The 72,089-nt window shown below is 46.2% G+C and overlaps 1 protein-coding gene across 1 annotated transcript; it reads right to left on the reverse strand.

Annotated features, from left to right (window-relative positions):
- Nucleotides 1-1,939: 1,939 nt before the first annotated feature.
- On the reverse strand, nucleotides 1,940-46,595 carry LOC138516978 (zinc finger protein 84-like). The gene is made up of 2 exons (XM_069632465.1): nucleotides 46,495-46,595; nucleotides 1,940-5,629 (listed from the first exon to the last, which is right to left on the reverse strand). The coding sequence occupies exon 2, from the start codon at nucleotides 4,600-4,602 to the stop codon at nucleotides 3,169-3,171; it is 1,434 nt and encodes a 477-aa protein (XP_069488566.1). The 5' UTR covers nucleotides 4,603-5,629; nucleotides 46,495-46,595; the 3' UTR covers nucleotides 1,940-3,168.
- Between the last annotated feature and the right edge of the window lie 25,494 nt (nucleotides 46,596-72,089).

Raw genomic sequence — 72,089 nt, forward strand, 5'->3', positions numbered from 1 at the left:
CGCTGAGAGCTTGAAAGAATCCAGGAAGAATGGACCAACAGGGACCCCAAGCCAACGGTGGATGTGAAGGTGGCGAAGGCCATACAGATGGCCTAGGTTGGTAGCTTACACAATCTCTCTCTTTCCTGGAATGTAGCTGGAGGAAGATGGAGAAGACTGGAGACTTCGGTTGGATAGAGGCTGCGACTGGGCAGGTAAGGACGATGATGGTTCTTGTCTTCTCTCGCCTGTGCAGGCCAGGAAGCTGATCAGGACCCGGTGAACATCACGCTGCTAGAGCAGAATACCACGAAGTGCGTGCCTCGAGCCGGGCGTGGTTTAAATACACAGCAGGTATCCCAGGTGGCTTCGGGGAGGGCCCCACCCTGGATGCTAGACTGCTTCTTGCAGTTCCCCATTGGTCCTCATGGGGGCAGCCATGTTTGTCCATTGTCCATTGGAACTCCATCCAGTCATGTGAGACCAATGTCAATTGCGCCAGGACTAGCTCCAAGGAATCCGAGGGGGGCCAAATAGGGTCTTTCGCGTCCCGTTACCATACGATGGAGATAAGGTTGTGACAAATATACTGTCATCAGATAAACAGTTATGCAAGTTAGGTTAGGGCTGTCATAGCATGAAGACAAGGCACAGGCACGGCATATGGCAACAATACAAATGATGGGATAATCTGAGCTGCATTAATCTAGACGCAGAAAAATAGGCAAGCTCCTATCAATAAGCCATCATATGCACAAGATACAGCGTATACCTTTGGCAAATTGAAGTTTGCTGAGATGATCTAGTAGGCAGACTACTACCGGTATACAAAATAACTAGTACAGTACCGTGACTAATGGTCAGCGATTGCCTGGCTCTGCCTGACCATTGTATTGGGACATGTCAGGTATACGTTTCGGGGGTTAGTGCGTTTTCTCTCACAGTGAGCTGTCCGTGAGAAAGTATTTGTGTTGGAAAAGGGGGGTGGGTTGAGTATCTATGTATCCTACCTGGTAGTATGGGGTAAAAGTGTTACAGGGAAGGGGATACCAAATCTCACCATCTGGTGTCCCACTAACACTCCCCGAGGACTCCTCACCCAGGTGATCCTCCCACACTGGTTCACCCTCAGGAAGCGGATCCAAAAGCGATGGCCATGTCCTGCCACCTGGATGACAGACCCCCAGGAACTAGCAGGTGACACGCCTTCAGGTTTCTCACAATTCCTTAAGGTGAAAGATGAGGCCTTATTTATCTGACTCCCCCTGGACTTCCTAAGAGCTCCCTAATGTGCTAGTCGCATGGGTGATGAAAGAAAGTGATGTGCTCATTCCTCTCCCAGATATTGCACCTCATTACTCTATTTCCTGTTCTCCTCCCAAACCCTCTCTTCTCACCTCTTATTCTATCGGTCACCTATCTCACCTCTGTCTCTCTCCCCCAACCCATGTTCTCACTCACTCTCTTTCCACCACTCTTCTCTACAGTCCCACTCTCTCTTTCCCATCTCCTGCCCCCTCTCCTTCTTCCCACCACTCTTCTGTCTCTGTGATTTTTTCACATACCTCCTCTCTCATTACTTTACCTCCTCCACCACTACTCCCTCCTGTCTCCAACACTATTTCCTTTCCCTCTCTGCCTCATTCTTTCAATCTGTCTGCCTTCCTTCCTCCCTCTCTCTCTCACTTTAACGCCTCCCCCTGATCTTGCATGAACGATGACTGTGATTTAAGAAGGAGGAACGAAGATTAAAACAGGACACATCTCCATAAGGAAACAGCCAATTGGATTTCAAAGGACGTCACAAATATGTAATCATAAATAATATAATAACAGTGTGGATAGCTCAGAGGCAAGGTGCTTGATCTGGAATTGGAAACAAGACAATGCATAGCAGCGCATGTTTTATACCCGATACCATTCTTAGAGGCTGCATTCCGTCATGAAGCACAATCTAAAATGCAAATTTAAATTTTTTTAATTATAATTCATTGGATGATGTAAGAAAAATAGTATTTTGCACAATACATTTTTCACAGAGGAATCACTTGAAAAGCGAAACACATACACATGTAAGCTTTGTTCTGTATTACTTTTTCACCAATCATGAATTGTTTTTAATAACTGCTTGCGCATGTTCTCACAGTGAGATATGTTCAGCTTAATAAATATTTTGAGAAAGCATATAACCAATGAATTATTGAACTTGTACCATCTGTACCACAGAAATACTTAAACAGGAAAAATCAAATAACAACATGCACTTTGCTTTTTTACATACATAAATCACACTTCACATTTAGTAACTTTACTCTCCAAAAACAGCAGGGCCCAGTGCAGGAGACCTTGTAAATTGCTGAAGTTTTGGGTGTCAGAGACGTCCATGTAAACACCTATGAATTTGTCCATGTCACAATACGCTATGGAGTTGCCTGAAAGTCTTCTGACATTAAGAACATGTACCTGGCCTCTCCCTGTGAGTTTTATTGTGTGGTATTTCAATAGACTAAGGTTGTAAATGAAATCCTCAACAAATTGAGAACATGTATATGATTTTGCCCCAGGGTGATTTTGCTAATGTAGTTCTAGGTTATGCTGTTGCTTGGAAGTCTTATCACATTCAGAACATGCATATGGCTTTCTCCCAGTATGATGTCTCTGTAGTATCATAAGTTGATCATGTTGCTAGAAAGCCTTCTCACATTAAGGACATGCACACTGTTTGTCCACACTATGATGTTTCTGGTGTAGCACTGGTTATCATTTGCTTGCCATATTACATTCAAAACATGTATGTTTTTACCCAGTGTGAGTTCTCTGGTGTATCACAAGTTGATAATTTTGCTTGAATGCCTTATCACACTGAGGACAGGTTTACCCAAAGTATTATTTCTCTGGTGTATCAATAGAATACTCTTCGCCTTGAATGACTTGGTATATTCAGAACATACATGTTTTCCCCAATGTTATTTCTTTGATGTAACGAAGGATTACTCTTTTGATTGAAAGAACTATCACATGGTTTCAACCCAGTTTGACTGCTCTGATGTACCAATAGATTAACCTTCTGTTTGAAAGACTTATTAAATTCAGAACATGTATATGGTTTCTCCCCAGCATCGATTACTATGATGTCTCACTAGGCAACATGCTTCCTTGAATGACATCACATTCAGAACATGTATTGTTTTACCCAGGGTGATTTCTCTGATGTATCACAAGTTCACCATTTTGCTTGAAAGACTTATCACATTCAGAACATGTATATGGTTTCTCCCTAGTGTGATTTCTCTGGTGCAGCAATAGATTAGCCTTCTGCTTGAAAGACTTATCACATTCAGAACATGAATACGGTTTCACCCCCGTGTGAATTCTGTGATGTACTACAAGGGTACGCTTCTCCTTGAAAGACTTATCACATTCAGAACATGTGTATGGTTTCTCCCCAGTGTGATTTCTCTGATGTACCAATAGATGACCCTTCTGCTTGAAAGACTTATTACATTCCAAGCATGTATATGGTTTCACACCAGTGTGATTTCTCTGATGTATCACAAGTTCACAATTTTGCTTGAAAGACTTATTACATTCAGAACATGAATATGGTTTCACCCCAGTGTGATTTCTCTGGTGGAGCAATAGATGACCTTTCTGCTTGAAAGACTTATCACATTCAGAACATGAATATGGTTTCACCCCAGTGTGAATTCTCTGATGTTTAACAAGGGTACGCTTCTCCTTGAACGACTTATCACATTCAGAACACAAATATGGTTTTATCCCCGTGTGATTTCTCTGATGTACCAATAGATGACCCTTCTGCTTGAAAGACTTACTACATTCAGAACATGTATATGGGGTCACACCAGTGTGATTTCTCTGATGTATCACAAGTTCACCCTTTTGCTTGAAAGACTTATTACATTCAGAACATGTATATGGGGTCTCCCCAGTGTGATTTATCTGATGTAGACGAAGGTTTCTCTTCTCTTTGAAAGAATGATTACATTCAGAACATGCATATGGTTTCACCCCAGTGTGATTTATCTGATGCAGCAGAAGGTGTCTCTTCTCTTTGAAAGATTTATTACATTCAGAGCATGTATGTGGTCTCTCCCCAGTGTGATTCTTCTGATGTACCAATAGATTACCCTTCTGCTTGAAAGACTTACTACATTCAGAACATGTATATGGCTTCACCCCAGTGTGATTTCTCTGATGTACTAATAGATTACCCTTCTGTTTGAAAGACCTATTACATTCAGAACATGTATATGGTTTCACCCCAGTGTGACTTCTATGATGCATTACAAGTGTACCCTTCTGCTTGAAAGACCTATTACATTCAGAACATGAATATGGTTTCACCCCAGTGTGAATCCTCTGATGTACCAATAGATGACCCTGCTGCTTGAAAGACTTATTACATTCAGAACATGTATATGGTTTCATACGAGCGTGGTTTCTTTGATCTACCAATAGATTACTTGTTTCTTTCAAAGTCTTGTCGAATTCAGAACCTTTATGTTCTGTCTCTTCTCTGTGGCATCTCTGATGTGGACATATATCACCTGTTTCCTTGAAAGTTGTTTCACATTCAGAACATTCAAAAAGTACCTCCATTGTTAGAATTCTATTTTTAAATAGTAACTTCTTTGAAAGATGCTCCTTGTCAAATTCAGTATATTTATATAACAATCTGAATGTTAGGGATGGTCTCACTAGGTCAGGTGCATCTTTACACCCATTAATGTCAAGAATGTACCTCAATCCTTGGGCACAGCAGGCAAGTCTGAAAATAGAAGTCAAATTCAGCAGGAATGCTTTTGATTGTGAAGCATCAAGTCCAAAGATAATGTTGGGCACCTTTTCACATGCAGCGCACCCGTTTGTTGCCTTAGAACATATTTCATACAGAGGGTATACAAGTACAAATTAATGAAGAAAATAGGTCTCTACTTTAAGGTGGCAGCCATAAGCATCTCCTCTGAACATTCACTTTCTCCACTCCCTCCAAAATAAAATTAGTTGTCGCCCCTTAGATGGCTGTATGTTCTGGAAGAATTGTCACCAGTACACTTGTATAGTCATATTCCTTTGTGGTTCATAAGAAGCGTCATTAGATGGCCATTTGTATTGAATGTTCTGGTTGTCAGTGCATTTACAAGGGAAGGGGCCTTGTACAAGAGTATTCTTCAAAGTATTGTGCAGAGAGGGCTGAAGCCTCTTTAGCCCATTGATATATACACTCTGAGGTTAGTATCTCTTGTGTAGCCATTCCCATATCCATCAAACAATGCCATATTTTTGGGTGGTCTTATCTGTGTACATAACGTGATGACTCTTAACCCCTGTTAGTGGGACAGGGTTATCGTATGGGTTGTAGAGAGATGACTTCCTTAGCGATTGCTATTGACTGGACACAGAAATTGAATTCATGCTCCAAAATCGTTAACAATTGTGGTCTTCTTTAGTGAAATGTCTGCAGAGTCTGTGAAATAGTTGTTCCATGGTAAAAAGCTATAATTTGGGAGTGACCATGTCATGGGCAAGAACACATTTTCAAGACTCAGCAATTAGTGGAACCTTTTCTCAAATAATACTTTTTAAAAACATTTCACTGTCGTCCATGATTTCTGCTTTATTTGCCCTGTTTGAAAGAAAAGGAAAGTCAGGATTAGTGTTCCATAAGTGACAAATATAAAATTTGTGTTTGAAATAATAGCATATGTGAAAAGCAAAAAGGAATGTTTTGACTATAGAAAACTGGTTTGATAACATCCTGGAATACTACTGAATACTACATGAAAAGAATTAACAAAGAAATCAAGCAACTTGTGACCTATTGACCATTCCTAGATCATGGCCCATAGCCAGGATTAATACAGCGTGAAGAAGTGGGGTCTTTGTGGTCTGAGAAATGGCAAACCAGTCTGTCGGTCATTGCTAGTTGTGGTCAGCTGACGGGCTCTGCACTGCAGCGAAAGTATGGCAGATCAGTAACAAAGAGGAAAAGAAAGCTTGATGGCAGTGAGCAGATGACAATGTGGGACATGGCTCTTTTGTGGTCTCCATACCTGCAAAGCAACCATGACTTCCTGGAGTCTCCCAAATGCCGACTTTGTGAGAAGAGGAAAGCAGTACTTCCTAGGGGGGGTAATTCACAAACATGATACCTACTGCAACAGCACAGACTAATGTACTGTATGATTCTTCAACGTGTGGGGAGCCTTTTTTGGTGGGTACCTGTTCAGGTGGACCTCGGCGCCCTTTTGCTGATAATTTGTGATTCACAATTCCGGTCGCATGCCTTGGGTAACAACGGAGTTTGCCTGGCCCCCTTACTCTGTTAAAAAATGTATAAAAGAGTTGTGTTACTCATACTGATGTCATGCGCCCTTGTCGTAACGTTAAAAGGTAGGAGCAATCAATACTTCTTATATTCCAAGTTAACTTTTGAGTTTTTATTTCAACATGAATTCTTCGAAAAATGCCCTATGTGATTACACGTGTTTCGACAATCTATGGGCCTCATTACACGGTAGGCAGAGAACCATGGCGCTATTAGCGCCATGGTTCATGCCGGTAAAATACCGGCACCGCCTTGGTGGAAAGGGGAATTACCGCCCCATTCCAAGGTTGGCGGGGCAGTAATTCCCCCTTCCACCATTGCCCTTCCGATTCCCATTTTTGCCCCATAGGGCTCAATGGGAATGGGGAAGGCGCTAATTACGGTACCGCAAATTGCGGTACCGTAATTAGGTCCACTGGTCCCTTTGCGGGTTGGTTTTTAACGCCTGCATAAAGCAGGCGTTAAATTCCCCAACCCGCAAAAAGACCTCGTAGAAAGGCGGTAAGGATTTACCGGTAAAATACCGGTACCGGTAAACCATTACCGCCTACCGTGTAATGAAATCAGAGCCAATTTATTGGTTCAAAGTTCATAAATTGATTAAGACGATTAGAGACGGAACACGCTTGTTGATAGCAGGGATTTAACCCATGAACATTGAACTAAAGCATACAACTTATGAACTTTGAACCAATAAATTGGCCCTGATTTGAAAAAGACATAGATTGTCGAAACACGTGTAATCACATAGGGCATTTTTCGAAGAATTCATGTTGAAATAAAATCTCGAAACTTAACTTGGAATATAAGAAGTATTGATTGATCCTACCTTTTAACGTTACGACAAGGGCGCATGACATCAGTATGAATAACACAACTCTTTTAATGTACTGTATGAGCTGGTGATGCAGTATAAGCCTGGCAATGTGTGGCCTTATGGTGATACCACTGCTCCGGATCTAGCCTACTGGAACAGCAGAGACTCTGCCGGTACTGTATGAGCTGGTGGTGCAGTATAAGCTTTACACTGTATGGTGTGATGGTGATGCCAGCGTTCCGGATACCTACTGGAACAGCACAGACGGTGCCTGTACTGTATGAGCTGGTGATGTAGTATAAGCCTGAAGTTGTGTGGTCTCAAGGTGATGTCAGTGCCCCAGATGCCTACAGGAACAGCACAGGGCCTATGGGCTTCATTCCAAGTTGGGCGGTAAGGGATACCGGGCACCGTTAAGGTGTCCGGTGCTGGTAATCCCTTGCTGACCGATTCCGAGGTCCCTTGGAGTTAACCGTAAGGAACGTGTGGTCTGACCGCTAAGGGACCAGGGCTAGCCGCAAGCCCGTTATTAGCGCCCTATCCATTCCCATTGAACACTATGGGGGCTCAAATGGGAATGGGGAATGGTTTGTTCAATAGGGACTTACCGGTCCCGCCATGGTCGGACTGCACCGGTAAGTCCCCATTGAACAAGACCGGACTTGGACACGGTATGGGAGGCAGCCATGGTGCTAATAGCACCATGGCTACCGCCCATCTCGTAATGAGGCCCTATGTCTGCACTGTATGAGCTGGTGATGCAGTGTATGCCTGACATTGTGCGGTGTGATGGTGATGCCAGTGCTCTGGATACCTACTGGAATAGCACAGACTCTGCCTGTACTGAACTAGCAGTTGATGCAGTTTAAGACTGACATTGGGTCTCATTACAAGGTAGGCGGTAAGGGTTAACGGTCACCGGTAATGGTACCGGTGCCCGTTAACGCTTACCGCCTTACTACGAGGTTCCTTAGCGGGTTGGAGAATTTAACGCCTGCTTTTTGCAGGCGTTAAAAAACAACCCGCTAAGGGATCTTGGTGCTAATTACGGCACGGCAAATTTGCGGTACCGTAATTAGCACCTTCCCCATTCCCATTATGCCCTATGGGGCAAAAATGGGAATGGGGAAGGGCAATGGGGGAAGGGGGAATTACCGCCCAACCAACCTTGGAATAGGGCGGTAATTCTCCTTTCCACCAAGGCGGTGCCGGTATTTTACCCATTGTGTGGTCTGACAGTGATGTCAGCGCTTGGCATGCCTACTGGAACAGCACAGACTATGGGCCTCATCATGAGTTTGGCGGTAACCCTTAAATCCGGCGGTCGCGCTATTACCGCCGGCTGTAAGGGTCCGCCTAATCAGGGCTTTGGCGGATTTCTCCCCAGCTCTGAGCTGGGGGGGAAAGCCGCTGAAAATTTGCGCTATTACCGCCGGCGGGAAATCCACTGGCGGTAACAGTGTGAAAATTCCCCATTGAGCCCAATGGGGAATGGGGCATTCCCAAATGGGCTCAGTGGGGAATGGGGAATTCCATTACCGCCAAACCCGTGATCCGGCGCTAATAGCGCCGGGGGTTTGGCGGTAGGGCTAATACCGCTGGCGGTAATACCACCAGCGTTACCGCCCAACTCGTGATGAGGCTGTATGCCTGTACTGTATGAGCTGGTGATGCAGTATAAGCCTAACAGTGGGCCTCATTATACGTTTGGCGGTAGCCGTGCCTGTTGTACAGGCACGGCTACTGCTAAACTCCCCTCCGGGTCCGCCACCTGTGAATGGGCAATTAACGGCCCATTACGTGTTTAATGGGCTGGTAATTACCCATTCGCGGGTGGCAGTATTACTGGGCTCCCCATCCCCATTCTGCCCCATAGGGCAGAATGGGGAGCATGGTTGCACCGGTACCGTTAACAACGGTGCTGGTGCATCCATGGGTTTTGCTTGCAGGTGCCGCACAGCCCTCCAGGTCAGACCAGGCAGGCTGTCAGGCACCCGCGAGCTAAAGTCGTACTTTGGCGGTACGGTGCCAATGGTGCCGGTGCCATACCGGCACCGTTGACACTGTACCGCCAAAGTTATAATGAGGCCCATTGTGTGGTCTGATGGTGATGCCAGTGCTCCTGATATCTACTTGAACTGCACAGACTGCATGTACTGTATGAGCTGGTGTGGGCCTGACACTGTGTGGCCCGATGGTGATGCCAGTGCACTGGATGTCTACTGGAACAGTACAGATGATCCCTGTACAACATGAGCTGGTGATGCATTATAAGGAACAAGTTACTACCTGTAACTGTTGTTCTCCAGCATGGGTCTTGCATGGATTCACATGCTCATGAATATTCCCCGTTGTCAGGCTGGGAATCCTCGGTAAAGAAACAAATCTGTTTCAGTTTCACTTCTGAACTGTCTTTCACCTAACAACCAATCACTGGTCTCTGGGTCATACTGCCTCCAGCCAATGACTGCCCTCTACCTAAGCCCCTCCTCTGGCAGCCATCTTCAGATTTGGTAGCACGTAAAGTGGCAGTAAGGCCAAGAGAAGAGCCGCAGAGGGGTAGGGGGGGAGGGTTCACATGAAGGTGTTTGTCGGCCTCCACGTAGCAGCCCTCCTGGTGTCCAGCAGGGGCATACCAGCCAGGAACGCCATAGTAGCAGCAATCACTCTGGTTGAATGTGCTCTTGGACGGCCATGACAGTGAGTGAAGCAGCCGGAGAGCCACCTGCAAATGGAAGTCTTGGAGAGGGCCTTCCCAGTATTCACAGGGCCAAAGTTCACGAAAAGTTGCGACGTCTTCCGGAAACACATTGTGCGGCCCACATAGAACTTCAGCGCTCTAGCCGCATCCAGCGAGTGCAAAGTCCTTTCAACCGGCGAAGAAGGTGTCGGAAAAAATACAGGTAACACCAAGGGCTCATTGAGATGAAAGTCCGACGGCACCTTGGCCATGAAGGAGTGGTGCGTCCTCAGCGCCACCCTTGTGTCATGAAAAGTCAATTAAGGTGGCTTTCATGACTGAGCCTGAATCTCTCCCACTCATCATGCAGAGGTGAAGGCCATGAGGAACGCTGTCTTCCACGATACAAACTTCAGCGGTGCTGAATGCATAGGCTCGAATGGAGTACCCATGAGTCTAGTCAGAACCACACTGAGTTCCCACGCCGGGGCCGGGGACTTCACCGGCGGGAATAAACGGAAAAGTCCTTTGATGAACTCCTTGACCAGACGGTGTGACCACAACAAAGAACTTCCCGGAGCTCTGGTGTAGCCTGAGATAGCCGCCAGAAAAACCCTGATAGAGGCATGAGCCAATACTGCTTTGGCCAGTGACAGAAAATACGGCAGCACCTGCGGAGCCATAATACGTAGAGGGTCAAGTTTCTGTGCACGGCACCAGACGGCGAACCTCATCCATTTATGTCCGTAGCATTTCAGCGTAGACAAAGCCCTGGCAAGCACTTCCTTGCCGTCTGCCGGGAGATTGTAACCATCTGTAAGTCCAGCGACCCTGGGTCGTGATGCAGAATCGCTCCCCTTCTCTGGCTAGACGATCTGTGGCCGCAGGAAGCTTGACTGGAGGGGACACTGATAAGTCCAGAAGGTCTGGGTACCATATCTGCCTCGGCCACGCCAGTGTGACGAGGATCATCCTGCACCGGGACCGTCTGAGTTGACTGACTAGTCGCAGAAGCAACGGCAACGGAGGTAATGCATACTGAAACAGGCCGTCCCAGGGGATTGAGAACGCATCTCCCATGCTCCCTGTCTGGGGAAACCTGCTGGCAAACCTCCGGCACTTGGTGATCGCCGCCTTCGCAAACAGATTGATCTGGGGACTGCCCCATTGTCGGAATAGGCAATCCACTTTGTCCTGCCAAAGCTCACACTCATGGCAAGAGCGCAGCTCCATGCTGAGAGAGACAGCAACAGTGTTCTTCACTTCTGCCAGATGAAACGGGAATAGGAACATCTTCCGGGCGACAGCCCAGCGCACAGGTCCTAGGCCGCTTTGGAGAGCAACGATGATCTGATGCCCCCATGCTACATCGTGGTGGTGTTGTCTGTGAAGATCAGTACCACCTTGCCCTTGAGGGACACAAGGACAGACTTGTGGGCCCAAAACACTGCACAAATTTGCAGAACGTTGTTGTGCAACGACTTCTCCTATGGCAGCCACAGGCCTCTTGCGTGGAGACTTCCGGTGTGTGCGCCCCATCCCTCCAGGGAGGCGTCCATCGTAACAGTCTCCTGATGCAATGGGGTCTGGAAGTCCGTTTCCCCTGCCGACAGATGCGCGCAGACACCCAACCACTGAATCGCTCGACTGAATGTCTCGTTGAGGACGATCTTGTCCTCAAAGTTTCCCGATACCTGAATCCAATGGGCGTCGAGAAACTCCTGCAGCGGCCGCATCCACAGCCTACACAATTGGACGAGGTATATGCATGATGACATCATGCCAAGAAGGGACTTGATGGACCTCACCCTTGTGATCTCCATGGTCAACAGCCGTTATACCTTGCCCAGGATGGCCTTTATCCTCTCCTGTGACGGAGACTCTAGGAACGATACTGTGTTTGTACATTTCCTTTTTTCGAGGCAAGAAGTACATACTATAAAGCAGACGATCCCTGATATTAGGAAAAAGCTGTCAGGATTCTATAAGGAAATAGAATCTGTTTTGAATTCAATTGTTTTTACATTGAGTGACATTGATTTATTGTTTCCCGTGATTCTTCCTGTAGACATATGGAAACAGGTCAGAAATATAAATGATGCGCCGATGTTGGTTGATACATGGGAGAATTTGACCAGAATTGATAGTGAGAGAAAGGCTGGAGAGAAGCCACTGCAGGTAATGTTGGCTTTAGCATCGCAAATAGTAGTGAAATTGAAAACTTTGGTGCCTGAGAAAAGAATAGTTTGGGATAAAATGACTGCTTGTTTACAGGGCAAAGAGGAAGGAGCAACAGATTATTTTAATCGATTTGAAGAAGTATTTGAAGATTTTAGTGGTCAAGATCTGACCACTGAACCCAGGAAGATATGGTTTGTTGATAAGTTTGTGCGAGGGTCAAAGTTTAATAATGACATCTGAAAGTGCATGGCAAGCAAAAACACAAAGTGAAGTATTACAGATGGCTCAATATTATGAGACCAGAGTAAATTCAGAAAAGGATAAGGAACTAAGAGACAAAGGGAATTTGAAAACAAGAGTACTGTTACAGCAAGTAGCGAACAATAATAGAAGTGGTGGGAACGCACCGTCCAGAGTCCAATTTGCATTAACGTCTAATATGCAAGGGTCCAATAGGGATTAATCAATGTGCCTATTGTAGACAAGAAGGCCATTGGCAAGCGCAGTGCCCGTATATACAGAATAGAAATGGGACTTTACTGAGAAGACAGAATAGAGGAAGGCCGGGAATACAAGGACAGAATTGGAACCAACGAGTACCACAATTTCAGGATAAACAGGGTAATCAGAATCAGAATCAACAATGAAATAATACAAATGGGGGTAATGTTTTTGACAATCAGTCCAATGCATACTACTCTGGCGTCTTTACATCTGACGATGTACTGTTCAACTAGGACAGCCCGAAACAGAGCTTGGAACCAGTATCTATTCCCGTAGACCAGAAAGGGCCCTATGTAGAAATGAAGGGTGGGAATAGGGAGCACATCTTTTTTAGTGGACACAGGTGCACAAACATGTTCAATTGACCATCAGCGGGTTCCAGAAATACCACTGTCAGGGCATAACAATGTCTCAGTAGGGTTCTCAGGTACGCCAGTAATTAGTCCAGTGTCACAATCAGTACCTATAACACTATAGGTCCAGTCACAGAGTCTTACCCATTTCTTTTGATGAAAAATTGCGGCAAACATTTGTTGGGATTAAATTTATTGAAGAAATTGAATGCAGTCATTTATTGTTCTCCTGATGGAGTGTATTTGACAATCTCACCACAAATTTGTATCTAAGCCACTACCGACTGAATTGAGTAAAGTACCGGCTTGTATATGGGCAATGAACGACAATGATGTTGGTTGTTTGAAAGTGGAGCCAATAAAGATTGTTTTGAAAGAAGGAATTACATTGCCGCGTATTCCGCATTATAAAATTTCAGCCGAGGCAGAAAAAGCTTTGAAATTCATTGTAGCAGATTTGATTAAAAGAAACATAATTGAAGAAACGTATGGTAGTACATGCAATAGTCTGATTCTTCCGGTTTACAAGAAAGGAGGTAATGATATACCTTACCGTTTTATAATTGATTTACGCAGAATGAATAAAGTAGCTGATCCACAATTTCCATTAGTCCCGGATGTGACTACAATTTTGACTATGATTCCAGCCTCTGCTTCATATTTTAGTGTTGTTGATTTGAAAAATGCGTTTTTTAGTATCCCAGTGCATCCAGATAGCAGATACTTGCTTGCTTTTACTCTCGGAGGACATTCATTTACATTCACACGAATTCCACAGGGTTACACTGAGAGTCCAAGTATTTACAGTAGAGCTTTGAAGGAACAATTAGACACGCTTGAACTACCTACAGGCTGCATATTATTACAGTACATAGATGATCTATTGATAGCAGCAGACACAGAAGAAATATGTAAAGAGAGTAGAGTTGCATTATTGACACATTTAGTAGCACATGGAAAAAAAGCTTTGCTAAAATATTTCCAGTATTGTCGAAAGGAAGTGGCCTACTTGGGCTACCTCCTTTCGAAGGAGGGAAGAGGATTGACACCAGAAAGAATACAAAGCATCTCTGATATGCCTATTCCAAATACGCAGAAAGAAGTCAGGGCTTTAATTGGCATGGCTTCATATTTTAGGCAGTGGATCGCTAACTTTTCGATGATCGAGAAACCAATAGTGGCATTGACAAGGAAGGATGTTACCTTACCTCTGCCATTGAACATGGAATGTCAAGAAGCATTTGACCTGCTCAAAGCTGCATTATGTACGGCTCCAGTTCTGGGCACGCCAAATTACGACAAGAGTTTTAAGTTAATTGTGCATGAAAATAATGGATGTGCTTTGGCTGTTTTGACCCAGGAACACAGGGGGAGAAGTAGATCATGTGGCTACTTCTCTTCCACGTTGGATCCTGTTGAATGTGCATTGCCGCATTGATTGCGAGCTGTTGCTGCAGCTGCTGCGTCAGTAAAACAAACCGAGGAAATAGTTTTAGGTCACGCTTTAATCATAATGGTACCTCACTCAGCGGACGTTCTTTTAAATAGAACGCAGACGTGTCACCTTACATCAGCCAGATTAAAAAGGTATGAAATAGTTCTATTTGCACCGCATATCCAAATTAAAAGGAGTTGCACTTTAAATCCAGCCGAGTTAATGCCCCCTCCAAATGAGAAAGGGGGTGAAAAACAATTCCCCCATGATTGCTCAATGGTTACTGAACATGAGACAAAAGGAAGAATTGACCTAACTGACACCCCATAGAAAGAGCCAGATGGAGAACTGTTTTGTGATGGTTCTTGTTTTAAATTACCAGATGGCACATCAACTGTTGCTTATACCATCACAACACTGAATAGTATTATAGAAAGCAAAAGAAACCCATATAACTCAGCACAAGCTGCAGAAATAATAGCGTTGACAAGAGCATGTGAAATCTCTGCAAATCTCAATGTAAACATATATACTGACAGTCAGTATGCCTTTGGAGTGCTACAAAATTTTGGTCGATTATGGGCTGAAAGGGGTTTCCTGACATCACACAGAACCAAAATCCAACATGGCACTTTGATAGTGAAACTGTTGTCAGCATTTGCACTTCCCAGGCGATTAGCGATAATGAAATGTGAAGCACATAAAAAAGTAACATGCAATGTTGGAAAGGGAAATGCATTTGCAGACAAAATTGCGAAACAAACTGCCACTGATTTACACACAGAAATGTATGTCAAAAAAATAGAAGAAGTACCCTGTATGATAGAGAATGGAATTGCAACAGTTAATAAATGCAAGCAGAAGCTACTGTAGATAAAATAAAAAACTGGTCTGAGGGCCCAGCAGAATTAGATTCTGAAGGTTGTTGGGTGGACAAGAAAAATAACCGATGGATGTTACCAAATGCCTATGTGATGGCAATGGTTACCATGGCCCACAGTCCGACACACATATGTGCTAGAAAAATGACTCAATGGGCCTCATTACGACCCTGGTGCTAATGGGTTAACGGCGCCGTAAAAGGCTGCGGCGCAGTTAACCCATTAGCGCCTGATTACGAGGTCCCTTTGCGGGACCCAACCTTAACGGCTGGTCTACACCAGCAGTTAAAGTAGGGACCCGCAAAAGGGACTTGGTGCTAAGTACGGTACCGCAATTTGCGGTACCGTACTTAGTGCCTTCCCCATTCCCATTGAGCCCTATGGGGCAAAAATGGGAATGGGGAAGGGCCATGGAGGAAGGGGGAATTACCGCCCCGCCCACCTTGTAATGGGGTGGTAATTACCCCTTTCTCCATGGCGTAGTCGGTAAGTTACCGGCATGGACCATGGTGCTATTAGCACCATGGTTTTCCGCCTGGGTCGTAATGAGGCCCAACATCTTTTTATGCAGAATCCACACATTAGAAAAACTGCTGAAAGATTGGTTCAGAATTGTATGACTTGTTTACAACATAACATTGGGAGGGGAACAGTGACACCAGTAGGAAGTTTTGGGCCACCGTCGATGCCATTTGAAGTCATCCATTTTGATTTCATAGAAACGGAGAGGTGCCAAATTAGAAGTATGTTCTCGTGGTGGTTTGCGCCTTCAGTAAATGGGTAGAGGCCTATCCCCTGAAAGATTGCACAGCTATATCCACAGATAAAGCCATGCTAAAAGAATACTTTCCCCATTTCGGGCTACCCCGTGTCATATGGTCAGATAACGATCCACACTTTATTGCGGCCATGATATTGCAAATCTGTGCAGGTCTCCAGATTGATAAACAATTCCATTCGGCCAGACACGCGATGAGTGCCGGTTTAGTAGAACGTCAGAACGGTATCCTGAAAAACAAACTTAGTAAATTATGTGCTGGGAGCAATTTGAAATGGCCTGATGCATTACCGCTAGCTTTACTTTGCACGCGAACAACTGTACAGGTGAGGACTGGTCTCTCCCCTTATGAAATCTGTTAGGGAGAATTCTCTGTTTAGGCTGACTTTTCTAACGTAGTGAGTCCCACAGCAGCTTGCTGGATTTTTGGGGTTTATTTTTTTCTCCTGCCAAGAGTGAGACTCTTTTACCCTCACTCTTGGACATGATTTGAGTGTGTTTCTTTGAATCTAGATGTGTTTAATGGGCTATGGGGTCTTTTTCTCTATAGGGCTTCATGTGTTTTTGTGATGTGTGTTACACAGCACCCTCAGTGCAGTGACACAGGGGTGTCATAGTGACCCCCCAGTATAGACTCCATACCCTGGGACTGACTACTGTCTCCCAGGGCATGTAAAGTCACCATTGACTTTACTAGTCTTAAATTCTGAACAGAACCAGTACAAGCCATCATATTGTGGACGTACTGGCTGGGGCAATTCGATTGCCGCAGGGTCTGTTAGTCGAGGGGGCACGTCTCCGTCCCCCCTGATCGAGTTTTGGCTGGTGGCAGTGGATACTACTTTTTATATTCAACCGTGAATATTTTCCTATGGGATTTCCCATTGTTTTAGGCTACTATGTTTATTTAATTATTTACGGTAGCCTCAAACATACCGCTGGTTTATTTAATTAATATTAATTTTCCGGTTGGTATATTTTTTGCCAAAACTTGATTCTGAAAATGGCGTTTGTGTTCTCTTCTGTGACTCCAATCCAAGTCGAGCCCTTTGTTCCACTTTTTGGCGGGCTTCTCCACAGAAGCCCTCCAAAGTGGTGCCACTCTGTCTGGGGTACTTAGGAGAGGTGGAGGGGAATTTAAGCACCCTGGACTGAGTTGCCTCGGCAACTCAAGTCGCACTCCATCGTGATTGGCCCAAGTGGTGAGCCGGCCGGCTCACCACTTAGCATGTTTGAGTGACAGCTAGACTGAGTGAATGGGGGTTTTCTGCATAAAAGCAGGGCTTTGGGGACTGGAACTTCAGAAGTCGCCACAGGACCTAAGAATCTGACGAGGGAGAAGCTGAGCAGACCTGCCACGACACCACCACCGGTGGAGCCCTGCTGGACCGCCTCACCACTTTCCCAACGACAGAGGAGATCTCCCGCCGGAGAGTCTTCTTCCTTTGACTGGTGGGGATAACCAGTTTCACCGTCTTTTCGCCTTCCCGACGTACCTCGGGGCCGCCTTGCCTGTGCCAAGCACACCGGCAACCGGGATACCACGTTTTACCACTACCGCGAAACAAAGGTACCACCTTTAACCGGAAAACTCCGCGCCTGGTTTCTTCCCTGGTAGTGCAACGACCTTCATCTTTCCTCCAAGTCGAGATCTTCTCTTCCCCTGGACGACGACGCAACTTGCACCCACTACCAGGAACAACTGCCACCGCTGGAGGATCCTTCCCACTTAAGGTAACGTGTCCCGCCTGGCTTCCCTTACTAACGACTGTCCGGGGTAGATTTAGCCCCCGGCTTTCGAACCTGGGTTAGCCTGGGACACCCTGGCTAAACTTTCCTAAGCCTCTCTAAACTCTTTTTGAACCCTCTGCAAGACTTCCTAAGCCTAGTGTAACTGTGTGATCTTGGGCGCATTCGTGCTCTGCTCTCTCTAAGAGTGGGCCCAGCCTTTGGACTTTGGCTCACCAGTGACTTTGTGCTCTTCTGCCTTGCTAACAGTGTTCCTGAACCTTTGAGTGGTGTATCTTTCCATATTCTGTCTTTTTCCCTCCCTTTCTCACAAACTTATTGGAGTGCCATCTAGTTAAGCGCTCACCTCTGTATGAAAATAAGAAGTGTTTTACAGTGACTTATCTGATAAGAAAAAAGGGGTGTATATATTACAATAGTAACTGTGTTTAGAATATTTTAGAATATTTTACAATAAGAGTGCTGGCGTGTTTCAAATAGTGTGTTTTTAAATAAATAATGGTTCAATGGGGAATTACCGCCCGCCAACCTTGGAATGGGGTGGTAATTCCCCATTGAACCACGGCGGGCCCGTTACAACACCGGCACCAACCATGGGCCATTGTCTGCAGCATGGGGACTGGACGCTTGTCAAAAATTTTGAAAGAAAATCTTCACTTGATCCGTGCTGGATGGGACCCTTCCAGGTGCTATTGGCTACGCAGACTGCAGTCCGAGTGAATGGACGCAAACATTGGATCTACGCAACACACACGAAAAGAGTCATTAGCACCTTGGTCCATGCCGGTAAAATACCGGCACCGCCTTGATGGAAAGGGTGGAAAGGGGAATTACCGCCCTATTCCAAGGTTGGTGGGGCGGTAATTCCCCCTTCCCCCATTGCCCTTCCCCATTCCCATTTTTGCCCCATAGGGCATAATGGGAATGGGGAAGGGGCTAACTACGGCACCGCAAATTGCGGTACCGTAATTAGCTCCCTGGTCCCTTTGCGGGTTGGTTTTTAACGCCTGCAAAAAGCAAGCGTTAAATTCTCCAACCCGCAACGGGACCTCGTAGTAAGGCGGTAAGGGTTTACCGGTACCAGTAAAATACCAGTACCGGTAAACCCTTACCGCCTACCATGTAATGAGGCCCTATGTATGGATGATGCTATTGGTTTACGGCTAAAAGGAGGGTTTGTTAGACTAGAAAAGTAACCCTATTGTCGAATGATATGTATAATATGTTGGCCAGAAACCAATCGCATCATGTGACAAACATCGCAATCAAAGAATTGTCAATGTAACCAAAGGGCATCCATTTTGTTTAATGTCGGACATTTGCTTTTTTCCTTTCTGTCAAACTGCTTTGCAAATATATGATATGCTTCGAACTCACACACAGTACAGTGCGAGGCCACGGCCTGAATGCTGAAATACTAACACAGACAGGAATGTCAAACTGTGCAGAAATACATTGTTTTTCTCTCTCACTAAGTCCTTGAAGGCGAGCAGAAGCCGCATCTAATCAGCAGACCAGGTGCCGGGTTGTCTTGCAAACTCTGTAGTAAAAGTCAGTTAAAACATGAATAATATTCTTCTAACGGTGGGTGCTCCTTCGCGGAGAATGGTATTTTCTTCTTCAGAACTATCTAACCCTTAGCTTATGACCCAAGACACACAGATAACGTAGTAAGGAATGTTTCCCTGCTAAGAACACAATGGGCCTCATTACACGGACGGCGGTAAGGGTTAACGGTCACCGTTAATGGTACCGGTCACCGTTAACCCTTACCGCCTTACTACGAGGTCCCTTTGCGGGTTGGAGACTTTAACGCCTGCTTTTTGCAGGCGTTAAAAACCAACCCGCAAAGGGTCCAGGGAGCTAATTACGGTACCGCTATTTGCGGTGCCGTAATTAGCACCTTCTCCATTCCCATTATGCCCTATGGGGCAAAAATGGGAATGGGGAAGGGCAATGGGGGAAGGGGGAATTACCGCCCCACCAACCTTGGAATAGGGCAGTAATTCCCCCTTCCTCCAAGGCGGCACCGGTATTTTACCGGCATGGACCAAGGTGCTAATAAACCTTGGTCCACCGCCGTCCGTGTAATGAGGCCAAATATCCTTGCTGAGCCAGAAGCTCCATGTTCCCCCAAACAGAAAGCTGTCTCTGCTGCCTTTGCTAGAATAACTATGTTTAGGCTGAATGAAGACTTGTCATAGCGTGTCATAATTGTTATAATTGTCAATAACTGAACCCTAGCCTGTATGACATGTACGTGGGCGAGTCGAACTGCCTTCACAAAGATTATGTCTAATGTATATATATTGCTGCTTAAGCGCTGTTCTCTCTCTCTCGCATCTCACAGTGTTTGAGAACACATGTCGTGAGGCGGTTAGACCCAGTTGGCTGACTGAGAATACTCAGAAAAACCAGACTTGTTTGGAAAACGAACCTCATGTCTGACGTGTCACATTAGTATATGGTTTTTGTGCATTTGTTTCCATATGCAGTCTTTATGGCCTAGCAAACCAACCCCGTCGGCGGAGGCAAACGCTGTTGCCCATCTGGCGGAATCCAGTGTCGACGATGTCCATGGGCACTGTGATGGCATGGTCCGATGCCACCTCGCCTTGACTGCAGAATCTCCAGCGCTTCCGACCTCTTGTCATCAGGAAGGAAGTCTAGGAGGGGAGCGATCTTGAACTAGAGCTCCCTGTCGTAACGGGCCACAATGGTGAGGGCGTTGGCTGCCTTGATGGTCATCACCGCCTACGAGATGACTTGTCATCCCATGGTGACTAGCTTCTTTCCCTCGCTGTCTGGGGAGGGGAGAAGAAGTTGACACAGACGATACCGCAGACCACCGAGTCCAGCAATGGCTGGGCCCTCAAGCACTTGGGTGCAGACTCCGGCACCCTGTACTTCTTCTCGTACTGGTCCCTCCTAGCCGGGGCTGAGGACGGGTTGTTCATAAGGGACAGTCCCTCGTCCCAAATGTCATCCAGCAACAGGATTGGAAGCACGCTTTTCTCTTGGCCGGCGCTGGTACAGAAAGCCCTCCTTCTTCTTCTCCTCAGGAGCCAGTTGGAACAGCGCTGAGGCCCTAGAGATCATGACATGGAAAGAGCCAATCTGATCGGGTTGCGATGCTCTGCGCGGTGGTAAAAACTAGAAGAGTACCATCGCTGTTGTAACTATAACCACAGAGATTCAAGAAAAGCAGGACAAAACAATTATTTGGCCTGATATCTCGGGCTGTTTAGAAAAGAAGTGAGTTGCTTGATTCAAGCAATCCCAAAATAAATCAGCAGCTCAATAAATCTTTACCACCCACTCGGGAGGTTGGTTCTAAACAGTTCAACAAAACAGTACAACATTTAAACCAAAAGTTGATAAGAAATGTATTTTAAGAATAAGAGTAAAAGACATCAGCAGATTTTTAGACAAGTTATAAACAGATAATACAGACAAGTTTCATCTATTTGGAACATAATCAAACAGCTCAAAACGAATGCTTCAAATTGAGTTCAGTAACAAAGAACAAAAACTAAGTATACATGCATGTGCAATTTAGTGAAAAATTCATTGCATCATGAAACCCCCTTCTTTGGTACATTAGTTCCTCATTAGTGGGGCTAGAGTTTTTTGATAAGAGAGTCAATGAGTTATGCAGGGTTTTTTGATGCAAGATATCTGATCAATTGCCAATGTTAACGCGATTAAATGCTAGTTGGTAGCGGAAGTTCCAACAGGCTGTAGTACAGGTAGATCTCTGTTCCCTGTAATCGTCACGTTTCGGCGGTCAAAGGTGGATGTACAGGCCGCCTTCATCAGGGCTCCAAGTCAGGGACCTTGCCGGTGCGCATTATCGCAAGCGCGTTGGTGCACCCACACATTGGATAGGGAGAAGGACGCCAGATGCCAGGGCCAGTTGTGCAGGTGCTGGGTCGAGTGAATAGACTTCACAGTGAATGCAGAAGTTTCACAGGTAATCTCGACGCTTGTTGTTTCAATGCGGCATGAGAGACAGCTGAGTGACAGGGCGGCGGTGACAGGAGATCCACTTAGCCATCGTCGTCCGTGCCAGTGCCAGTCGTCACTGTATCCGGTTCTGTGTCGTCCATCGGAGGAGGGGAGTGTGGCGACAGGTGACAAGGAGGTGGACGGTGAGCTCTCCTCTTCTTGATCGGTGGTTCTCCTGATGGTCCAGGAGCCGCAGGGTCCTCCGTCGGTGATAGGGGCATCCTTGTCTGGATCCCCAATCACAAGGTGTGCAAGGCTTGGAGAATGTCCACAGAAATATCTGCTGGTGGCTGCTGCGGCGGAAGCAACTGTTGGAGGGGCGTAGTGTCCTCTGGACCCTCAATGTCCTGCTCCCCCTTGTCAGTTTCTTCACCGCTCTCCACATCAGCTTCATCGGGGTCCCTCAAGTAGGACCTGGCCTCAAGGAACCTCTTGTCCAAAACGGTCTTCAGAGCAGAAAGCTTCTCCTGGGACGAGATGACTGAGCCCCATAGGACTACCATGCCCCCCCTTTCTTTTTGACCAGGAGAGACGGTTTCACGGAGATGAACGGCATCATCTTCACCATGGTCTTTTCTACCGACAGAAAAGATGATCCCTCTCCTGTGAACAAGCATCAGCGGCAGTCGTTAGGGATGCCACCAATCCCTCAATGGAAGCTTTTGCCGGGTGAATTTGGGCCTTCACAACATTGGGTGTGCCTGCGACTTTCACCATGGGGGGAGGGTCGGAAGCACGGAGTCGACCGGGGCTTCTCCAGAAGCTTACCCTGGCGCTCCACCTTCCTCTTCTTTGCCGAACCAGACTGTTGGCTCATGGTCAAAGGTGCCGGAGATGATGCAACCAACATTGCCACCGCAGAGCCTGTTTAAAATGTGCTCCTGGTGCCCGCTGACTCAAAGTGCTTTGCCTTATGTTGGGCCCCCGTCGCTGGGGCCCCCTCAAAGGTCTTAGGAGACCGCTCACAATTCTTCTGGCTGGGTGAGGCATGCTGTTGGGACTCTCCTGTATCAGGGACATTCGCCTGGAGCCACTCGGAAAGCCGATTGAGAGGGTCCTTCATGGTGCAGGGAACCATATCCTTGCAGAACGCGTTTGGTCGGAATGTAGGCAATACAGACACAGGGAGTGTCCATCGTCCAGGAAAATTTTCCGTAGTCCACAACCGGGGCAATTCCTGAACAGAGGCGTTGAGTCTCCTTTATCTTCAGCCATGTCCACGCGGCGTAGGCCTCAAAGAATCTTCTGGAATCCTCCAAGAAGCGTACTCAATGAAATATTGCCCTTGAGGGGCGTAGAATGTTCTGAAAAATGGGTCCCCGTTAGTCGGATGATGGATCGATAGAGATTGAGGCTCGATTGACCAGAAAAATATCAAAAACTATAAGAAAAAGCGCAAAATGAAGTAAAAAGCCTGAGAGCTAATCATGAGGACTCCCACCACTCGAGTGTGCAGTAAAAATCTGAAGATGGCTGCAAGAGGAGGGGCTTAGATAGAGGGCAGTCATTGGCTGGGGCAGTATGACCCAAAGACCAGTGATTGGTTGTTAGTAGAAAGACAGTTCAGAAGTGAAACTGAAACTGATTTTTTCTTTACCAAGGATTCCCAGCCTGACCACGGGAATATTCATGAGCATGTAAATCCATGACAGACCCCATGCTGGAGAAGCCAGACATTGTGTGTTCTGATGGTGATGCTAGCGCTCTGGATACCTACTGAACAGCAAAGACTTGGCGTGTACTGTATGAGCTGGGGATGCAGTATAAGCCTGACATTGGGCCTCATTCCGAGTCGGGCATAGGGGATACCGGGCACCGGTATGGAATCCAGTGCCGGTAATCCCCTACTGCCCGATTCCGAGGTCACCTAACGGGATCCGTAAGGTACGTTTGGTCAGACCACACGTCCCTTACGGGTCCCGTTAGGGGACCAAGGTGCAAATAATGGGCGTGTCATTCGCAAGCTCGTTATTTGCGCCCTCCCCATTCCAATAGAGCCCTATGGGGGCTCAAATGGGAATGGGGAATGGTTTGGTCAATGTGGACTTACTGGTCTCTCCAAGGTCGGAATGGACTAGTCCCCATTGACCAACACCGATGCTCGACCCATTATTGGTGCCACTCATGGTGCAAATAGCGCCATGACTACCACCAATCTCGTAATGACCCCCACTGTGTGGTCTGATGGTGATGCCACTCTTTCGCATGCCTCCTGAACAGCACTGACTCTGTCTGTACTGTATGAGCTGGTGATGCAGTATATGCCTGACATTGTGGGGTCTCATGGTGATGCCAGTGCTCCAGATGCCTACTGGAAGAGCCAGGCCAGACTATGCCTGTAGTGTATGAGCTGGTGATTAAGTATAAGCCGCACATTGTGTGGTCTGATGGTGATGTAAGTGCTCCGGATGCCTACTGGAACCGCAAAGACTACGCATGTACTGTATGAGTTGGTGATGCAGTATAAGCCTGACATTGGGCCTCATCACGAGTTGGGCTGTATTCCCGGCTGTAATACCGCCGACTATAATAGCCATAGCACCGCCCAGTCCGGTGGTATTACCACAGATCACGGGTTGGGCCTTAACGTTAAATCCCCATTCCTGATTGGGTCCATTGGATCCAATGGGGATTTTTCGGTGCTAATACTGCAGGCTAATACAGCCAGCTGTAATACCGCCGAAAACAGGGATTTTCACCTCCAGAAAAAAGCTGGAGGTAAGACAGCCGTTTTAGCGCCCAACTCATGATACCACTAGCCCTTAAATGCGGCGGTAATACCGTTACCGCCGCATTTAAGGGCTACAGCCCAACTCATGATGAGGCCCATTGTGTGGTCTAATGGTGATGCCAGTGCTCTGAATGCCTACCGGAATTGCACAGACTATGCCTGTACAGTATGAGCTGGTGATGCAGTATAAGCCTGAGATTGTGTGGTCTGATGGTGATGTCAGTGCTCCAGATGCCTACTGAACAGCACAGACCGTGCCTGTAATGTATGAGCTGGTGATGCAATATATGCCTGACATTGGGCCGGGCCTCATTCCGAGTCGGGCGGTAGGGGATACCGGGCACCGGTAAGGAGACCAGTGCCGGTAATCCCCTACCACCCAATTCCGAGGTCCCCTAACGGGTCCCATTAGGGTACCAGGGTGCAAATAACAGGCTTGCCATCGTGAGCCCGTTATTTGCGCCCTTCCCATTCCCATTGTGCTCTATGGGGGCTCAAATGGGAATGGGGAATGGTTTGTCCAATGGGGACTTTCCGGTCCCTCCAGGGTCGGAAGGGACTGGTAAATCCCCATTGGACAACACCGGAGGCGGGTCCGGTCTGGTTGAATGGGGACTTACCGGGACATTCTGACCTGTGCGGACCCAGTAAATCCCCATTCAACCAACCATTCCCCATTCCCATTTGAGCCCACATAGGGCTCAATGGGAATGGGGAAGGCGCTAATAACGGGCCCGCTATAATTAGCGCCCTGGTCCCTTAGTGGGACCCGCTAAGGACGTGTGGTCTGACCACACATCCTTTGCGGTTCCTGCTAAGGGACCTCGGAATTGGGTGGTAAGGTTTTACCAGCACCGGTCTCCTTACCGGTGCCCGGTAAGCATTACCACCCAACTCGGAATGAGGCCCAATGCCTGTACTGTATTAGATGGTAATGCAGTATACGCCTGACATTGGGCCTCATTACAAGGTAGGCGGTGCCATGGCTACCCCCTTACCGCATTCTGGGTCCGTGTTCCTGGAATGGGGACTTACCAGGTCATTCAGACCCTGGCAGGACCGGTAAGTCCCCATTCCGGGAACCATTCCCCATTCCCATTTGAGCCCCCACAGGGCTCAATGAGAATGGGGAAGGAGCTAATATATTAGCTTGGAAGTCCCTCAACGGGTCCCTTCCTTAACGCCTGGTAAAACCAGGCATTAAGGAAGGGACCCGCTAAGGGACCTCGTAGTAGGGCGGTAAGGAATTACCGGCACCGGTGCCCTTGACGGTGCCGGTAATCCCTTACAGCATACCGTGTAATGAGGCCCATTGTGTGGTAGGTTGGTGGTGCCAGTGCTCTGGATGCATACTGGAACAGCACAGACTCTACCTGTACTGTATGACCTGGTGATGCAGTATAAACCTGAAATTGTGTGGTCTGATGGTGATGCCAGCGCTTGGCATGCCTATTGGTACAGCACAGACTATGCCTGTACTGTAACGCTCACCTGACTCCCACAGAGGCGCTGACCACGACTGGAATGAAGTTGCTTCTTCCGGTGAGGCGCTGGACTCAGAGTATGGCAGGGCCGGTTTTTCTGTATGTGAAAAGGGAGGGGCGTTAATGATCTGCGGGGCAATGTGCAGCTTCCCACTCCCTTCACCTCCTGAACGAACCCCCTTTCTGTAATTCCCCTAGAATCTCACCTTTGGTTTTGTGATGGCGAGCTCTCCTTCCTGCTTCTGGTGCAGGGGCGCGTTTAAACCCAGTTAATTTACTGGATTCACTCTCATACATCCATGTTGGTTCTGCTAATGTCCGAGAATAACAAGTCTCTATTGTCTTTCTTTCAGGTGCAGAACGTGGATCCCGAGAAGAGCGATGAAAACGATGAAGAATGCTCAGGTTAGTGTTCAAAGAACGTTTTTCCTCTGAGTGCTAATGCAGATGTCTTTTCCCCATAGGGGCCGGGGTCAGAATGCTGAACGAGCATAGACCCGAAACTAGAGGTAAGTTCCAGTAAGTCTTTAATGAGAGTCTTTATTATGTCTTTTTATTCTCTCATTAATTCCGCTATCTTTCTTTTCCCCTTAGGGGCCGGGGTCTGCAGGTGCCTGTATGCGGCAGAGACCCGAAATGAAGTATGACCCAAACAGGTAAGTCTAAATGGAAGCTCTGGCTTTCCTTATGCTCTTCTCACTCTGACCTTGTTTTCTGTCTTTTTTCCCCAGATGCCGGGTTGATGCAGCAAATCCGGACGAGCGCCGCTGGCAATGGAGGCTGGCAGCAAGGTGAGTGAAATGCGGTGCGGCAGCGACGGGTGAGTTGACCTTTTAAAATGAAAGTTTTTTCTTTTTCAGGATCGCCGACGGGACGACTCTTGGACGAGGTTGAAACAGGTAAGGGCTCTTCTTTTGTCCAATTCTTTCTCCTTCTCCACATGCAGGTGTTTCTGGATGCAGGCGGGCGTGGCAGAAGTCAAGAAGCAGGAGCAGGCACGGTGAGCGTCCAGCTGCTAGGTAAGTATTCTTCCACGGTCCCCACCCAAGTAAAATAGTTCCTTTAATAAAGTAGTCCCTCCTAAGCCTCATTTGGCTTGAGGCTTTATGCAGCATGGTCTGCGTCAGGTAGTGCACCAAACACCTTCTTTTATGAGCCTGGCGCCAAAGGCGCCAGGACTGATGTCCAATATGAGCCTGGCGCCAAAGGCGCCAGGACAAAGTCCAAAGAGCCCCTATTAGGGGCCGCTGGGTTTTTTCCCCGAGGGCATGATGCCTGCTTCCGGGGGTGCTGGGCCTGTCCCGGTACTCTGGGGGCAGGCATCATCACAGTAATGTATGAGCTTGTGATGCAGTATAAGCCTGACATTGTGGGGACTGATGGTGATGTCAGCGCTCCAGATACCTACTGGAACAGCACAGACTCTGCCTGTACTGTATGAGCTGGTGATGCAGTATAAGCCTGTTCTTGGCGTCCACCCCATTCCCATTGAGCCTAATGGGGGCTCAAATGGGAATGGGGAATGGTTTGTTCTATGGGGCCTTACCGGTCCCTCCAAGGTCGGAATGGACCGGTAAATCCCCATTGAACAAGACCAGAGTCGGTACTGGTATGGGAGGCAGCCATGGAGCTGATTGCTCCATGGCTATCACCATACTCGGAATGACCCCCATTGTGTGGTGTTATGGTGATGCCAGCCTTTTGCATGCCTACTGGAATAGCACAGTCTCTAGGGGTCATTACAAGTATGGTGCGCCATGACTGCCTCCCATACCGGTACCGACTCCGGTTTGGTTCAATGGGGACTTACCGGTCCATTCCGACTTTGGAGGGACCGGTAAGTCCCCATTTACCAAACCATTGCCCATTCCCCACTCCCATTTGAGCCCAGATTGAGCCCCCATAGGGCTCAATGGGAATGGGGAAGGCGCTAAGTACGGTGCCACAAATTGCGGCACCGTAATTAGCACCAAGGTCCCTTTGCGGGTCCCTACTTTAACGGCTGGTCTACACCAGCCGTTAAGGTCGGGTCCCGCAAAGGGACCTCGTAATTAGGCGTTAATAGGTTAACGGCGCCGCAGCCCTTTATGGCGCCGTTAACCCATTAGCGCCTGCGTCGTAATGAAGCCCATTGTGTGGTCCGGTGGTCCTCTAGTGCTCCAGATGCCTACTGAACAGCACAGACTGCACCTGTACTGTATGAGCTGGTGATGGTGTACATGCCCGACATTATGTGGTCTGATGGTGATGCCAGTGCTCTGGATGCCTACTGGAACAGCAGAGACTCTGCCTGTACTGTATGAGCTGGTGATGCAGTATAAGCCTGACATGATGAGGTCTGATGGTGATTCCCGCGAAAACTATAGCCTATAATTTAATTGGGTAATCCTTGTTGCCCAGCTGGCTCTGACTTCTTTAAGGAAGAGGGGTATCTTTGTACTTAAATCAGTCCAACATTTGTATCCAGCTTCCCCGACACAGGCCTTTCAGTAAGGGGGGTCTGAAATCCAAAATTCCCCAAAACTTTTTCTGCCTGACTTCTCAGCATAGACCAAAGCACGGGCGGTGGATCTGAAAAACAAAGTGCAGAATCACACTGTGTTTATTTTAAACCAAAAGTGTGGGTGAAACCATATTTGCCATATGTATTTGAACCAATCTTGAAATCCTACTGCTATCCTTTTAAGCATGCAGGAATGCAGGAAGATCACATTCGCACAACTGTACATAACAGCCATTGACCAGTGTAATTATTTAGCTAAGTGAAATTTGCAGAAAGTAAGAAGTGTGTATGTGTTCTTTTTAACTCACTTTTGTGATTTATTTGTGCTGAAAGAAGTTGATTGTGTTGTGCCACGGATAAAATGGCGCTTAACATTTTCATGCTAACTTCTATTACTTTTAATTTAAATAAATACCCATATATTTCCTGTTCACCGGCCTGGTTCTTGGCTCATTGTTAGCTCAGGGGAGATGGATCCAAGGGGCATGATATGTGTCTGAGATAGGGATAAAAAAAGAATCTGTTAAACAGTTTGTTGCGTAACCACGGGAGTGGGGAGGGAAGGAACTCCCTGTGTTAAGATTGGCTTATAAATAAACTGTTACAAAGTTGGGGGTCGTGCTGGGATTTAGCTTCCTTTTCCTGATTCATGACAAGTGCATTGTGACAGTCTATTCATTTTGATGCAAATTTCATAAGGTGGAGGGAAAGTCATCTTTGTTTTGTTTAAGTGTAGCTAGAACTTGACTCCTCAATTCCAGGGAGATGTTGAGGTAAACAATTAAGAGTGTGTAAGAATTTATTTGAGTGAGGAAATCAAGCAGGAACAGGGTGATTTTGCCCCTGAATAAAGCAAGGTTTACTAAAGTGCAAAAAGCCAATTGTGAAAATAACTACTGTACAAATTGGGGAAGCCAGGGAGCATCTCCTAACTACATTTTTTTCTTAAGGAGAATGGGTTGAGGACGATGCAGGAAACTGACAAACCAGAATTGTGCTGGACATTACCCCAGTAAGCAATATTTGCCATGAAGCCGTATTGCAAAAAGCACTTGAAGCACTGTATATGACCACAACTACTCGTGATGAAAAAATACAAATGGCTCAGCTAACGGCTCTGTTATATTTTCATTTGCTGTTAGTGGATGAGCGTTGGCAACATAGTGAGGCTAGTAGGATGAATCAGGCTGGAGACCTGTCACATGCCCAGGATGTTGTACAACTCAAAGATGAGCTGAAAATACTGTAGCAAGAAAGTGCAGAGCGTGAAGTAAAGTTTTCCACCCTGAAAATGCACATAAAGAGAGTGTAGAAAATCTGGGCACACTGCAACACAAGCTAAATTATCAGGCTGCTCATAATAGAGTTGTTTTGGAGGACTTTACTGCATTCCAATCAGAAATAAAATAATTGATAACTGAAAATAGTCAATTAATTATCAAAGGGGTTGATTCCCAAAATGACTTTGCTCAGATACATCAGCAGGTAAGTACTCTGAAACAACAGAGGACACAGCTGGCTCAAAAAAAATACTTCATGAATCAGGATAACAGTGTTCTGTTACACAGGATAAATCAGTTGGAAATGGAGGTAGAAAAGGGACAGTCAGGTTCTCAGGAACTGACCAGAATTAGAGAAGAGAGGAATGAGTTAGTAGACTGAGTGAGGCAAATAGAAGCTGAACTATTAGAGGCAGTAAAATGTAGGGATGATCAAGAGAAAGATTTGTCTCCTGAAGGAAAAGCACCTTGAGTATGCACGCAGCTTACAAGGCTCACAGAGGGAAAATTAATCACTTCAGCAGGAAGTGCAGAAAACAAAGGATAGGTTGGTAGCTCAGAGCAGGGTGCATGATGTGATATGATAGTTTATTTATACATAGCGCCTATACTCAATGGACCTCATTAGGACCCTTGTGGTAGCGGGTGTCATGATGCCTACCCCCGGGCATCCGGATCGAGTCCATCAGCCCCGGGAGCAGGCATCCAGATACTTGTTAAAACCCCAGCAGCCCCGGCTGGGGGCTGTTTGGGTTCAGTCCTGGCGCCTTAGGCACCAGGCTCATCTTAGAAACCAGTCCTGGCGCCATAGGCGCCAGGCTCATAGACTTTACTCACCTCATGCAGACCAAGCTGCAAATGAATCCAAGCCAACGTGAGGCCTGGATAGGACTATTTTGTTACAGGGAATATGTTTTACTCAGCTGTGGTTCTGGGGAACTTCTTACCTGGAACTACTTTGGAGGCTATTTAAACCATGCCCGAACAGCAGCACACGCTTGGCGTTATTCTGCATCCTGCAGCGTAATGCTCACCTGCCTGCAAGTCAGCATCCAGTCTTCTGCCACGCCCGTCATCCGGAGCTCCTAGAAAAAGGGGAAAAAGGAAGAAAAGGTTAGATCACGGACATTATTTGAATTCATTACCTGATTCTGGATCCAGCACGTCTCCGAGCCTGGAAAGGACATTATTCCAGAACGCGTCTCGCATCGCCAGCAGCAGCGCCGCGCTATACTCACCATTCCACAGCATCTTTCGACTCGGCGCTGCCTCCATCATTTTCTTCGTCGAACTCCAGCACCTGGTGGAAAACAAAAGAAACAACAAGGTGAGCCAAGAGAGCCAACAAATACAATCTCTTACCACTATAGGCTTACCTGATTTACCACCGGAGGCATTACCCTTTAATACGCCTCATCTTCATATGCCACACCTATAAAGGGAGAGAAAACAACAAGTTAAACTCATACAACTTTTACCGGACAGTGTTGGGTAATACAGACTCTTACCTGAACGCCATCCGCTGCCTCAGGCAACATTCTTTTGAACCAGCTGCAAATCAACAAGGGAATGGAACAAGAGTGAACATCGGACATATTGAACTCTGAACTTTATAAACCCCGGAGTCAATATTCCTCCGGAACTCCTCCAGTACCTTCAAACCAGTGAAGTAACTGGTATCTATGCGCCCCTGCATGCCATGCAGGATGGAGAGCTCATCATTTAAAAACATACGGTGAGGTTACTAAAAGGGGATATCGGAGGTGACAAGTGGGGAGAACGAAAACAGTGGGAGGGGGCCATCACTAAAATCCACGGGTGGCTAAATTCCTTTCTCCACTTGCAGGAGAATACTTCTATGGATCAAGCAGACGAGATTAGGCGAGCCAGTCCAGACAGTCATCTTGGCACTACGCATCACGTTGGTGGAGACCGCAGCTGTCCGGGTCCGATCAACGCCCCTGTGGGAACCAGGTGAGCGTAACAGCGAGGCCCAGAAATGGGCAATAACTGGGTCATGCCGACCTTGGCGGACCCTGTTATTGCCCTTTTCTGGGCTCTGGAAAAAAACATTCCCCATTCCCATTTGAGCCCCATAGGGCTCAATGGGAATGAGGAGGATACTAACAAGGGGCCCGTTAATGACAGGCCTGTTGTTAGCATCCTGGACTGCTAATGGGACCCGTTAAGGACGCCGGGTTTGACCAGGCGTTCCTTAGCGGGTCCCGCAGCAGTCCTCGGAATTTGGCTTCTCGTAATGAACAGTGCGGACCCTTACTGGAACCGTTCATTACGGGACCACAAGGGTCCTAATGAGGCCCAATGTGTTTCAAAGCGCTTCAAGGCGAGGGAACAATGGAAAATACAATGACATTCTTACAGGCCATAAAGAGTAAGGAAGTGAAATTATCTATAGGACGTAATTCAGATAGTGCAAGAGCTAAGACATAAGGAAGGGGTGGGGAGAGTGGGAAGGAAATGGAAACAGACTACCATACTAGGCCTGATGACATTTCTGGTACAGCCGGAAAAAACAAAAGGTGAGGGAGAGGGGTGCAGACAGGGAGGGAGGAACAAAACAAGCAACTATCATACTAGGCCTGACGACATTTCAGATAGTGCTGGGCGGGGGAACAAGTATGGGGAAGAGGGGAGGAGACAGGCAAGGTTTCTATCTTACTAGGGCCAGGGACAATTCTGATAGAGTAAGTGCATAGAAGAAAGTAAGGGGCAGAGGGGAGGAGATAGGAAAAGGGAGAAAAGCGAGGTGAGGAGAGAACAGAGAGTAAGCAGTCAAAAAGAGAAGCAAGAGGGGGATTGAATACAATTGCAGAAGTCAGTAGTAACACATAATGTGAGATTAATCATGCCTTTGTTTCAGAATTAACAAGCCAGCTCTCTGACTACCAACAGCAAATAAATAGAGACACATGTGTGAGAGCTTCATCCAAGGAAATCAAAAATGGTAAACAGGACCTGAGGCACCCACTGATCAAAGTGAGGTGCCCTTCCTAATAGGGGCCTCCTAGCAGTAATTTACAACCTCATGTGAACAAATGGGAACCAACCTCCTGCATGCCACCTATCAAGAACAGGGTAACATGAGGCAGTTAGACTTACCCAGGCCTAGCCCAACTGATCAAGAAGATCAGTCCCTGTCTGCATTGATAAGTATCCATCGCTTCCACACAGAAGGGAAAGTGGCCGGACAAGTGTGTCCTGGGAAGTAAGGAATAATACAGTAAGTACTTCGGACCATGAAAACTCTTATGAGTCGAAAGTCAGGAAGTCAGATTGGCTGAGGATGTGACTACAAACAAAGAGACCACCTTGCCCGCTTCACTGAAGGAGAAAAGCCAGACCCTCAGCCTAAAAGGGCATTCTAAAAACCTCTGTATATTGAGGGAGGAGAGGGGGGACTCCAGAGAGGGGCCAGGAAACTGGGTTCTATCCTGGGCCGGAAAGGAAATCCAGATGAGATGTAACAAAAATAACAAAAATAAACAAACAAACAAACAAACAAACAAACAAACATGTGTCCAGACCTTGTGGTTCTGGGAGATATTCCCAGTCTCAGAGAGACAGGGAGCGCCTAGAAGACATGGAAGGGAGTACCACTAGCAGCTCTGAGTCAGAAGGTGAATGGACTCAGGTGCATAGGAAGAAAAAGACAGCGAAGCAGAGCAAGGGTTTTGTGAAAGACCCAATAAGACAAATCAAGGCCATAAAGAGCTTCTTGACCCCGTACCAAAAGAATGACAAGTATTTGGTAAGGGAACACCTGGAACTTTATGAACAGATGATGGCATCCTTCCAGACCACGAATGATATGAATTGTATAGCATTTGCTAAATGGATGTTCTCACCCAAGTTTTCCACCCATGGGAACCCACAAGGCACGTAAGGCTGCATAGAACTTGCAGTGTGTGGAAGATCAGGTGCCTAGGGAGTTTGTTCAGGAAGATAAAGCGGGCATTTGCTCAGACTTCCCGGTGGGTAAACCCCAATAGTAGGGAGTTCATAACTACATATTTCCATGCTCTCCCCAAATACATAATGGGCCTCATTACACGGACGGTGGTGGAATACCGGCACCGCCTTGGAGGAAAGGGGAATTACTGCCCTATTCCAAGGTTGGTGGGGCAGTAATTCCCCCTTCCCCCATTGCCCTTCCCCATTCCCATTTTTGCCCCATAGGGCATAATGGGAATGGGGAAGGTGCTAATTACGGCACCGCAAATTGCGGTACCGTAATTAGCTCCCTGGTCGCTTTGCGGGTTGGTTTTTAACACCTGCAAAAAACAGGCGTTAAAGTCTCCAACCCGCAAAGGGACCTCGTAGTAAGGTGATAAGGGTTAACGGTCACCGGTACCATTAACGGTGACCATTAACCCTTACCGCCGTCCGTGTAATGAGGCCCAATTACTCAGTTGATGTGTGACTTTCACAAGCATAGACCCTGTTTTGGGTGATTGAACATTTATAGCGCGCCTGCACACAAGTGTTACTAGGCATGACAAGACAAGGTAGGGAGACATGGGTAAAACGAAAACAAACAAACAATCTTACTAGGCCTTGTATCATTCAGAATGTGCAAGGGGGGAAGGGAGAAAGATAGTGCAGTCAGGGCAGAAATTAATCTGTGTAAGTTCACCCGGGGGAGCCAACTAGGGAAGTGCAACAGAGGGAGGGGGAGCCGTAGGGTTAAAGATACAGCCCTGAAGGGCCCGGAGACAGTGCAGGCGCTTGCAGGTCGTCGAGGACGCATGGTGCCCATTAGGTAAAGAGGGTAGCCAGGCGAACACCTAGCGTGGCAGAAGGTAGGTCAGCAAGGGAGAGAAAGCAGTATTGAAAAGGAAAGTCTTGAGCTGCTTCCAGACCCTAAGGTGTTCCTGCTCGTGTTTCAGAGGGGCAGGGAGGCCATTCCAGAGGGAGGACCCTGCATTTTGCAGGTGCTTTTATTTTTTTTTATTACTAGTTAAGTCAGTGGATTTAGCCTGCAGGAGGCAATGGGCCTCATTCCGAGTACGGCGCTAACCAATGGCGCTATTAACGCCTTGGTTGACGCCGTACCCGGACCGGCAGCGCCTTGGTGGATGGCGGAATCACCGCCCCATTCCAAGGTTGGCGGGCGGTGATTCCCCATTCACCAAGGCTCTTCCCCATTCCGAAATGAGCCCCCATAGGGCTCAATGGGAATGGGGAAGATGCAAATAACGGTGACCGTTCATTACGGTCACCGTTATTGGCTTGCAGGCCCCTTTGAGCCCTCGACTTTAACACCTGCTCAAAGCAGGCATTAAGGGCGAGGGCGCAGAGGGAACTCGGAGTATGGCGGTAAGGGAATACCGCCACCGGTCTCATTACCGGTGGCCGCTATCCCTTACCACCATACTCGGAATGAGGCTCAATGACTTTTGTTCTTGTATGGGCTTCTGGGACTGCTAGTCCTGCAACAGAACAAAAGGAATTCTGATCAGAATGGTGTTTGGCAGGAACTGGCATGGACAAAAAAATTATAGATAGCGTGTGATATGGGTTATGCTACCTTCTCTTGCAGGCGTGGCTGCTCTGGAAATGGGAGCAGGCCCGGCAGTCTCCAAAACGTGGGGCTGAGTCGGGGCCCTGCCGGGGCCCCCCGGTCCCACCACACCATGGCAGGACACATTATCCCGCCACGGCCGTAGCCACGATTGGGATGCGCCCACCATTTTAATGTCAGGCAAGCTACAGAAGTGCCAGCCAGCTGCTGTAGGAGGGGTCACAAGAGAAAGTTATGAGCCCTTTGTTTTCCCTCCCCAGGTCACTGACCCTCAGCGAACCCGTGGGCTCTGTGATCTAATCTGCAGATTAGATCACGGAGCCTGCAGGGTTCACAGGGGTTCAAAGACGCATTTGGCTGTGGTGATCTATGTGCTCTGAAGACAGAGCACAGATCACTGAGCCCAAGGCGCATTGGTCCGTCATCAAAGCTTTATAAAAGATGCCTTGAAGTTTGTACTTTTCAAGCCATCTTTTATAAACATATAAATATGTAACACATTTCTATGTTTAAAAAAGATGGCTTGAAAAGTATACAATTCAAGCCATACTTTGTCGATGGACGGACAAGGAAGACACCTTGGGTTTTTTCCGTGCTCCAAACTTTATGAAAGATGGCTTGAATTGTGCACATTTCAAGCCATCTTTTATAAAAATAGAACTATTTTTTTTTTATTGGTTTGTTACAAACCTTTAAAAAATAAGAAAAGAAGTACATAGGAGAAGACTAGAAAAAGCCACGAAACTAGAGCGCCCATAAAAGGACAGAATCAGTCAGTGAGTCCTTCATGCGACATAGATTTGTTGGGACAATGTTTTGGGTTGATTTCACATTCGTCAAAACTTCAAAGCTAGGTGTTTATAGGAAAGGGACAGTTCTTTCACTGATGCTGATTAAACTTCTGCCTCTGATAACTTCGACGATTGTATTTCCAAATTAGGTTCTGCCTTTAGTAGCTTCTCCATCATTAATTCTAAAAAGAAGGTAGTTCAATTGTTAGGCTGCGATCTGAATCTTGAGAAAGTCGTGTCCACCATTCTTCAGCGGATAATGATGGCTTTGCCATTATAAACCTTCCAAAATGCTTTGTGCGTTCCTGTATCGGGTGACTGCATTCCAGCGTCAGATGTTTCAACGTTTCAGTATCTTTCCCACACAGTCGGCACGTTGTGGAGGTTTGATCCATGCCGTTCCGTATGTTTAGATTTTCTTTGGTCGGAAATTGGTTGAGACGATATTTCATGAACAGTGCTCTACGTTTTTTATTTGGAAATTTGTGTAAGTATGGCTGGGTTATGTTCAATTTTCTCTCTCCGTTTGGCATCAGCTTCATTATTCTGTGTTTTTTGCACGTATCACCCGTGTCAATCCAGTCTTGGATCCACAACAGGGATTTAACCTTATTCGGATTTTCTTGCAGTAGATTTTTGTCTGCTCCTATGTCGCTGAGGATTTTTTCACAACGTTGGAGCCACATTGTAAGCACAGAATTATCATGCTCTATAACTGAAGTTTTTAAGATGTTATATTGGCTGATCGGCTTTTCAGCAGATACTTTGCGGAATTCATTTAGGGTGTTCCACGTTATCCTTCCATTAATAGATAGGAGACTCAGCTCATGTCTTATGCAGGCGGTTGGTACGCCAGGGGGTAGACACAAGACTTTCGACCAAAACGAGTGTTCCAAAGAGGCCCATAGCTCTGCTGGGCAGCCAAAGGCACATGCGGCTCCATGGATCAAGGCCGGTATGACTTTTGCCTTATAGAATGTTAAAACGGGTGTTAATGAGTGTTTCCCGAATTTTGCGTTTATAATGCAAGCCTGCGCTGTCAGTTGTTTACATTTTGACTTGACTTTTCCTACCCATGGGGCATCGTTTATACTTGAGCTGAGCAACATACCCAAGTACAGTGATTGTTTTTTAGCTCAATTTTGCCATCATCCAGTTTCCACGTGAACTTTTTTTTCCCAATGGGATCTTTGTTCTTTTGCAGATCTTGCAGGATTAAAATTTCTGATTTTTGTGTGTTCACATTTAGGCCGTTTAGCCGGATATATTGTGCTAGAATCCCGAGTTTTCGTTGCAGACCTATTGGCGTCAAGTCCAAGAGAACAAGGTCATCCACGTACAGAAGCCAATGAAGGTCTTTTCCATTAACTTTTGGAGGAAAAGTGTTTGCACCTTTGTATGCATCGCCCAAGTCTGAGATAAACAGATTGAAGATGACAGAAGCCAGAGGGCACCCTTGTTTTACTCCTCGATATGTTTTTATTGGAGCCGATAGAGTGCCACTTTTATCTAGCTTTATTTTTATCTCCGTATCGGTGTGTAATGCTTTTATTGCTGAAAGTAGACTAATTGGACATTGCCAATCAAACATTTTTTTCCAAAGTAACTCTCTGTCTATACTGTCAAAGGCTTGCGATAAGTCCACAAATGCCAAATAGATTTTTTTGTTTCTTTGTATCGCATCCATCTTAAGTAGGTTTAGCAGAAAAAGGTTTAGGCCACAGCCTACGCCTTTGACAAAACCCGCTTGACGGATGTCCACATGACTTGACTCTTGTATCCACTCTTGTAGTTGTTTCTGTATTTGAGTCGCGAATATTTTTCCCACAACGTCCAGCAAGGCAATGGGTCTGTAGTTTTTAGGTTCAGCTCTATTGCCTTTTTTAAAGATTGGAATGACAATTGCGGTTTTCCAACTGGTTGGGACTTTTGCTTCATTAGCAATTGTGGCAAACAGTTTTGATAAGAAGTTTGCCCACTCTTCAGGGTTTTGTTTGAGAATAAAGTTCGTCAGGCCATCAGGTCCCGGTGCCCTGGAGTTGGAGCATCTTTGGATACTCTGTAGGATGTCCTCTTTATCGAAGTTCAAGTCCCATTTTGAGAGCTCAGGCAGTAGCGGGTCGATGGTGGTACTTTTTTTCTCGTATACCAAGTTATAGTGGTTGATCCAATCTTTTTCATTCACCATGTTCGATTGAATTGCGTCTTGCGTGCAGTTAAGGTTGTTTATTAGTTTCCAAAACTCTGAGGAATTTTTGTTGTTAAGGCTTGCAAGCATTGTTTCGCTGTTGTTTTGGTACATGACTGCTTTATGCGATATTTGCCAGTTTTTGTATTTCTGTTTGCTAGTTTTAACTGCCTTCTTTCGTTGCTCAACATTCAGGTTTCTATGTTGCCTCAATTCTTTTCGCAGTTGTTGTTTTCTTTCCCGAACTTGTTTATCAAAACGATGTATTGGCAGAATGGAGGGTTTTCTCAGCCCCAAGTCTACCCTCATAAATTGTTGTAGAAGGCAACTATATTCAGCTCTCGATTCTGATGCACTCAGTACATATTTGTTATAGGATTTTGTTAAAATCTTGACTTCTTGAGGTTTTATTCTCAGCCGAGATCTGTTAGGTTCGACAGAGATCTGACTGTGTCATTGTTGGGGCTTCTTGATGTTTGACATTTTAATTGTCAATTCTAGTTGGCTGTGGTCACTGTTTAGGTTTGCTGTGATGTTGAGAGCAATGACGCGTTGTTGCAGATTATCAGATATGAAGAAGTAATCTATGGTGGAGGACTGCTTTAGAAATCTCCACGTTTTTTTTGGCAGAATATCCCCCGTGGTGTTACTATTTAAGATGGTGACATTTCTTTCCTCTAGATCGTCACACCATTATTTTGCCAGCTTTTGTAGCAGGGTTTTAGGCCCAGGCGTTTTTGCCTCATTCACGCAGTCCAGATTAAGATCACCACAACAGATAATGTTTGGATTATGGTGAGCACTGTTTATTCCATCAATTAAATCACACACCATTGTTATAAATTTATGTTTTCCTGCATTCTTGTGATGCCAATAGATATTGATGATGTGAATTTGGGTTGTGTTGTTGTTCATCTCATTTTTCGCGGCAATCACAGAATACTGGATGAAGGGTGATATGTTCATTGTTTTCTCTAATTTCCAACCAGACTTCTTCTTTATCATTGTTAAGAGACCGGCAGATGGACGTCCCTTGGCTCTTGTTATTGCCAGGTTTATAGCTATCTCGTATACGTCGGACGCAGGACAATTTGCCATCCATGTTTCTTGCAGGCAGATAACGGTTTGATCGTTGTTCCAGTTTTTTGTGTCATTAAATAGGTGAATGAAGCCTCTTGTATTCCAAGAAAGAATGTTAATGGTCGGGCCGACTGGCCCTTGTTGGCATTAGCTCGATTTACTGCCCAGGACACCCGCTAACCAGTTCCAATTCGGTCGCTTATTTGGCTTTTCTGTGTCATGTATTGCTTCGTTTTCATTTGTTGCAGTGCTTATGTTTCCATTTATTGTGATTTTTATTTGTTCTCCGGGTGTAAAGCGTGCATGATTTTTAACACTAAACTCCTTTTCAGTCTGGAGTATTACTGGTCGCTCTGCTGCCTGCTTGCTTGTAGACCCTATTTGGGCCACACCAGATTTCTCGGCATGTCTATCCTGACTTTTAGAGTCTTCCGGACTTCCACTTTGGGTATCGGTGGAAAATACATCTTCCCGGGCCGTATTTCTTTCTTCATGAATGTCAAATCCCATGGACAGCAGAAACTGGATTGCGTTCATGAGCAGGTCACTTATTAATCTGGAGTCAATGTGAAGCCGGACTTTGTCATTTCGATGATCACTTACAAATTCGACTGTTTGAATATCATTTGACTCTATGGAGCGAAGGCCGGGCACGTGATGTAATAGGCGTAATACGTTATTTCTATTTACCGTTAGGCCATCTTTTGTATCTAAAATTCGTTCCAGGATCAATACGTGCCTCCCAGGCTTTTTGTGTTTCCCGTTTTGTAGACTATTTTTTTGGATGGCTTGCCTCCAGGTTCCGTCGTTCTTTTTGGCGGTTGATCCTATTGTAGGATCCTTTGAGTATGTTTTGAGTAAGGGTTTACTTGGTGGAGTGTGGCATCTCGGTGTTCCAGCAGCATCCTTCACCTTTAGACTGTTTGTTATAGTCCCTGTATCATATCTGTTGTGTGATATTTCAATCAAACCGCTACCAGCTCTTAGCCGTTTTCTTTTCTCATCCATTGTCTCGAATTTGGTCTCTTGTTGTACTGGGTCTGGGGCTTTTAAGTCTTCAATGGGCAATATTAGCTGGCAGATTCTTCCACGGTTTGCCGTATCTTGTGTGTGTTTTGCCAGCTGCTTGTTCTCAATTTGTGGAAAACTTTGATTGGCAGAGTCCTCAGCAGTTTGCTCTTCAGTTTCCTCATAGCATGAACCATCTTCGTAGGTAGAGAGATCAAGTAGATCGCTCTGTGCAATTTCTACGCTTTCATCTACGACAATTGTTTCATCAACAATGGTTTTTTCGTTTGTTTTAGGATTTGGCAAAGTTTTTTTGAGACTTGCGCTCGGCTGTTCTGTGTTTACGAAGACATTCACTGCCTTCAGATTCCTGAGAAATTTCCTTAAGCCGTGATTATTTCGTTTTCTCTTGCATTTTTGATTTTTTGTTTTCTTTTCCAGTGCATGACTTAAAGTGGCCAGGTTCGGTTTCTGAAATATATCGTAAGTTTTAGTCTTACTTGAATTTTGGCCAGAAATATTTCCTCCACTTGAATTAGAGACCTCCACTTCATTTGTCCGACATGGGGATGAAAGGTCCGTTTCATTTGGTGTGTTGAGGATGCTTACGATCTTTTTCTTTTCACCTGTGGACTGAGGAATTAGATTAACATGTGGAGCTTGCGAATTGAGGTCACCGGGCTCTGTGATGCCGTCGGCATTGGCAGAAGTTGTTGGGCACACTTCTGTTTGGGGGGTAGAATCCTGGACGACTGCAGTCTTCTCTTTTTCCAATTGATTATAAATGTTTGGTTGGCACGTTACAGGGTAAAGATTATGGGTAGCATTCGCCACATTTGACGATGGGCAGGAAACCTGTATAGTTTGCATCAACGTGGGACATATAGTTCCTACGATAGACGGTTCCATGCCTTCCATAACTCCAGGACTAACTTGTGTTGTTTCTTTGTCTCGGTGTTCAGTTAGATATGGTATTGTTGTACCGGTCCGGCTCACCGGTTGTTGATTCGGCCCTCAAATCCTTTTGTTTGGGTAACAACAGACCTCGATGAAGATTGCTGAGATATCATCGTGTTTGAATCCACTTCGTCCCTTCTCAGTTTTTGATTTTGTTTTAATAGCCCCAGTGCCTCTCTGGTCACCTCAGCTAAAACCCTCTTGTCTTCAGTATTATTTCTCTTTTGGTCTGCAAGGTCCTTAATGGACTGATCTATTCTTTGGATGTTTCCCCATAGTTTGGCAGTTGTCATAGCTGCCTGGGTATCTGCGAGAGGCAGTTTTGAATTCATCAAAGCAGACAGGGTTGAGAGATCTTTTATATTCTCGTTAATTTGCTCATACATCTTAAGCATAGGGGCTATCGCTATTGTCAGCGGAGGCATGACAAAAGGTCTTAATTCATTTAAAGCCTCCTTGATTCGTTTCTGAACGTTTGCATCGTTCCTACTTCGATTTGATGGAACTCTATTACTCAATCGTTTTGGTTTTGAATTACGCCTTTGTTCTTCTGAAGAGTATGAGAGAGATTCATCATTGCTAGATGAGGCTGGCCGTTTTTCTGTACTTAGGCTGAGAATAATCTTAGGTGAGGAGCATCTCTCTTGATGATTTCCGTTTAAGTTTGTCGAAGGAGTGATATCGATTTGCCTGGGTCTATTCTGTGAGCATTCGAACGGAGGTGACAGGCTTTCAGCTACCCGTCTTCTTTTTCTTGCACCACATAGCCAGTGATTCCGCGGGGTGGATTCTTTAACTGGTATCGGTGGTGTTTGCTGTGTTCGACATGGTTCACTGTGTGTTTCTTCTAGATTGCTTTTTGATTCAATGGCTATCGCTGGTTTTGAGGTTAGAGAGACATTCAGTTCAGTCAAATCTAGCAGCAGTTTGTTTACAATGGCCAGCGAGTTTTGTTTTTTTGCAGGGGATTGCAAGCTTTTTTTCATAGTGTTGCTCTTTGAAGAAACAGGATTTATATTTTCTTGTGGCGAGGCAATCCTCGCCTCGTCTTGGCAAGAGGCGTCATTGCATCTTTCCAGTTTTTCAAGTGCTGGGTTCTTGACTTTACAGTTTACATCTGTTTCTTCCAACAAGTGGGAAACTTCCATGCACTCCTTATTACAATCTGTGTATTTTTTTTGAGTCTCAGTGGTGCAAACTGTTTCGTTATCACCTAGCTCAGGTATGAGGGCAGGGTGAGTAATTGGTTTAAGAAGCTTTTGAGCACTCGCGGGGACTCCTGGACAAATTAGCGCGCATTCTAACCAGTCACTTGTGCAGTCTGAGGTTAGGCGCCTGTCTCTTGGCATTATGACTACAGGCACCGGATCTGCGTCCAGTCCAGCCACTTGCGCGGCTTGCAAGGCCAACACTCGCAACCGCGGCGGCTCAGATATGGGATTCCCTCCTCCCGTGGCCCCCAGGGGATCAGGGTCACCCCTCACGTGTGCGTACCTTACTATGGTTTGTGCACTTTCAAGCCACCTTTTTATAAACATAGAAATATGTAACATTTCTACGTTTATAAAAGATGGCTTGAAAGTGCACAAACCATAGTAAGGTGTGATTTGTTTGTGCACCTTACTATGGTCTGTGCACTTTTAACACCATGGCCATGGAAGCCACGCCCCCAAATGATGGCCCCCTCAATTTCTTACCCCACTTAAAGCATTGATTCCCACCACACTCCTCAACTGAGGGGAGCCTTCTCCAGACACAGGCATCTCGAGCCATAATTTCCTAAAATCATTTAAGTGGGCAGTACACTTGTTAGGCCTCGTAGGTGTGGGATATAACGGGCCTTTCACAGACAGACCCACATGTGTATGCTGACCTAGCTTGCTGGGCCCATGCTGACCTACCTTGCTGGGCTCATGCTGGCCTAGCTTTCTGGTTACACTCTTTACATCACAATGTTTCCATTCTGCTTTATTACAGTTTGGCATATGGGATTTGTCACTATCCAAACTGCTTCAAGATCGAATTTCCAAACTGCTTCAAGATCGAATTTCCCAATTTCTTGTGAGTTTGGTTCTCACTATGGATACTAAGCATGGGAGGATGTTTGTAAACATGCCCGTATCTGTAATCTAGGTGAGTACCCCTACATGTTCCTTGTTCGTTTTGAAGATGATTGAAATTTCACTTAATATATCACATGAGCACACTTTAACTATGAGTGAGGTCATGAACTTTCCTCCCTCTATCTTCTGGTAGTGACATCACCAGCTGTGAGCCTATGCACCATTTTTCAGGAGAAAATACATATATATGGTGCTGGCAACATCAAAGTGACAATCTATTTTGGGAGCCTTTGGCCATTCCATCAAGTAAGCAGAGGGACAACTGTGTGGACGTTTCGCGCTGTGCACTTCTTGAGCCTGGGTGTAGTGGCAGGCTCCATGACTATGCTGGTGTTCCATCCTCTACCACACGTAAACATGGGGAGGTTTAGGGCCTTTTCCCCTTTCTTTTCCCCTCCCCTTTTGTTTGTGTTCCCCTCCATGCTTTTTAAACAATCCTAGCGGAGGATATAATTGTACATACTGCTAGGGAGGTGGATTTTACATTGGTGAGGGTGCACATAATGGGTGAAATTGTCTGTTTTGATTGTGCACACACAGAGGTTTCCTGCTCTTCTTTCTTTATCAATTTTAGACTTTCTTCAATTTGTTTGTCTTGTTGTTTTTTTAATGGATTCTTCACATGACAGTAATTATGTAATTTATCACATCCACAGAGCTCCATTTCCCTTGGGGTCCTGACGAAGGCAGTATACTCGATGCTCTGCCGAAACGTCCTTTGTATACCTTTGTGCCACCAAGCTATGCCACATGGTTTAACAACGGAATCAAGGAAGTAGACCTGGGATGTCTTTTTTGCTCATGAATTATGTTTCTTTTTGAATGCAAACCAAGTGACACTGTCTGACGGAGGAAATCTGTGATTTATTAGACAGATAGGGCAATTAAGATAGTTTATATCTGTGTCTCCTCCAACCTGATCATCACATGGTGTCACTGAAGTTTAACATTGTTTTATATTTAAACAAAAAAAACGTTATGATAAAAATGTTGTGATGTATACGCACGTTTTCTCTGACATTAGTCTATGTATCTGTGCTATGATTAATTTATATAAGTACAAATAAGATTTAATCAATTTTTTATATGTTGTAATGGTAGGACCCATGGCCTACATAATAAGCTTGCTGGGCTCATGTTGCCCTAGGTTGCTGGGCTCATGCTGACCTAGCTTGCTGGGCCTTCGAGGTGTGGGATGTAAAGTCCCTTTCACAGACAGACCCGTATGTGCATGCAGAACTAGCTTACAGGGCATCCTAGGTGTGGGATATAACAGGCCCTTTCACAGACAGGCCCACATGTGCATGCTGACCTAGCTTGCTGGGCTCATGCTGACCTAGCATGCTGGGCTCATGCTGACCTAGCATGCTGGGATTATGCTGACCTACCTTGCTGGGATTATGCTGTCATAGCTTGCTGGGCTCATGCTGACCTAGCCTGCAGGGCTCATGCTGACCAGCTTGCAGGGCTCATGCTGACCTAGCTTGCTGGACTACTTAGCAGACACTAACACCCTCACCACTATCTACTCCACCATCCAATCCTGGATGGCAGAGAACTGGCTTTGCCTCAATAGTGAAAAAATAGACCTCCTCCTCATAGGATCACCTTTCACATTGGGCAACCTTGGAGACCAGTACTCCTCCTTCAACATTGATAACATTCCATCATGGCTATCAAGGTCTCAAACCATGTTAAGACCCTTGGAGTCTACCTTGACTCCGACCTTTCCATGGACAGACAGGTCAATGCTATCGCCACCTCTTCAGCCTATTACTCTAAAATCATCAACGCTGCTAGGCCCTTCCTGGCCTACCACAATTGCCTCACCATTGCCAGGACAATTATCGGGTCAAGGCTAGACTATTGCAATGCCCTCCTTGCTGGGACCTCCAGGAAAAACGTAGCCAAATTGCAGCTGGCTCAAAACAATGCGCTCCGGGCAGCCACAGGTACCGCCAGAAGAGACCACATCTCTGAAATCAGAAGACAAGCCCACTGGCTCCCTGTCAAAGAGAGAATTGTCTTTAAAATGCTTGCCCTCACCCACAAATGCCTCCATGAGCTCGCCCCACCCTACCTGATCGACAGAATCATCAGGCAGATGGCCACTAGACCCCTAAGATCACGCTATGCCAACACGATTGTCACACCTACCTCACGAAAGGTGCGCGCTGGAGGTTCCAGCTTCCCCACCCAAGCATCCACGCACTGGAACGCACTGCCACCTCACCTAAGATTGATTGAATCACACCTAGCCTTCCGCAAGGCTATCAAAACTAGACTCTTTGTCTGAACAGAATGTCTATCACAAATTGGTCTGAGCAATTCCCTGCATATTTGTTTGTTACTGTGTAACCATGAGCCCATTGGGCACCCGCCTGTAAAACATAATATCTATAACAAATTGGTCTAGGCAATTCCCGGCAAATTTGTTTGTCACTGTGTAACCATGAGCCCATTGGGCACCTGCCTGTAACTCAAGTCTGCTTAACATCTGTAACAGCGCCTCGATGCCTCATAGGCTGCAAGTGCACTTGATAAATGCAAATAAATAAATAAATAAAAATGCTGACCTAGCTTGCTGGGGTTATGCGGACCTAGCTTGATGGGATCAGGCTGCCCAAGCTTACTGGGCTTATGCTGACCTAGCTTGCTGGGCTCATGCTGACCTAGCTTGATGGGATCAGGCTGCCCAAGCTTACTGGGCTTATGGTGACCTAGCTTGCTGGGGTTATGCGGACCTAGCTTGCTAGGCTTGTGCTGCCCTTTTAGTAAAATCTGCCCCTATAGAATAGATATTGTGCATGCAGTGTCATGGACAGCTTTGCAATGATTCTTTTCTGCAGGGTAAAATAGAATAAAAAGAACAGGCAGGGGGCTGAGGAGTGTAAGTGACCGAGAGGAAGACCTCTGAGAAGATGAAGGCCCAGAGACAGGCAGAGGGCGAGAGGAGAGGCCAGAAAAGGAGGGTCCGGGGAGAGCAGGAGTGTGAAAAGACGAGAAAGGGAGATATCTGGGGAAGAAACACTCCTTCCTAGATCTTAATGCGTGTGATGCTGAAATTAAGGGGAATATTAAACCACCGACCTTCCCACTCCCAGCTCTGCAGATAAGGAGGATCCGGGGCTCAGTCACCTCGCAGTGGAAGACAGACCGGCAGTCTCTCCACTGCGCATGCCCAGCACATTTACACTTCATACTGCGCATGCTCAGCATGAAGAATTCCTTCTGGGCATGGGATCAGAACTGCGCGGCAAATCGCACTCTAGAGATGCATTATCTCCACTGCGCATGCTTAGTACATTTACACTTAAAATTGCGCATGCTCCGCAGTTAAGGAAACTTTTCAGGCATGCATTCAGTAGCCCCACCTCAAACCCCAACCTAGTGACGCAAGCAATATCTAATGCGCATGCATATTACCTTTACACTTCATAGTGCGCATGCTCAATACTAAAGGATTCCTTCTGGGCATGCGTTCAGTAGCCACGCCTCCAACACCAAGTCAGAGGATGTCTCCCTAATGCGCATGCTCATTACCATTACACTTCATACTGCGCATGCTCCGCAGTGAAGGAATCCTCCTTTCAGGCACGCCTTCAGTAGCTGCGTCTCAAACCCCAAACTAGAGGCAGTGGTAGGGTGGCCAGATTTCCATAACGAAAAACCGGGACGACCAACCACATAAAAGAGGGACTACCCTATTGATGCCCACCAATTACCGCTCCTCCCCCAACACGCCCCCACAACCACCACCCAATCATATTTCCAGCACTTCTCCTTTCTATAAACTGTATATGATCTCATTTGTGCAGTTTTCTCTGTGAATCTTGTCATGTTAATTCAAAACAAGCGTTAGTTCTAATTCATATTACAAGGCTTGCTGTACAATGATTTCCAAGCAGGTTTCTGTGGCAGATTCATTAAGTGTTGTGACTTGTACCTGAAAGGTGGAAGGGTTCGAGCCAAACCTCCAACTTCAACCTTCTGAAAGTGTTGTGAAAAATAATTACTATTTAATTACTGTAGCAATCCAACTATGCGGACCGGGACATCTGGACAACCTAGGTAGTGGGCTTCTTTACAACTCCGGCTGGGGCTGGAGTTGCATTTTTTCCGGCACCCGCGTATGGGCAAGAACCGGGTCATGCCGAGTTTGGCGGACCGGGTAATTGCCCATTTGCGGGTGCCGTAAAGAAGGGACTACCCATCCCCATTTGGCCGCACAGGGCTGAATGGGGATGGGGACATTGTATGTACCGGCGCATTCAGAGTGCTGCCGGTGCATCCAACGTGCTCTGCTCGCGTGTGCAGTTACTCCCGCCTGGCCAGACATGGCAATGGGAACGGCACCCACGAGCAGAGCTCGTAGTATGGTGGTCCGGGAACTACGATACCGGCACCGTAGTTCCCAGACCGCCATTCTCGTAATGAGGGCTAGTGTCTCCACTGTGCATGCTCAATACTTTTACACCTCATACTGCGCATGCTCCCAGGGAAGGATTCCTTTTAGTCATGTGTTCAGTAGCCGCAGCTTGAAACCCCAAGATGGAGAGGAAGTGGGGGTCATTACAAGTTTTGAGGTAGCCATGCCTGTAATGAAGGCAGGCTACCTCCAAATTTGCAAATAAATTGTGCACCCTCGAATGGACAATTACTGGGTCATTGCGGCCCAGCCGGACCAGGTAATTGCCCATCCGCAGGTGCCGGAATCGGGTGATCCCCATTCCCATTTGGGCTCCATAGGGCTTGTTACGGAGGGCGAGATGGTCATGGACATCGCACCAGCTCCTCCGTGTGATACTATGGGACACCAGTATCCCGTGAAGCCCAGTGCCTCGGAGTATTGATGGGTGGGGACTGGTCATGGACATCGCACCAGCCCCCCCTGAGGTGCTATGGGACACCAGCACCTGTGAGGCCCTCTGCCTCTAGGGGTGACAGGCTAAAGCCCACCAGCACATGCAGACCCTGGCTGCTTCTCTGGCAGGGGGGCCCATCTTAAAAGGGCAATACAAGGGGGGAGGGACACATCCCCTTAAAGGGGCAACACACACAGGAGGGTTACTCTGTAACAGGGCTCAATGGGAATGGGGATGCCTGTATCACTGGCACCGTTAATAACAGTGCCGGTGCTACAGGCATGCTGTTCTCGCGGGTGCCTTCATTCCTCCAGGTCAGCTCAGCATTTGCCGGTCTAGATACAAGAGCACCGGCAAGCTTACTGTGCTGTTTTATCCGGACCGGCAAACTAATAATGACCCCCATTGTCTCTATTGCTAATGCCAAATATATTAACATTGCACACTGCAGCACGCTCCCCAGTGAGGGATTCCTTTAAAACACGTGTTCAGTGCTGTAGCCTCAAAGACAGAGCTGGAGAGGCAGTCTCTCTACTATACACATGCTAAATATCTGAAACCTGCACACAGTGCATGCTCTTCAGTGATGGATTTCTTTTAGGCACGTGTTCAGTATCGATACATGCAGTGCTTTAAAGGAATAGTGCGATCAAAAATATTATTGTCCCGAGCGTTCAGACATGTGGTTTTAAGCAAACTGTGATCGATCGTAAAAACATTTCCTATGCACCTTACCTTAGTTTTCCACACTTTTAGACATGCGAAATTAAGCAGCAAGGCGCAGCCATCTTGTGCTAATCTTATCCGTTGCTGCATCGCCCTAAGTTTAACTGCCCTCGCAGCACTAAATCATATCCCCCGCCCCTAAAGCTGACATCACTAGACGTGTACGGCCCATTTCACAACTTATTTCACAACGCGAATGCACGTCTCGTGTCAACGTTCAATGTTCTCTGTGCCCCAGCTAATGATGTGTCTCCATGAAAACGGCAGGACGCCACTTCCCTCAATTAGTATAAACATGCCGCTTCTCATCAGACAACATCAGAGTTGCTTTTTCAATCGTTTCACTGCCTTTTTTGTATAGCCTGTGACTCGTGTCTGCTCTGTTCAGCTATCTTCGTTGCTCGTAGCCCGTGCAAACAGATACTAGTACTATCATTATTATCGATTTTAATTTTGTCGTATAATGGCAACAATACAGCCCTACCAGTACGACCCAGAGTATTCCAAGGCGAATTAGTTGAACGAGGAAGATGCGGAAACAATGGGGCATCGGACGACAGTTGGGAGGATGAATCACCGGATCATGAGCCTAGACGCATGGAAGACGTTTCCACCTGGTGTACCTGCAATCGGTGCAAGGTCATGCCAAGTGAGGAGGAGAACTGCTGCTGCAGAGAAAACTCTGGATGCTTGGCCTACATATCGGAAGAAGACACACCACCGCTATTTGTTACCGAGCTTCATAACTTCAGGGCAGCCTGCCTCACAAGGTCTGTGTTGAGTATTATGATGGTGCTTATGCACAACTTTGCGCAACAGTTTGCCCTTGGAATCCAAGTAACTAGATGTGATGTCACTTTGACCACTTAGGCCACTAACATTTCATGCTTGTCTCGTACATTGTTGTAACTTTGATCTATCACTGACAAACAAATGTAGTCCTGCAAGTCAATACATATCTCGTGCTTTGGGGAAATCATAGTGGTCATGTTATGTGTCTCTCACGTACAACCAAGAAACAACATTGCTCTGTGCCCCAAACGATATGGATTGCGTGGGTGTTCACTTTTGTAATGAGTCTACACTTTAAAGCCAAAGTTTATTGATCCATGAAGTAACATTTGTACGGGCAACTATGCCATAGGATACAGGGTGCATTTTCAAATAAGGTTTGCACACTTATCAGGTTCATTTAAATACAGTATGTATGTTTCTCTTCCACAGGTGGTACATGCTGGTGGCTTATCTTTTGTTTACATGGTGGCTTCATGGGATTCTTGGATACTGCGTTTGATCAGTAATAGCCGCCTGTGTCGTTGGTGCCATTCAAGCCAAATTCCCCAGTGACAGCGATCAGTACAGGGGATTTTCCCACACTGTGCTGCAACCAGAAGTATAAAATGTGTAGTACATTTGTGCCATCAACATTAGCAACAAAATAAAATACAAATCATCTTTTATGAATAGTTGTTTCAATTTTTCAGTGAATCAAGGACACGCTCACTTGTCTATGAGTGACATGCAACAATGGTTGGTGCCCTGTAAACGCTCACCCCGCTGCAGTAATCCCTGCCCCCTCTAGTATCAATGGCAGTTCACATCTGTGGCCCTACCCTCCCGAGGGGGCTGGCAGGGAGGGAATGGCCAAGGTGTCAAACACCATGTACACTTCAAAGGTATGTTCCACACAGGGGCCATTGTTCACATGGCCTCCCCAGACCCAGTGTCTCCAGGCTCCCTTGAATCAGACCCCTCTTGAAGAAAGATGAACGGCATCACTTATTTCATCAAAAGAGGTTGTTTCTAAAAATGCAAACAAATATATGGGCATTGTAACCCAAGCTTATATGCGGGCATGGGGTAAGGGTCTTCCTTTCAGGTGCCTTATCAGAAGGGCTGATCAGTGAGTTGTTGCCCCTGAGCCTCTTGGTTCCAGACAAATGGGAGATACGTTTTAGTTTTAGAAGTGGAAATATGACTGCACAAAGATTGTTATATGGTGGCCAATTTAGGGTGGTCCAAAGGGAGGGCTTGATAGGCAGCTGCGTTCAAAGGGAATCGAGGGCATGAGGGACCTGGACCATGGCTTAGCAGTGAGGGGGTACAGAGGGCATGAGTCGGTCACCAGAGATGGATGGGCCACTGAGTCTGGAGCAGGCCTTGGTATCACACTCTGTGATGAGCACATCCTGTCTGTTCTTAATGCTTGCTAATAGCAACAATAGCTGAGGTTTCGTGAGAACAGGACTCGCGCGCCGCTGGCAGGGTGTGGATGTGGTGGGGACTGGCTGTGGGCGGCGCTAGGAGAGGGAGAGCTGGCAATTCAGCAGAGGGGGAGAGGCCTAGTAAAAGATGGCATTTAGAAGAGACAAAATGGAGTCCAACCTACATACACTATCACAGCATTAATACACTTATATCAAGAAATAGGTGATACACATAGAGGAGGGGCAGAGATGTATCCCCCTTGACTCATACATCTATTACCTGGTGCGAGAATGGTACAGAGGGGCAGGGCACGCCGCATCTCCCCTAACACAACCATGCCCCCTTCTGTATCAATGGCAGTTTGCACCTGTGCTCCCAATGGGACTGCCAGGGTGGGGACGGCCGAGGTGTCAAACACCATGTACACTTCAAAGCTATCTTCCGCACAGGGGCCATTGTTCAAATGGCCTAGCCAGACCCTGTGTCTCCAGGCTCCCCTGAAGCAGACCGCGCCCCTGCAATCCACATAAGTGTGTCTCCCTTCAGCAGTGTTCTGTGCCTTTCTGCATGCCTAATGGGCAACCGTGCCCTCTGCAGTATCAATGGCAGTTTGCACCTGTAGCCATGGTCTCCATAGGGGGCTGGCAGGGCGGGAACGGCCGAGTTGTCAAACACAGTGTACACTTCAAAGCTATCTTCCGCACAAGGGCCATTGTTCACATGGCCTAGCCAGCCCCAGTGTCTCCAGGCTCCGCTGAAGCAGACTGCACCAGAAACATGTCACTAATTCACATACACACCCACTTTTCTAATTCTTTATAAACCCCTTGATATTTATCATGAGATCATCTGTGAGCACTGAAAGTCAATTCATGATCGTTCTACCTGTGAACATCTGTGAGCACTGGAAGTCAACTCTTGATTGTGCTACTTGGTCTCCTGCTACTAACTACCCTGCTTGCTGAATATAATGGTTTGTTAGTCAAGGTAAGGGCAGGTCAGCTATTAACTGCACTGTAATCATCTCTTTCTGATCTCTCAAATTTCTATCTATTTCAACTGAGTGTACCCAGTAGTGAAATGTTCATTCATCATTACGACCCTGGCGGAGATCGTGGTGCAATATGCACCATGGAGCACGGCGGAAAGCTGCCGATACCGCCATGGGGGTTGGCGGATTTTCCGCCCCATTCCGACCTTGGCGGGGCGGTAAATCCCCAATCCCCATTTTACCCTTCCCCATTCCCATTTTTGCCCCATAGGGTATAATGGGAGTGGGGAAGGCGTTAATTACGCCACTGTAAAGTACGGTGGCGTAATTAACAACAAGGTCCCGTAGCGCCATGGATTTCTCCGCCCGGAAAAACCAGGCGGGAATGGGCTCCATGGCGCTACGGGAACTCGTAGTAGGGCGGACGGGTCCGCCACGAATACCGCTGGCGTAAACCCACTCCGCCAGGGTCGTAATGAGGGCCAATGACTTTACCATTGTATAATGTTTAAAGTGTTCTGACCTTGATATATAGCAAATGTAATCAGTGTCAATTGTGATAGAATCACATCTTTGCTGACCATGGGCCTCATTCCGAGTTCGGTGTCACCATGGCTGCCTCCAAAACTGGGTCCGGCACCGGTCTGGTTCAATGGGGACTTACCTGCTCATGGCAGGCCCGTAATTAGCACCCTGGTCGCTTAGCAGGACCCGTAAGGGACGTGCGGTCCGACCACACGTCCCTTACGGTTCCCGCTAAGGGACCTCTGAATTGGGCGGTAAGGGATTTCCGGCACCAGTCTCCTTACCGGTGCCTGGTATCCCTTACCGGCCGACTTGTATTGATCTCCCCATGTCTGTAAGCATGTTTCCTTTTGGTGCATGAAAGTACATTCAACGGACGAGTAACACGTTACGATTTGCGTTACATCAATCAATTCTGTATGAAAGTTATGCCAGTGTATATTCAACTACACTACACAGCTTTTGCTTCTTTGACCAAAACAAACGTTGCATAGAAAACATTGATATAATTCCATCAATCTCATGCATTCCTTACAATTTCTTTGTAATTATGTGTACTTTTTTTATACAGATCTTATAGATTTTTCAAGGATGCCTGCTTGTATGGTTTTCGGTAGCCATTCTAGGAGCCATGACAAAAGTAAGGGCACAATCCTGCATAAATTCCCAAGAGATATTGATTTAATAATAGAATGGTAGAAACGTAGTTGGCTCTAGATTTGGAAATGACCTTGCTGGGCTCTGCTGTTTCTTGTGCATGGGGGTAGGAAAGCAGGTTGCAAGATCACAGGAAACAGTTTGAGGTTTAGCCAAACACCCCATTTGTTAAGTAGAAGAAAGGTTTTTTTTTGTTCCTGGCTAACTTGCTTTTAGGTCTCAAAGAAATTGTTCTCACACACTGTTGACTGCGATATAATTTTGCTTTTATTTGTGCTAGTAGTTGGTTTTCATTCAAATTGTAGTATACATGTAGTACATTAGTCCAGTATACCAATGGTGAACCCTACAGACTTGCAAAAGTTCAGATTCTAGACAGTTGGATCTTCCCATATATCTAATGCAAATCTTATTTTCCCTTTTGCCACTTTGGCACATTGCACTGAAAATGAAGGAGCAAGATTCTGCATACATTTGTTTACCGGAGTCAACACCAACTTCAATGCCTATCAGGTAATTTTATTTCACTTTTCAATTAACATAATGTATTATGTTTGGAATTTAAAATAATATGAAATCTATTTTTTATTGAGTCAGTTGTTAATACTATGGGCCTCATTACGGCATGGCTACCCCCATACCGGGTCCCGGGTACAGGTCCGGGTCCGGGTTCCAGCCATAGGGAATTATGGCCATTCCGACCTTGGAGGGCCCTGTAATTCCCTTTCCTGGGACCCAGACCCGATACATCCCCATTCCCATTTCAGCCCCCATAGGGCAAAATGGGAATGGGGAGGATGCTAACAACGGGCCTGTTAATGACGGGCCCGTTGTTAGCATCCTGGTCTGCTAGCGGGTCCTGCTAAGGATGGCAGATTTTACCCACGAGCAGACCTCGTAATGAGGTTGTAGAGGGATTACGGCGCCGGTATCTCTACCGGCACCCTTAACCCTCTACCGTCTTCGTTGTAATGAGGCCCTATGTGACATTTATGGGTTTCTCTTTATATGTACCATTGTCTGCATCCCATTGTCTCTGTTCCATTTCGCTGTTTTCATCTGTACTAAAACAAGTACTGTGTTACGGGGGATGCTGGTACTTCGACTACAATTACAGGTCCAGAGTATGAGGTATGCATACTGACAGTTCCCTTGAATGAAAGAAAGTAAATCCTACATAGGATACTATTAGACAGCGACATTCATGTCAACATGTAGTGTTTCAAACTTTTATGAGTTTGGTTCTAATGTTACACTTCCTCCCTAATGCAGAATACATTGCACAATGTTTGAGGGCAACATTGCAATCAGTATGTTTTGCATGGTGATTTCTTATTAAGTACACTTGCCATCAAACAGGTGAAATTAGAACTGCATATTTTGACAAAATGACGCACACTGTTTGCGAGGGTATGTGTGTAAGCGATGAAAGTTTTTAATTTCTAATACGATTGACAATTTTTTGACTATTTATTTTAATGAATATTCGATTCAAGGAATTTACACAAGATGTGGAATTAGAAGTGGAGGCACATGAATCACCGGTGGTAGATCAGCGTGCTGCTGCGGTTGTTACAGAGAAGACCACGGTTTCACAGAAAACAAGGGTAAATAACAAACAATTTCATTTTCTAGAAGTGTTTTAGGCTGGTCTTTTCTTCATAACATTGTTTTGTATTTAAAGTGTTATCTGTTGTGTGTGTGCTATACATTAAACATGTTTTTACAACCCCTCTCCTAGATGCCTAGAAGGAAAAGAAGTATACAGACACAGACAACAAATGAAACCAAAGATGTCGCTTGTCAAACAATTTCACCATGGAACAACTACTATTTGAGGAGCGACATGGTCCTGTCAATAAGCAGACTTCTGATGCTTATGCCCAATGGCCTGAAACTGAATTGAATGTGACCAGCGAAGCTACAATGTGAAAATTCAACAAGATGAAACTGAATATAATGAAGATGCATTGGAATTCCTCACAGATCATTAGACACAATCTACACCCGCAAAAAGAGTTCCACCGAAGAAACATTCGATGTTGACGGTTTCTCCAATTCGTGTGCAAATAACACACGCTGAACTAACAGAGACTGAAGCTTCAACACAATTGACTGAGGAACTTGCAAAAGATCTGGACTACAGTTTGGACAGTGTTGGCGATTTGTCCTCCATACTTGAGTCACAAAGCACATTCATACAGGACGATTGTCTAATAAAGGGGTACAAATACATTGTATTTGACAGCTGCCTGGTAGAGATTATACTGAGGCTGAAATGTGTCCATACATTGAGGGGGAAAATATGCGGGGAGCCATTGGTCAATGTGTCTCGAGTATTAAAAGACACTAACCTGAAAATCCAAGCCACCTGTATCCACCTCCATAATACATTTTCATGGTCCGCTCAGCTGATGCTGGGCAAAGTGCCAGCTGAAAATCTACTGTGTTCAGCAGCTTTACTTTTCAGTGGCTCGACTTTCAGTAAGATGTCCAGTTTCTGTCAATTTGTGGCAGTAACGTTCATTGCTAAAACCCAGTACTACAAAAATCAAAGAGAATTCTTATTCCCCACTATTAATCAAGCATGGAAAATTGAACACATGTCAATTCAAAACACATTGGGCCTCATTATAAGTATTGCGGAATGGGTTAACGGGTGGCGCTAATGGTGGCGGCGCCATTAAACCCTTTCCGCAATATTACAAGGTTCCCTTGCGGGACCCGATGTGGATGTCTGGCTTTACCAGACATCCAGAGCGGGTCCAGCAAGGGGACCAGGGAGCTAACAACAGGCCGATCGTACTTGGCCCGTTGTTAGCTCCTGCACCCATTCCCATTGAGACCTATGGTGGCTCAAATGGGGATGGGGAAGGTCTGGGCCCGGGTTCCCTGAAGGAGGAATTACCGGGCCCTCCAAACTCGAATGGTCCGGTAATTCCCCATTCAAGGAACCCGGACCCGATTTTAGAGGCAGCCATGGTGCCAATAGCGCCATGGCTACCTCCAAAGCCGTGATGAGGCCCATTCTCTAGCGAACGGTTCAAGCTAGCTGGCAACGGACAGTGTGCTAGCCAAGGATTTTTCAGCAAAGTACTGCACATACCATTTTCAAGACATGAAAACTAAAATAATTGTGAGTTTGGAGATCATACAGGTAACCAAGTGTACATCCTCTGTGTCCATGGAGACACACGGTTTCATCAAATCCCTCCAACATCTGCAATCGAGGTGAATGCAATTAGACCTCATAGCCACTGACAGACATATCTCAATAGCCAAGGCCAAGCGAGAGCAGTTTCCAAACATTTGTCATCAATTTAATGTATGGCACGTTGCCAAATCAGTCAATAAATGAAATACTGCTGCTGGTAAAAAGAAGGGTTAAAAAAATATGTTACTGTGGTCTCAGTCTTTCAGCAACCATCTTTGCTGGAGCTCCAAAAGGTGTGATGGGTCTGTGGAAATTCTACCTGGAAAATGGCACTCTTTGATGCACCAATGTTCCAATGTTCACTCATGGCCAGAACACCTACATTTTCGCGAATGTCACTTTGCATATGTAATGTCATCACATTTCTATTGACCCACACAGCATCACAGACAGTGGCTACAAGTACGTAGGCCACCCATCAATAGATAAACCAAAATCAGAATCACCCGAAATAAAGCCAATTTTACCTGCAAACTCATATGTATCCATTTTAAATGCTAAGAAATATTTCATCCACCCTTAAAAAGAATCAATCACAATGTAGTGTGAGAAATAATAGTGCTGGACGAGACCGCTCTGGTGAGGCCCTTCCATTGGAAAAATACTTGATCAAGAAACAGCTGAGGGCAGAGAATAGCTCTCAACTCACATGCTTTGGGCGGCTGTCACCTGCCTTGTAAACAGCTGACTCACCCGCCAAGCCTCCTGCACACCCATTCACTTCAATGGGTTCTCGCCACCTGGTGTTTTCACCCACCTTGCCGACACAAAAGGTTGAGAGCTACAGTCGAGCGTGATTCTGAAGCTTTCTCAGCTAGAGACTGAACATAACATAAGGTAATATTATGATAAGGCATAGTTGCATTTTTGGGTCTTAAGTGGGTTTCTTTTGGCTATGTACTAATTTTAGCATTTGCATTTTATTGTGTTTTATATTGCGCTTTTCTCCAAAGTGCTGTACAATTTAAAAACAAAGTACGGTGCAATAATAATGGTAAATAAACATCAGAACATCAATGCTGGGAGCAGACAATGAAGAACAATGTGAAGATGAGATTTCAAAGAAGAGCGGAACATAGAATAGTCAGTGATAGAATGTATAGCCACAGTAAGGACATTCCAATGTAGGGGGGCAAGAAGCTGAAAAGAACGGAAGCGGGACTGTGCACACGGTGGGCGTGGAACATTCAATCTGAAAAGACAGGAAAGAAATGACGCAAGGGGCGCGATGGACTGTAAAAGGAAAGAAGTGAAGCAAGATACTCAGGTGCAAGCTGGTAGAGCGATTTAAAGACTAAGAGCCTCATTACACGGATGGCGGTGGACCAAGGTGCTATTAGCACCTTGGTCCATGCCGGTAAAATACTGGCACCGCCTTGGTGGAAAGGGGAATTACCGCCCTATTCCAAGGTTGGTGGGGCGATAATTCCCCCTTCCCCCATTGCCCTTCCCCATTCCCATTTTTGCCCCATAGGGCATAATGGGAATGGGGAAGGTGCTAATTACGGCACTGCAAATTGTGGTGCCGTAATTTGCTCCCTGGTCCCTTTGCGGGTTGGTTTTTAACGCCTGCAAAAAGCAGGCGTTAAATTCTCCAACCCACAAAGGGACCTCGTAGTAAGGCGGTAAGGGTTTACTGGTAACGGTAAAATACCGGTACCGGTAAACCCTTACCGCCTACCGTGTAATGAGGCCCTAAGCATAGGAAGTGGAATTTAAGTTAAGAATGAAAAGGTAGCCAGGCCAAGTGATGCAAGTGAAGAAGAAATGGAGTCGCGATAGAAAAGAAGGCAAAGTAGACAAACAGAAGAATTATAGATTGATTTCAGGGGAGCAAGACGTGAACTTGGGAGGCCAAAGAGAGTGTTAGAGCAGTAGAAGAGTCACTAGAGAATTAAGGAGGAGATACAGAGTTTTGTAGCCTGAAAAGTGAGAAAAGGACGGACTTTGCGAATGTTGTATAGATGGAAATGACAGGAACGAGATGTACTACTGCAAAGGGTCAAAGCTCCCTTGCAGGCCTTCTTGCTACGATGCAAAAGCAGGGGTCCAACGCAACAACATCGGGGTCAGGGTGCCAATCCTTCCTAGCATGTCTCCGGCGGTTCCTCGAGTCTACTCTTTCGTTAAGGATACTTGGCTCTTTCTGTAATTCGGTGTGAACGTCGCACCCAAATCTTAGATAGCTAATGGAAGATGTGATCTCTTGCATGCACAACAGGCATGGGCAATCACGGCCCATGGTGGTTCCAGTCATTCAGGCGTACTAGACATACTGGATGGGACAGGGACCAGACAGTCCCAAACCTCTTCCTGGGCACAAGCAGAAGTGACATGCAGGAGCCTGCAAAAGATGCGGTTTTTGCTGGAGGCTGCATGTACAAATAAGGAATACCCGGGTATCTCGACCTCGGGGAAGGCAAGGGACAAAATGGCCAAAAGACAGAACAAATAACTTGGTGGTAAGGCCATTTTCAGTATTGGCCACAATCTTGGTGTCAAGCCCAGAAAAGCGGTTTGGTCCATAAAAATGAAGTAAAAATGCTTTAAAAGTAAACTGCTACCACCATTTCGTCCTAGGCACACTTGTACAAACACCAGAAAAAATCCTTAGAGGATGTCTAGGGCCATAAAACAAAAGGACACCCATGCCTAGTACTCTAAGGTACTTGGCACATAGATAAAAAGTTACAAAGAAAAGGCAACATAGTCGAAGACAAAGGTAAACATAGAAGGACATGTCAGTTTCCCCATAAAAAATGACAAAAGCCCAGAAAGTGCAGCTGAAGGCTGTGCTCCACTGGAACAAATAAGGTTAGGTAAACCAAACAAAAGCAAAAACTTTGTGGGGGTTCATAAATGGAGGAAAAATTGCACCTGAGGGAAATCTTTGCTAACAACGGACAACGGCATTATCTATTCCACACCAGGAATGTACATATTGAGGGCAATGCCTGTAATACGCAGTGTGGCACGTGACTTTGGTGGTGCGAGGCATTCCCACTGACTCAGACATGTTCCTCTATGGCATAATGGTGCTCGAACAAGCCGTGCCACAAATCACCAAAGCCTGCTGGAGGTTGCCAACTGATTTCATTTTCTGCCCTGTAGTGTCCCCGGAATTTGGTAGCGGGCCCCATACTGTCCCTAGACCTGCAAGGGTTGTTGGTATCTGCAAAAAGAATAGTTGGTCTCGGGACAGATGAGCAGGGGTGCCAGTGACGCACTGTGCATTGATCCCACCGTACCCCTTAAGGAATTGAGGATAATGACAATGATGGGGAGATAATACTTGAAATCTGCACCCCCTAAGTTACATTTATATCTAAACAGGAAGATTGTTGGCTGTCCGCAGAAGGTGCCCACCGATCAAAGACTATCCCAATTTTGTTGCACTGAGATTAAAACCTTGAATCACCTCTTTATTGAATGCACAGTTTTACAGGCAGGACTATAACAATGTTTTAAACACTTTGTCGCTAATTAATTCTCTCGTCAACACCACGATTTCTGGTTAAGAATTTTAAATGTCAATGAAACATCCCTACCTATAGCATCGGTACATTTTGTACCTAAGGTCTTAGACAGTGATTTTTTTAAATTATACTTTGTAATTGCTTTGAAACTTTGTAAATGGTTGTTATCTGTATTATTTGAAAATGTTATGTGTCGAAGGTTTAAATAAACCAAGCACAATAATACAAATAAATAAATAAAAACATATAGCCAGGACCAACATTACGTAGTGACTTGGCAATGTCCTTCAGGATGAACCTCCTATCGAAAGGTTCCAGTGGCTTGGATAATACATAGCCTGTTTCTTTGGGGTTTCTTGGTAGTCCAGGCTCTTCCCTTGGCCCCCCTTCTGGGTCAGAGTCTTGTTCCATTCTCTAAGTTTCCCTCAATTTCTCCATTTGTCAGTCTCCCCCTTACTCACTCCTGCTTTAGGTATGTCAGAAACTTGGGATCGAAAGATATTGGCGTAAAATTAACTGATAATAGAAAGTGTTTCTGAAAGAGCACAAGAGCAGGGATGGCATTTGGTGGGTCGCCAGGAGTCGCAACGGTGACCCCTGGGGTGACAGTTTCAACCCCTGTGGACTGCCTTGCAACCCCAACTTTAAAAAAAAAGAAAAAAACATGTTTGGGCAAAAGACAACGGGTGCTTCTGGTGCAGCAGGCCCTTCCACAGTGCGGGCCCCCCCAGGTCTGGTGGGTCTCCGGCCCAGTCCTCACCCATCAGGGTGAAGGTTGGCCAGGGATGCACTCAGTAGGGGTTGGAGCTGGGCGTGACATGTGGCACATGTCACATGCCATGTTCAGCTCCAACCCCTTCTCCCTCGGCTTACTTCCAGCTCACATACAGGAACCAGGAAGCTCTTGCAGCTTCATACAGGAACCAGGAAGCTCTCACAGCTTCATACAGGAACCAGGAAGCTCTTGCAGCTTCATACAGGAACCATGAAGCTCTCGCAACATCCTGGTTCCTAGGTTTGAGCAGCACGGAGGAGACGAGGGGGCCTGAAAGCTGCAGGAAAAAGGTAAAAAGGCTTGTTTTTGTAATATTATGTGTGTTTTGCATGTGTGAAGTGTGTGTCAGGTGTATGCATGTGAATGGTGGGTGAATGAGAAGTGATGTGATGTGATGTGATGTGATCGGTGTATTTGAATGTTCTGGATGGGTGGGTGTGTGCCTGTGTAGAGAATGCAATGAGTGGATGTAATAGAAGGTGTGAGTGACTGGTGGATGAATGAGAAGTGATGTGATGTGATGTGATGTGATGTGTGTATTTGGATGTTCTGGATGGGTGGGTGTGTGCCTGTGTAGAGAATGCAATGAGTGGATGTAATAGAAGGTTTGAGTGACTGGTGGGTGGTTGAATGAGAAGTGATGTGATGTGTGTTTTTGCGAGTTCTTGGTGGGTGGGCATGTGCCTGTGTAGAGAATGCAACGAGTGGATGCAAGAGAAGGTGTGAGTGACTGGTGGGTGAATGGGAAGTTATGGGTGGGTGGGTGTGTGCCTGTGTAGAAAATGCAATGGGTGGAGGTAAGAAAAGGTGTATGATTGAGTGACTGGTGGGTGAATGAGTATGAATTTTTGTCATATCCTTTCATGACTTTACATGTTTTACTGGTACTTTTGGGCAAAGGCAAGTTCATGTGTGCCACTCCCTGGCTAGAATGGCATTTTAGTGCAGTCAGTCTAGCCATTGCTTACTGCGGCATGACATTTATTACCCATCATCTTTAAAAAAGCAAGCAAGATAAGTAGTGTTACCGTGGTAGACTGATGTTTTGGTGTAGTGGCCTGTATATTCTTCACTATAGCATTACTTTTTATTAACTGAGCATCTATGATGAATCAAGCAAGATCAGCGGTTTTATGGGTCTAGACTGGCTTACATTGGAACCAATTTGGACAGGTTTTCCTATTGAAACATGTCACTTTTACTGGCCAAACCAACAGGAGTATGTACTTACATAGGAGTACTGGCATATATTGGCAGAGGCAGTTTTGTGCCCAGTGGCAGTAATGATACTACAGAAAAACGTCTTAAAGCGAGCATAATTAATGTCTTATATGGGAACACTAGCATATGTTGGTGGAGTCAGCATGGAAATGTATGGGCACAGCCAGCATACAAATATTTTTTATACTGGTATATATTGAAGGGACCGGCATGATAATGCATTGGGAAATGCCCTATGCACTTTTGGTGAATTGTACTTTTTTCATGATTTACCCTTCACCCTACACAATCGATTGTTGGTCTTTTACCCAAATTGTCCCAGAGAGTGTGCTGTGTAATCCACCTTTTTATCCCATTATTCAAAACATTTACTCTGGGGAGGGAGAAGGATCCCCCCAGGGCCTCCCCAACCCATTTACGTTAGTTTGGGTTCCCACGTTATGCTCAGTCACAATCACATACTTGTGGCAAATATTTACACCCTCCAAATAACCAACTCACTGTACGTTTGTGAACCAGGCACCACCCTTTTCTCTCTATGTTATGTTAAAGAATTAGAAATATATTTACTTCTTTCACTTGCAGTAGTGCATGCCCCTGCAGCAGCATAATCATCATGGACATTACGCACACGTGGTGGGTCAGACCGGCCCGGGTTATGGCGTGCCCTGTGCTTTGTTAAGCAGCTTGGCGGGTGGCCCCACAGCATGGCTCACAGGGGAGCTGCCCAATTGTGTGCTACGTCAGTGGGCACCACTGGGTCTGACAAAGGTGTAGTGTGCAGTGTGCATCTTGAAGACTGCCAGTTAGTCCCCGGGTGAGAAGCAACTTGTGGGTGTTTTTTTCAATTTTAAATAACTGTGTGGCGCTATGAATGTATGTGTGCAGAAAAGATATTACATTCAATGGTGTTTTTTTTAAGTCCTCTGGCACGCAGTATTACGCAGTATTATGCTTATATAATGAAAACTATGGGGGGTCTTGGGTATATTGAAAGAACCTTTCCCATGTATTATATTCCAGCAAAGATAACATTATCAGGTGCACTCCCCTCTGTGCATGCAGACCGGTCTAATAGGTTTCTTCTATAGTAGTGGTAGCTGAATCATATATACATTTATAACCAGGGAAATTTGTTGATACTAATCCTGGTCAATAATATTCAGGCCTTGCTCGTGCAGCATCGTTCTCCTGGTTAAACAGCAGTGTATTCGTCCCCAGTTGAGTGCTTGTTTGGCTTGTTTAACACAGCAACGCCCCAGATAAAACCTACATCTGTGTGCATTGATCTATAGATGTTTCATACACTAGCTGTAGCGTGCGCTACATATTTCGGTTACCCAGTTAGAAATACTGCATTATGTATGTTTTACAGAAAGACCCCACATCTAATCTGAAAAAAACATTTCCCAAATGTGTAATTGTGGACAAACCATGCCTCCCTCTGTGCCTCGGTTCTTATATCTGGCTGAAATAAGAGCACCTGGAAACACGGGTGCTAGATGCATCTAAAAAATCGGAAGGTCGTTTGCCATCACTTTCTGTGATGTCACTTGGGGCGGGGACAAATTACAGCACTTCCTGTGATGTCATCATGGTGTCAAGGGTCGTGTGATGTCACTTCTGCTACCCCTGGCATTTTGGTTAAATGACATCACTGGCTCCTTCCCCATACATCCCACTACTAGTCTGTGCCAGCAGATGCTGCATTGGCAAACATGTGTCATGGAGCAGCATCAGTGTGATGGGCTGGTTCTGGGCCGATCTAGCACTTAGCCGGGCCATCGGCACCGCTGCACCGCCAGGGCTGGCATTAGTGAGCCAAGATTTTTTGGGCACTGGCACTTATTTGTTTTACAAATTAAGCACTGGTGCTAAGGCTCTGCTATAGCTTTCCCTTGTTGGCTCTAATTAATTTACTAAGAGTCAGATTACATTACTATCTCTGGTATTTACCATTGCAGTATGCATTACTTACTGTGCCCTAATGATTCCAAGTCAGGCAGCCTTCCTGCTATTCTACTTTCTTGGAGTCACACAGGGCTCTATAAACCTGCATTCCTGTGTCGCACACAGTGGAAGTACTAGGCAATGCATCAGCTGGCAACGCCACAATGTATGTTCCGCTACCATCATTGCTTTCTCTTCTTCTCTTTCCTCTGTTGGTGTCCTCAGCTGCTGTCTGTGTGCCTCTTTCTGTCCTACATGAATATGTTTCGTTGGCTGTAGAGTTGCAGTCTGTGGCAGTCACTCCAACCTTTTCCTCAGAGACAGGAGTCTCTCTACCGTGTCTACTCGCATACGTGGGAGGTCCTACAAAAACTCCACCTAGCCGCGGAGCGGCCGCGGAGTTGGCTGTAGAGTTGCAGTCTGTGGCAGTCTGTGCACGTCTGAAACAATGGAAACAGCGGCTCCACCAGCAAATTCCACCCTTATAGCCAAAACCACGGACCGAGACCCAAAGGCCGTACAAGAGGGTCGCCAGCTTCGAAGTGCGCACACACGCCTCACTGTGGAAAAAAACCCACAACAACACAGCGTTCAATCCCATCTTACGCCGGGAAACTCTCAAAAACACTCAAAAACTCAAACAGGCTCATCTGTGAATGCCCGTTGGAAACAGGATTCCTTAGAAAGATCCGGGCCCAGTACTTTAATTACAAATACAGAAACTACTCACCATGAGTTAGCCCCAGGAGAATCGGAGGACCCGCTCCGGCGGACCTTGGAGGACGCCCTCCCGGCCCCGGTCCCGCCGAGCTCGGATCCCGAGGGGGACTCATCGATGCTCCTGAGCCCGCGCCAACGACCTCCTGCACGGGCCACGGCAGAAAACAGCGGCTGCAAACCGCGGTCTTGCCCGCGACCCCCACCCCTACAGCCTCGGGACCCGATGGCCTCCGAAGGGAGGATCGAGAACCGAGAGCGGGGGGAGGGGCTCGCTCGGGCGGGGAGCGTGGATCGCATGCCGCAAAGTGTCCTGGAGGACGAGCGAAGTTCGGCTCCTGCGGTAAAGGCCCTGGCAACGGCCTCCCCGGAAAGGACCCTAAGCGAGGCAGAGCACCCGCAGGTCTTTCTGGGGGCGGGGCCGACTTCCAGCGCAAACCCCGCGGCAAGACGCGTTGCACAGTGGGGAGGGCCGGATGGCTAAAGAGTCACACTCACCGCCGAAGAGGACGTTCAATCACCTCGGCAAACACGAAATGGCCAAAAAGACCCCTCAGCAGAGCCTAGTAGCTCCGAAAGTCATGAAAGAATCAAGGATAATCATGCCAGCAAGACACCAACAAAATCAAAACCCAAAGTACTCCAAAGCAAGTCTCTGAATACTCTTTCTCGCGCCTCAGTTGTCGATCACACTGCCCCAGGCAACACAGGATATGAAGAGCAGGTCCCAGCTCTGAAAGAGCCTCCGAAATCACTGCCCGCGCCCCCGGAGGCCTTGAAAAACAAAAAAAACGCACTAGAAATGAGACGGATCCTCCGGACACAGGAAACGAAATTTCCACTTGGAAGAAAGTCCCTTCAAAAACGACAAAAAAAACTCAAAAAAGTACAACCAAACTATATACGTCAAAAAACCAAAAAAATGACCAATTAATAAAAAATCATCGGGGCCAGAAACCAACAAAACCATCGGTAGCCACCCTCGTAACAGACTTCTTCCATGCTTTTGCGCCAGAGACGCACCTGAGGCAAGCGGACCTCACCGATGAGGAAATACTGGAGGCAATAAAAACGTGCCAACCACCAGAAAAAGCAAGAAAAATATTTGTCCCGATAAATACCTGTGTGCAACACCAAAATCTTGCAAATGACATCCAACCCGCATCTCCTTTAAAACAAGCGTCACAGGCGAAACCAGCAAACAAAACAGTCTCGCTTTTACACCAAACACCGGGTACTCAGGCCACACCTAAGAGGAACGCCACACCGAAACAACCTACGGAACTAGTCCAAGCTACTGTCCACTCGGAAAGGTCCGATGACATGACGCTTCCAGCCTTACCTAAGGAAAATCTGACACCAGCCATTTGCAAAACCAGTCAGTTAACCAGTGAAGAACCCTCACTGTCAATCCTCCTTAACCCAACTACCTCTCTCGAAACCATAGAGCAGACAGGGCCCCAGCCCTTGCAAGACCCATCTTCTGAACCACGAAAGCAACCTATCCCTCTACTTGATTCAAGAGTCTGATACGCTCCCAAACAAAGCTGTTGCGATTAGCCAAACTAAGGATCGACCGTCCCGCAACAGGCAAGGGGGCTCATTGCCCGCCTTCCCCCCAAACCTACATTTATCTGGGCGTTTCAGTGGTGGCCTTTCGGATCTTCCCTCTTCGCCTACAGTAAGACGGATTCTAAATGAGTCCAGTACACTCTCGCCTGCTCCAAAACAAAGCCCCTTTCCCCAGGGTCCTACAACGGAGCCGGCATCGCAGCACAAGAGAGATCTTCTCCCAATAATGTCAGCTATCACCATTGCAATGAACCCGTTTACTAAATTGTACGAAAACATTAACGAAAATCTGAAAGACAATTCAGCCATCCAAGCCACAATGCTCACGAAATTAAGCTTTCTGGAAGGTTACATAACCGCCCTAGATGATAAATTTAAAATCTTAAAGCAAGCCATAGAAGTCGGCTTCAAAGAAATGGTAATCCTTCCCACCTCACCCGACTTAGGGACTAAACAGGGAGTTCAAATTTCCCCAGTCGATCATTTAATTTCATCCCCTCGCACTCTCCTCAATATCCAACTGGCCGCTGGTCTCTTAATCCCGGAACATCAAGAGGTGATTGATATCACAGAAGAAACAGCAAACATACCGTCCCCACCAAAAAAGCCAGCGAGTGAGTCTGATCTCCCTTATCCTTTGCTTACAGGCATGAGACGGGAAACAAAAAAAAGCAACCCTAGTGGAGGGAAGTCTGAAACACACCATCAATCCTTAACACTGCGACTAAACTCTGGGTCAGCAAAACAGAAAGAAAAAACAAAAACCTCGGCTCGGAGTCCGTCTGCACCCCAACAAATCCAAAAAGTCTCTCTTAGACCTCTAGAAACCTTCCTAGAAGATGAGGTTCTGATGAATCTCTCTCAACACCTTGATGACATGGAAGACCAACCACCCGAAAAACATGAGAAAACACACAAATCATTAAAGCAGCAGCCTACTTCAACAAAAACTGATCAAATTGCAAAAAAAGAAAACTCAAAAGAACTGTCTGAAGAGGAATCCCCGTATCATTTCTTCACCTTGGAAGAGCGCAGGAAACTTCTCCATCGTCGAAAACCCGCCACCTCTCGTAGCCCAACGAGCTCTAGAGTGGTGTCTTTCACATGTCCTCCAGTTCGCGAGGGGCAAACTCGGAAAAAGCTAACCTCTAGCAACCAACTTAGCCCACAGGATGCACGACAATTTCGGGACCCCTATCAAAAGTCCAAAGAAAACACACACTCAGAATCAAGAAAATTAGAAAAGAGGGGGCAACACTTGCGGTCCCATTTTACTTCAAGGACCGAACAACATCGGAAAAGACCGGACCCTACAGGGGAAGCCCCGATTAAGCAGAAAACGACGATGACATTATTCTGAACAGACGAGGTATCCTCACGCTATTTAGCCTGATTCCGACCCTCCGGAAGATCAAGTCCTCAGATCTAAAAATCATAGATCCATATCATTCGAATAAAAGAGCAAAAGCCTATATTCATCTAACTTCAAAGTATATAAGGTCAAAAATTGAGGATGCAACAAGCGACCTGGCTGCGCTAGGCTATACTGTGCAAAGAGACCCGCAAAACACGGAAAAAACCAACCCAGGAAAAAAAAAATCGACCCGAAAGTCCAAAACTGCGGGGCAAGAGCAAAAAGTGGAGCCACAAAGCCTCCCAGGGCTAACCCGAACAGTGGTAAATTCATTCTCAAAGTCATCTGAGAGCCATCGAGAACTAAAACCCGTCACTCCTAGGCGCGACAAGTCAATCGTGTCCACAGAAGAATTGTCCCCGAAGCGGGATCATCCAAAAGGAGATCGTTCAAATTCGTCCAAGATTGAGTCAAAGTTGGAATCCAACAGGTCAACACTCAGAGCTCAAATAGAAAATGCCTCCACAGTCCAAAAATCAACCGCAAAACTACAGGAGCTGTGGGCCTGGCTCCCAAAGGCCCTATTACAAGGGTCCAAATCCAAATAGCAATTCGCAGGGATCCCAGTAGAGCCAAAGGGAAATTGGAACGTCAGCCGGCTCATACCTTCATTAAATTTCTGCTCATGGAACACGAGAGGTCACTTACATCTCACCACAATGGGCGATGCAAACTTAGCTTCATTTGACATCATTTGCCTCCAAGAGACCTGGCTCAGGAAAAATCCAGCTATGGATGGGTTCGATATAATTCTGGCCCCAGCCAACAAAGGAGCCCTAGGCCGGCCGACTTCAGGTCTTCTTCTGGCCTGTCGACAGGGAATCGGGTGGACCCTCAAGTCAACCCTCCAAGCAAATCTGTCAATCCTAGCAGTATTATGCGAATGGTCTGAAAAGCCCCTCTGCAAACCGCTGCAAATAGTGGTGATTAATACTTACTGGAACCCGGCGGCAATAAACCATCAGTCTTACCTCCTAATGATGGAAAACCTGATTGACGATATCCAAGCAACACGTCAAGTCTTCTCAATTATCATCTGCGGCGACCTGAATGCCAAATGCCCTAGAGAACTGCGAACACTGGATGCATCCTCGCAAACTACAACAGCACTGAAAAGAGGTCTCCTATGGTCTTCCTTGATGTCCTCTAGGAAATTTGAAAACCTAAACTTCGCCTTCCCAAACAAAAACCGTCTGCCAACTTGGGAACAAGGCCCACTAAAAGCAACCATAGATTATATCTATGTATCCAGACCGCTTTTGAATAAAGTTCAATCCTTTGAAGTCCGACAGACTACAGCCAGCGACCACAATCAGCTGACAATGTCGCTGGCAAATTACCACAAGGCGCCTGAACTCTATTCTACGGAAGTAGAACCAAACGCCCGCGGAAACCGACTAAACCTGTCGACCCGCGCGGTCAAAACTCTCCTGGCAAACTACACTGGGGAAGACAGACCCAAGGGCGTAAAGAACCTTGACTACGTACCTTTGCTGTTAAAACACCGAACGAACTCCAAACAGCTTACCTCTGTCCACGCACCCCCAAAACACGCCTATGATGCCACTTTGGTGACCAAACGAAGGGAGTTGCGAAAACTTAAAAGACAATTAGGAAACGACCCGTCTAACAAAGAAAAATTAAAAGCGACAACCTTAACTTACAAATCATGGGTGAAAGAACACTGTTACCGCCTTTACCAACAAGACGCGGAAAAAATGTTAACAGCCATCAATGGTAACAAAGCAAAAGAATTCTGGTCCTTGTTGAAAGCCACAGAGCCTTCAGTGAACAACTCCATAATTAATGCCATGCCAGAGCACAAATGGATCACGCACTTCTCCTCGGTCTTTCAAGCTCCCGCTCAAATCACCTGTCGGGAACACACAGCCCAGAAGACAGCCTGGATTCAACTAAATGACCGAGAAGAAATTAGCGCCCACATAAAAAAACTGAAGATCTCCAGAGCTGTGGGCCCAGATGGGATTTCAAACATCGATCTGAAAAACAACTACACGGAATGAGCAACCTTGCTAGCCTCAATCTTTCAGAAATGCTCAGAGCAGCAATCTTTGCCGCCATCCTGGACAAAAGCTATCATCGTCCCGATCTATAAAAAGGGGGACATCACAGACCCCCGAAACTATCGGCCTATTGCCCTGTTGGACTGCATAGGTAAAGTCTACGGAAGTCTACTCCTGAACCGTTTCCAATCTTGGGCCGAAAAAGCCCCATGCAACGACAACTACCAATCGGGTTTTAAGAAAAATACTGGAACGACGGCAAACATCTTAGCGATCAGCACCCTAAAAAGCAAAGCCTGGGAAAAAAAATCACGGATCTTCATCGCTTTCATCGACCTAACGCAGGCTTTCGACCTCGTCGACAGACACCGCCTATGGGACAAACTGGAGAGCTGGAATTGCCCTCAAGAAATATTCCAACCAATCAAAGCTCTCCACACGGATACCTCCCTCAGGGTTCGACTCTCCCAAAGAGGCGACCTGTCAGACGAAATCCGGACCGGGCGTGGGGTAAAACAGGGATGCCCGTTAGCACCCGCCTTGTTCCTAGCATACCTTGGAGATTACGGCGATTATGTCGACCTGGAACACACGTTTCCGCCGTCCCTTGCATCCTCCAAAATAAGCTACCTCTTGTATGCTGACGATCTAATCCTTCTGGATCAGACCCAGATCGGCCTCCAGAGACAACTAACAAGCCTCCTGAGTTACACAGCCGAAAACAACCTAAAAATAAATCGAGAAAAAACCAAAATAATGATTCTGGGTGGAGGACAGAAGAACAACAAATCCTCCAAAAAATTCAAATGGTACTTAGAGGGCAAAGAGATCGAGTCGGTGCCCGACTACAAATACCTGGGCGTCCAGATTGACTCTTCAAAAAATGAAACATCTATGCAGCTCGCTTTGGAAATAAAGTTGGGGAAACTAGCGTCACAAGCAAAAGCAATAGATACAAAATTTGGTAAATTTTCGTGCATCCCCGTAATAGACTTCTACAAGAAAAAAGTTGTCCCCTCAATTACCTATGGAACAGAGGCCATGCCAACAATCCCAGAAAGAACTTGGCAAAAACTGGAGAGCAAGTTCTGGAAATCAGTATTAAATCTTCCAAAGTCTACATCCATTGCTGCAATTAGACAGGAACTCAGCCTTCTGTCGCTAAGAGCAACAGTAATCCTAAACTCTCTGAGGTCATTCAGGAAATGCATTATGGCCGACACTGACCAAATATTCGGTCTACTGAACACAGAACTACAAAGCGGCAAAGTCACAATGATAAAAACATGGAAAAACAATATCTCGTCCACCTTAGAATCAGTGAAGTGCTCTGAAGTTGACCTCATTTCAAACCCCCTGAGAGTCTACAAGAAATTGAAAGAACTAGACTGGATTCAGACCCAAGACCTAGTCAATAAAAATAAACTCCTCTTCCATCTCCCCACCATGCATTCAAAACTCAATGAGCCGATGAAATATCTCCGGAAATTTCCAAACAGGAGAGCAAGAAATTACATGTTAAGAATGCGGCTAAACCTACTGGAAACAAATGAGATCCTGAATATCCGAGGTCTTTCCGACTCAAATATATGCCGTTTGTGCAATGCCGAACTCAAATCTATCAGACACCTATTGATCTCATGCCCAGCAACCCTAGACTTAAGATCAGCCTACATAAAGCACTTTAGCCCAGAAGAATATGGATGGGACGAAGCAACGTGTTGGAACAGACTGATTGGGGGGGACCGAAACTGTTGGTTACTAGCCTCAACCAAAATTCTGCAACTCACCATGCAGAGGATAGAGTCCAAACAGCCTCACCTCTCGTGAAATTACTGGACATTTTCTGGGCTACTTTAGTGAAAGTTACTTCAGTGAAAGTTATTTTTTTTTCTTCATCCCCCTTTTGTAAAGTTCTAAATGAACAACACACAAAAATAAAAAAAAAAAAAAAAAAAAAATATGTTTCGTTACATCTCTCAGATATTCCTCTGCTCTCATTGCCTCCTCTTCTTCTCTTTCCTCTGTTGGCGTCCTCAGCTGCCGCCTTTGTGCCTCTTTTTGTCCTACATGGATCTGCTTCTTTACATCTTTCAGATGCTCCTCTCCCATCATTGCTTTCTCTTCGTCTCTTGCCTCTGTTGGTGTCCTCAGCTGCCACCTTTGTGCCTCTCTCTGTCCTACATGGATCTGCTTCTTTACATCTCTTAGATGTTCCTCTCTCATCATTGCTTCCTCTTCTTCTTCTCTTTCCTTGTTGGTGTCCTCAGCCGCCGTCTGTGTGCCTCCTTCTGTCCTACATGAACAAGAACTTGAGAAACGTATGGAATCTGGTAAATAACAACGCCCG

This window comes from Ambystoma mexicanum, chromosome 6q (assembly GCF_040938575.1).
Source record: "Ambystoma mexicanum isolate Mex_15411 chromosome 6q, UKY_AmexF1_1, whole genome shotgun sequence".
Taxonomy (NCBI): domain Eukaryota; kingdom Metazoa; phylum Chordata; class Amphibia; order Caudata; family Ambystomatidae; genus Ambystoma; species Ambystoma mexicanum.

Excerpts from the sequence above, each read along its gene's own strand:
- LOC138516978 (XM_069632465.1), bottom strand. The coding sequence starts at position 4,602 with ATGGAGGTACTTTTTGAATGTTCTGAATGTGAAACAACTTTCAAGGAA.